Source organism: Centruroides vittatus, unplaced genomic scaffold (assembly GCF_030686945.1).
Source record: "Centruroides vittatus isolate TY-2023 unplaced genomic scaffold, ASM3068694v2 contig_10, whole genome shotgun sequence".
Lineage (NCBI taxonomy): Eukaryota > Metazoa > Arthropoda > Arachnida > Scorpiones > Buthidae > Centruroides > Centruroides vittatus.
The window spans coordinates 51,102-123,190 of record NW_027120658.1 but is presented as its reverse complement, the minus strand read 5'-3'; the positions used below and the strand labels follow the sequence as shown (position 1 = coordinate 123,190).

The following is a 72,089-nucleotide window of genomic DNA, read 5'->3' as shown; positions in this document are numbered from 1 at the left end:
TTTGCAAACAGAATTAAATGTCAACGTATTCCTTTTTACAAAATATGCTCACTAATAATAATAATTAAGCGTGACCTAGTTAAAATTTTGTTTAAAGATGAAAAATACGGTAGCCGCAAACATTTGCACGAAGACAAAATAAGTAATTGTTTTTTTTTTTTATTCTTTAAAAGAGGACGAGAGACAATTCGTTATCTCCGTAAGGTTTACAACAATGCAATCCCTTCGTCCGATAACATCTTTTTCCATTATTTTTCTTTGTCTACTTCCGGTGTTCATTGATATTTCGAAGTATAAAAAACGCGCGACTCGCTTCCTATGCAAAGTAGCTCGTGCTTCTGCAGAATTTCAATAACACTCGTTAATTTATTTCGTAGGAAAAAAAATCCGCTTCCTGATATTTAAAACGACGTTTTCCCATGCAACGAATAAAGAACGGCAATCGACATACTTGTAAAATGTCTCCTTTTCCTGTAATTAAATGATACAAAAGGCTGTAAAATGTACGTCGTTTTCAAATTTGGTTTTTTGGTAAACGTTTTTAGTCAAATTATTTAACTTCCTGGCCGACGACTTTATATGGTCTTTTCGTTGATTTCTGATAGCCCGAGGTGACGATGACGGTCCTACTTTCGATCACTTCCTTTCTTATAAAACTGCTTCCTGAAGGCGTGATCTCCTGTGAAAAAATTAACTAAATATTCGAATTTACGTAACTGTAATGATTTCCTACACGTTTCTATTAACCTTGAATGGTCCATCCCGGGTTACTGGGTTGTTTGAGGTGGATGAAATTTCCCAGAATTTATTCGTGTTACACCTTTTCTCCTGTTAAAGGTTGTTTTCGGGTCGCGTGTGTACGCATCTTTAAGACCCGGTTTTCGCGCAGTAGGTTATCGGTCGTAAAATATTATCTGGAAAATCTGCTCGCATTTATTTTATATAAAAAAAAAACAAGGAACATACGATGGAGGAAATAAATGCTTTTGTAAAGACATAAAATATTCAATAATTCTTTTATAAAACTTTTGTTTAACAGAATTATATAGGCCAAAGGACTATCCGGTTACTTAAAGCTAAATATTTTTAATATTATTGTAAATAAATCTAGACTGGAAATTTCGTTGATTTTTATGTAATAAGAAATAACTTATATTCTCTTAAGCTCTTTTTTAAGTGAAAAGTGTCGAATTTTATCGTGACGATCTGTATATAACGAGCAATTATTTATTGTGACATCGTCACAATGCCGGGCTACAATTTTGAATAATATTTTTAATTAATTTATTTGATTTAAAATATATGCTCTCCACCTTAAATTAGTAGTGTCTTGCTCCTGTACATCATACTTTTCCGTTAGCAATGGAGTCGTGCTGGTCATCTATCTAACTCTTTTGGGGAGAAAATTTTGAATTGAAATACATATATAGTTAATTGGGCCTCCTGCTCCTGAACTCTCCATATCTGGTGTCGGATTTTATCTATCTAACTCTGTTCTAGAGATTAACGAAGAACAGACGGACGGACAACAGACGACAATGGGTGTGTATGTGTCTGCAATGTGAAAATTGCAGCTCAATAAGTATTGTTATATAATCAGAAATAAATTGCGGTTTGGCATGTGTTGTCTATAAACTTTATAATTTTATTTTTATCAACTTTATAAATAAGAAAATATCAAAGTTAATGAGATTTTTTTTCTTATTACGTACTTTTGCGTGGAAACTTCGAACGAGAAGGATAATATATCATCCATAGAAAGCGACACGCGAAATTATAGGGCGTAGCGAAGAAGTAAATTTACATCCCGCTTACAGAGTTCGTTGAAACTATCACACCTGGAGATAGTTATAAATCACTACCTCCGCGTTAATCCTTATTTCATACTTTCTCGAGCAAGAGTGTCGTCCAATCCTACTCGCAAATACTAAGTCTCGAGGATTTCCTCAAAAAATGACTAAAACGATAAATCTGTTTAAATAACGTCAAAAATCCAATTATTCGGAACTTTTTTTACCCGGGATTAATATAAGGATATTATAAAATAAATGGCGAATTTTAAGTTGGAAAATATCTAGAACGACTTTAAGACGATGACAAATAAAGCAAATATATTTATAGTAAAAAAACAGAAGAAAGGTTTTTCGTAAACTAAGGAGATGCGGGTCTATCACCTTCAAGGCTGTTTGGCGAACAATGCGATGGTTTTAACCACACGCGAATAACGTAATTCGCTTAAACGATAACGTCGATCGGCAAATGTGTCAATAAACTAAGAAATGTTTTGTTGATTTTTTCAAATTGTTCGTCAGTGCGTATCTAAAGGTCCTCGATCTCCCCGTCCACCCCGTCCTCTTTAATACAGGCATCTTTTAATTTTTGCGAGTTTTCTTTAAATTTATTTTTACGTTTCGAAACGCATTTGTTTATATTTTATAGACCAATGTCTCTTAAAAATCGCGGATGTGACTGTAAATAATGGAAAAATTTCTCCACCTTTTTTGCAATTTTGTAGGCCATCTTCCAGTCTTTCTCTTCGTTAATTTCTAAGTTACTTCCTAATGGAAAAGATAAATAAATGTATTAATTCTTAACGTTTTTTAGCTTATTACTTTTGTAAAATTTTAAATATTACATTTATACTGTATATTTTAAACCTTGTCTATTTTAATTATTAAAATCATTTAATACGGTAATACTCGATTGTAAATTAAACGGTTTACGTCGTCGTCGTATCCGGCGTACTAAGTAAAGTAGCCCTACCTTACGTAAATTTAGTTACGTCTTACTTCGTCTACGCAATTTGTCATACTATCTTAACATTAGGTGCGGAAGAACCCTTTTAGGTCCGTTGGCTTTACTCTCCGACCCTCTTATAAAATCCACGGTTACGACATTAACCCAACTTAATTATACGTTAATATTTGTTATCGCGTAATCTAATATTGTTTTATTTATTAATTACGCTAATTGCGCTCCTTATTTGACCACGGCTTTTGTATTTTTGCAATTTTTTATATTGGTTATCGAAGATGGCGAAATAAAACCACGACGGCTTGCGTTGCTGGAGTCGGCCCGATCTAATTCGATCGCTTTATTACGGAAGGCCCTATTTGGATATAAAGTCCGTAATATTGTTTACCACTTTTGTAACGTATTTATAAATTATTAGAAGCGTGTATAAAAAAACACAGAATTAATTTTTTGTACGGAACTACGTAGTGTATAGGTCTATGAACAACGTGTTATAATTAATACTGTATTTTCTTTTTATATTACGCACGTGATAGTAATTAATTAATTCCTATTCTGCCCGTAATTTAAAAAGAATATATTAGTTACGACACGTTTTCTACACACGTTACGTAAACGATTGGAAATTAACGTACGAATACTAATTAACGTTATAAATATACACGTTTGGAATATTCTTGGCACATTTTGTTAACGGATACGAATAAAAATTTCAAAATATCTTATTAACTATTTAATTGATAAAATCAACGTTTTGTAATTTGATTTATTACTGTATAGAATTTTCTCGGCTTTTATCGTTAATATTTTCTTTATCTCTTCTTAATTAAAACGTTTACTTACGTAATATTTATTATTAATTGGTCGACGGACATTTTAATCGTATTTTATTCTTTATGGCGGCAAAGTCTAACGCGGTGCCCATTTCGGGCACGGAAAAAGACGACTTTCGTCCGGGCCTCCGAAAGGCACAATTCATTTACGGACAATGGCTGGGCAACCGAACCAAAAAAGATTCGACAGCTTCTGTAATATTGGTGGGAGAAGAATTTTACATTAAATCGACTTATATGTAAAAAGCTGTATAAATTGACATTTGCCTAGGAACGGGTACGAACGCAGGACGGTAGACTCTAGCTAGGACCGAGACCCGGTATAATAGACGAGCGTGGAGCAAGACCAATCTTGCATGTATAAACTTATGTATGGGCAGTGTGTTGGGCACGAGTCGCCAGCGGTCGATAACATTGCGGCCATCCCACTGCCGGCATAAAAAAGAATTTTAAAAACTTGCGTGTCGAGGTGCCGTCACCATCACTTCCACCCCACAGCGTCGGGTAAACGAAATGGCCAATCCCCGTTTTTACTCCTCGTCCTCTATTGCGTAAAATGACTAAGTTTAACGGAAATGGACCAGTCTAATTCCTAGGACCAAATCGATGCTAAGATCGATCGTAAGCTAGATACCAAAGACTGGGTAAACGCCGTTCGATCGGGCCGGATCTAGGACTCGGAAAGACTTACTCTCCGCCTCCTCATTTAGCCGGGAGTTTTGCCAAATCCTGTAAACGTAGGCGTCGAAAAATATAGGAAAAATATTTTAAATTTTGATCAGAAGATGTCGCGAATCCGTCCGCGGATTTGGCGAAGTAACGAAACTGTTGGCGAAACGAGCCACGTCGGGCCATAGAGACGACGGATTTTGCGAATTTAAGCATTGCGATAAATTTAAAACAAAATATCGCCTTTGGTCTAAAAAAGTTCTATTTTTTTATGTTTTCGTTTTATCGATTTTTGTCTTATTTTATCTGGCTTATTATTTATACGACAGTGGACATTACAAATGAACAGGGAAAAGCGGAAGGGATGACGTCGACGGTGTCGATGTTTTATAACGAATTTATGGCGGCGAGATTGCCGAGAAACCGTTTCGTGCAGGCGAAAAGTACGAGATTATAATTTTCTTAATTATTTACCGATTCTCTCGAGTGGCAGTAGAAATGCCGCTTACGAATACGTCGAAGGTAGCAGGACAAATCCGGAAAACTTCGCTTTTTAAAAGCGCGCGGCGAGAAGACATACGAAAAGATTTACCGAAAATCGGAGCGAAGTGGTGGACGGTAGACGGCACGAAAGCAAAATCGTAGATCGACAACGTCAGAAAAAGTGAAACTGCCATTTCGGAATTTGAGGAAAAGTGCACCGGACGTCTCTCGACTTAACCCGGTTTATCCGTTTTGGAAACTACTCGTCGATTTCGCATTCTAATTCCGAAATAGACGGTTCTTTCGTAGCGTAAATCTTTTCTTTATTCGTCATACTATACAAACAATCCACATCAAACTCGCACTGTTTCTACACCAAAGGCCGTAACATTTCTTTTCGACTTACCAAAATGCCGAAATTGGACAAATCCTGCCGTCCTTCGTCTTGGTTGACCGAATCTGAGCATCGATGGGCACCACGACCATCGATGCTCGGATTCGATCAACCTCGGATTCTCACATTTCGGTAAACGAAACTCTATCTTCCATATTTTTCCGTATCCGGGCTTACGATTATCGGAGAATGTCTGAATTAAGTGCGGCGGAGAATAAAAACGCGATTACTCCCGTCGAACATATAATAAATTATTTCTAATCAAATAAATCTAAATTGAATCGGCCGATTCGTTAATTTCTTTAGAAAGGACGAAAACCTCCGTCGTCCTCATATCCAGACTTTTGGAGAATTGTGAAAATCGCAAAATTAAATTTTCTAATTCAAGCCATTTTTTGAAAAAATAACAGTGAAATATTGTGTAATGGCGGCAAATGCCAACAGAGATATTCAGGTGAAAGAATTTCGGGTTTTACAAAGATCGCGCGTGTCGGCAGGTATTGTCGAGATTTATTCACAAAAACAGTAATTGTCGGTGAATCTGCTGTTTCATAAGAAAGATTTACTTACGTAAGGTATTCTGGATGGCGGTAACCTCGACAACGTTTGAAGACGTCCGATAACGGAGGGTGTTTGCCGAAAAGAAAGAAGAGGAAAAAAGTTATTTGAGAAACCAAAGTTGGTAAAATTAGCCACAAATGAAAAAAAAAAAAAAAAGGAATAGGAAAGTGTGTCGTGGCTCTCGATTGAAGATGTGTAAGCATCACCCGTTTATTGAGTACAAAGGATTTCAAATGGGCAAGGATTACAGAAGTCACCGAAGACGGAGGGACTGTTCAAATTCGTGACCCGCCTTCTGAACCATACGAAAATATTCCGATGGAAAGTAGCGAGAAGTGAATCAACGAGCCGCAAGTCCACAAAGTTCCAATACTTTTACGAGACAAGAAACTTGTGAACTGCTCGAAGTTGTAGGCTTTCCTAAAGAAGACAGAGAATAAGAAGTTCTTCGAAAGTCTGTCGAGTGTTGCGGGTGACAAACAATATGTCAACATCGAAAACGAAGAGGACAGCGGTGGCCGAAAGAACCGAAAAACGTGCAAACTTGTGACAAAAGAACTGTGAGAATAAAGTTTTGGGAAAGAACAGCACATGTCAGTTATCAAAAATTTATTTTTTCTCGGGTCCCGTCGAAGGCAATATTCCGACAACACACCAAAACCTTCAGAATAGCTCACCGTTCAGGCAAATGGGAGCAAAAGATGGCCGAGTGCAGCGCAATTTAATACAAATTGTCTTTTCAATTTTCTCAATAGTACGCTGTTTTTGCCAAAAAAAAGGCTTCAATTGGAAAATGCGTTCTGACAATATTTCCTCTTCCGCTACAAAAATAACCCGATTTTAAATATTATTTTTAAAGGGTAAACGATCTTAGTAAGTGATGCAACGACGGTGACGTCGTTCTGCCAGATAGACGACGTCGACCCCGGATTCGAATGGCCCATGGAACCGGAGGCCGGGTTAATAAACCGAGCGCCGCGTGCGCTTCGCTCGTCCATTAATAGAAAGTTTCCCGCCACCTTTTTTACTCGACTGGCGGAAAAACGGCGCTGGACGTGACGCGACTAATCGAATTAACGAAATAAGAAAGTGAAGATGCTCCGGTTCGTCTTTCCTCTTCCAAATTACAAATTTAGATACTCGGTCGTTGACGTTGTCCGGCCTTAACCCCGTCGTTTCTAATCCTTTGTAATGTTTTAATTGTAATTATTTGGGAATTTAAACCAGTCGATTGTTTTCTTTACCCGTATAATGAAAAAGGTGGCTTTTAAAGCCCGTAAAACGTTCAATCACCGACGGTCGATTTAGTCCGGGACGAAACGTAACCGTTTTATTGCTTATAATAAATATAATGTAAGTAATAAGTAACAACCGCGTTGTTTCCGGGAAGGAAATTAAAGTTCTTATTAAATTTAAATACGATTTAATAGGATTTCGTGTAACGGAAGGTTTATTTAAAGAATTGTTTCTCTTTAAAAGCTAGTGTATAAACGAGTAATCGGGAAAATTATCTTTATAATTAATAAATTACTTTAAACTTTATTTTTTGCCAATCATCTTTCGGTTTTCTCTTCCAGAAAATCTTTTAAAAACCGAAATTATTTTTTTTTGTCAGTCTTCAAACTTTTTATAATATTTCGTGTCAAGTGCTCTTTATTTTAAATAGGTTGAAAGAATTTCCTAGCGTAAAAAATGTCGCATTTACTAGGAATTCTCCTTCGATTTTATTTGGAAAGTTCCTTTTTAAATGCGAAGTGGAAGTCGGATGACTGGGATTTTACTTAATCAACTTTTTCTGCTGCGTTAAAGCACTCCATCGATATTTACAGTTAATAAAAATGAATTTTCGTATAAAACGTTCGTTTCGGGAAAGGAAAAATCGAAAGGAAATTCTGGTAAAAACGCGTCCGAGAGATTATTGCTCCCGCTTTTTCTTTTTTAAATTAAATAATGGAAAAATGGATTGGAGTTTTTATATAAAAATCGATAAACAATGAATAAAAGAACTTTAAAATTAGGCCGGATATGGGAAAACGGCAAAGTTTCGAGATTTTCGGGTAACGTTTTCCAACACCGATTTTGTCGGCAGAAAAACTCCAAAACGAAAATAAAACGCGTTGCAAGTAATCATTTTTTACGCTAAAAAATCCAGAAAAAAGTCATATTTAAACTAAAGTAGAACGTTTTGATTAATTTTAACGGATATTAAAGCACGTCGTCGGCGTTTAAAATTAGAATATTTAACGGGTAAGGACGCCATTTTCTCTGCCCGGGATTTTTCTTAATATTTCGCGCATTTTACAAAGGCGGAGATTGAGGCAATGGAGCGGATGCCACATTATCGTATAACACGCGGTAATTATTTCTATTTTAGAAACGATAACGAATGTCCTAATTAATAAACGACGGCATTCGAATTCCGGTGACGTCTCCCTACCGGGATACGGCCGGGGCATTTGACACTCGGCCAACCGTTAATGATTTTTTATCAATTAATTCAGATAACATTGTCTAGACAAAAATTCCTTATTTATTGGTCTGTTAGACCGAGGTCGATTTTATTAATATTATTTAAAGGAAGTCGAGCGAAGTTCTTTCCGTCGGTCGGGACTGATTTTTTACACAAAAGACTCTCTCTCCGGATTGTCGTAAACAAATAAACCCAGAATCTAAAATATTCCGCTGAATTTCAAACGAATTTTGCGTACGAATTACGGGGACGTCCACTCTTCCGTAGTTCTATCCTCACTTATATTATTTTACCTTTCACCCTGACTGAAACGTCGGAAAGGGAGTTTTAAAGGGCGGCGGGATATTCCGGAAATTAAGCTATAATCGGGTCCCTGCCGGGCGGCACCGGCTGTTTAAGGGACAAAAATATGCCCCGAGTGGCCGAAACCGACGTAATTGGCGAAGAAAAGGAATTACCGTTTTTATACGATTATTATTACTTAAATATCCCCGCATTTCTCTCCCCACCTTAATAACGGACGGATGATAATTAAAAGTATTATACGAGAAATAGTAATTAAACTGTATTATACGATTTATCGTAGTGGGAAAACGTTTAAATGGTAAGATGGCGATGGACTGCGCGGCGTTAGTTAATTAATATTAAGAACGGACGACAAAATTTTACGTACGGGTCGAGCCGTGAAAAACGTCTACTGAAAAAAAGCCACGCCTCGCGCGATAGGTAAACGTCGGCCGTTACCGTATTCGGCCGGCGGACGGGGGGTAAGAGGAAGAAGTTTTGGCACTTTCGGGCAGGAGGAACGGTCCATTGGGAACTTCCACTTTGGCCGAATCCTTGACCTCCGGAGTCAGGGACGCGCGCGCCCGTTTCTCCGCCGGCGCCCGGTGACGTAACCATCCGTTCTTGCGAGGGTTACGTCGGCCGCGTTCGATTAAGCGGGCGCGGATACGACGGTAACCACGGCGCTTATCTAAACGCGTAATTAGGCCGGAGGCCGGGATAAAGTGCGATAATCGACGGATAAGAGAAGCTAATAATATCTTTTGTCGACTAATCGGAGTTTAATTTTGTATCCGTCGGAGAGTCGATAAATAGACGAGTAAATAAATAAAACAGTTCCGTTCCAATGAATTAGACACCGTTAATTAGATTAAAGATTGCGTGGAGGGGAAGGGACGCCTTAACCGGTTATCGGCCCGATCGACGACGATTCGTTTTCGTCGACTTAAAATTGCTTCCATTAAATTTCTTTAAATTTCTCTCCTTTTTACGATAAATAAATCATTATTATTATCCCTTTCGTTCGATTACGCCGAGAATAACTCGATAGGGTTTTCAGTCTCGCCCGACTTATCCGGCGAAATGTTTTTTGGTGGATTCTCTCTCGTTTCCATTATGGAAAAAGACATGGAACCGAACTCGGTCTGGCCTTTCTGCCACTTCCGTCGTCCCCCAGACGGTCTTACTCCGGTCCCCGGCGGACTTTTGTTTAAAACGTGCGACTTTAACCGGTGAGGGCGGAATTAATTCGGGTGCCAATATTTTCCGGTGTTTCGGAAAATATCGGAAAATATACACCCGAGCCTAACCTTATCGGAAAATATACACCGGAATATCCCGCCGCCGGTAAATCCACGTATTTTAGGGAAGCCAATAACGTAAATAACTTGGAACGGTACGAATGGCCGCGACCTTCTCTGGCGGCCGTCTCCGAGATTCGACCGAGGAAATTTTCCATTAAAAATATCTGCCGCTACGAAGATTTCGTTTTCCCCTTTGTATTATTGCTCGGCCGATACAGAAACTGAAATTCGTTAAAGCGTAGGAATTTTTATGTAGGTCTACAGTTGAATGTATTATGATTAATTATCGCGCCCGTCGATAGATAACCGCGTTAAATCGCTACATTTTTTTTTCCAATTTAACCAATCGGCGCTTTAAATATAGAAGAAATTGTATATTTTGACCCGAATCGGTGGAAATTCTGGCATGGCTCGCACTTGTTCGAATTATTGAAGTATGAGGTAGAGTAACCTATTTATTAACCGACTTATTAACGAATCTCGTTCTCGGGGTCGACGACCTCAAACCGTATATCAAACCGACTTAAAAGACAGATGCGCCAAACATCTGCAATTCATTCCAGAAACTTTTCTTCTCTTTTTTATTTTGCTTCATTGTTCGCTTTTAGGTCAATTCTAAAATCTTTCGTTTTTTAAATTCCCAAAGAGGAAGACCCTTCGAAGGCTAAAATCAATCTTTTGACTCTTATTTTTAATTGATTTGGCGGTATCGGATTAAACAACTTGCGGGAAAATTGTCGACTTATCGATATTTACCGCGGACGAAAAGATCCGGCGGAAATTTATATGTATAAATAATTGAAGCCCGTGTTAATATGTATTTAGATCTATTATAATTACTAGTAAATAAGTTTTCCTTAATTGGGAACGAACTAATTTATTATGGGAAGATTGCCGCAATCTAATTATTAAGATATAATAGAAAATAAATAATTCCTTACGTAATAATAGTTAATTGGCAATTAATTTTATTAATTAAAAATCTATTTGCTATTATTTTTCCTATATATTTTTAAAGGTTTATTGGAGCTTTTAGTTATTTTCCAGATTAAATTACTATTATTTTCTAAGAGAAAACGAAGAATTAGAAACACCGTTAAGCCCCAATCTTTATCATTCCTTAATAAAGCGTTTTTATTCGATAAAAATTTATTTTTCTCTTTCAAAAATAATCAAAAATTCACAAACTTTCCAAGTTAATAAATTTTTATTTAATAATAATAATAAAATTAAGTGAACGTTTTGTGTCGTTTTTAATTATAATGTTACACGTTTTTTTTTCTCATTTTGATATCAGCCCATAGGCTATATGTATGTATACATTAAAATTTTCCTTCATTTTTGAATAGACTAGAAACTTTCCTTTCCAGATATTCTTAACTAAATCGTTGTTTACTCGTATTTTATACATTACATTTAGTTAAAAACAGAATTTTTAAAATTTTTTCCCGATGTATTTATACAGTAAGTGTGCATAGCAGTGTAGAGAGGCAACAAATATCAGAAAAGGAACGACGGAGAAAGAGGTGGGCCGGACTCTACTTTTCAAATGTCGATAGACGTTTTACCGATAGACGTTTCTTTTTTATCATTTAACGACATTTATTGTGGCGGTAAACTGATATTAAAAGAAAAAATTGGCGTAACTCCATTTAAAAAAATACTCCTCCGTATTTTTGTTTTTTTTTTATTAAGAATCGTTTAAACGACGGAATAAATCGGGCGACGGGCATTCGAGCGGATAATGTTATTCCGAAAATAGTTGGAATGCTATTCTTATCTTTATTTAACGAGAACAATAAATGAGAATCAAACACCAAAAATAACGAGTAACCTACTTTCACCTCGCCGCTCTCCTCGTGTCATCCGACCGACCGGCAGATTCTTCTTTTGTTACGGAACACTACTCGTACTCGGGGTTACGGATCTTCCAATCTCTCCTTATTATTACCGAGAGACGTAAAATATGCTGGTTCCTACTTGATTATCTTTAACTGCGGCTCTCACCCTCGTTCTTCGTTTACCCCTTCCCAAAGGTACATTTAATTGGCCCACCCGCACAAAATAAGAGTAAATTACAAATAGAACGAAATGAAAATTCAAATTAGGAATATTGAGCCCATTATCCTATGGGCAAAGAACCATTGCCCGGGGACCTGGAACCGATCTTTTACCAGAAAATATTTAGCCTCAAAAATTTTCTAAATTTTTTTATAACGCCGTTTTAAAGCCGGTAGAACATAAGCGCTAAAATATAATTAGTCATCGTTATTGTTTTTTAAATCGGTTAGACCATAAGCGGTTAAATCGTAACGTTTAGGGCGGATTTTAATGGTCCGAAGGTCAATAACTGGATATTTATGCGGTATCGGAATTTAAAAATATATAATGAAAGGAAAAAATTATATAAAATTCATTAGTGGATTGGGACGAAACGTGGGTAGTTAAATAACCTTGTCTATCCCGTCAAAAACAATGGAGTCGACTAAAGAAAACTCGTTTGTCAAAGGTTTCCACATAAGAAACTATTAATTTACTACGTTAAAATTTGTTATCACTTCGACATAAAAGGAATATAACGCTTGGTTCTTAGGGATATATTCTACCGGATAACTCGGGCTCGATGCCACCACTCGAGTGACGTCATCGGTATTGGTCCATTAATTTATCTGACTAATTTGTTATTCGATGGGCCGAAAACGTGTCTGGATTATATTTACGCAGAGTTATCTGCCGGACACCGTAATATTGTTTGAATATTAAAGCATAATTCAGATGTCCTTCGATAAAATATCAGTCAAATTTTTTCTATTTCTTTTCTTTAGGGAACGAATTAATGAGAAGGCTTTCTGACCACGTACGTACAACCTTGTAATTACAATTATCTTTCCCGAAATAAGCCAAGTTGCCGGTAAAAAATGATTTTTTCTAACTAAATATGTGTCTTTCGAAATATTTTGCAGTTTTTTCCTAATGTAAAACGAAGGAATATTTAATTATAACTTATCTAAATGTTGGGACAGATACGAAACACATTTTATTCTTGTGATAAATTAATTAATTTGTCGCTATTTTAATGGTTAAAAAATCAAAATATTGGGGGAAAAGATAATTTACATGGAGTTAAAGTCGATCGCCGATGTTTCTTTTCAACGATCTTCCTTAATTCCGTTTCTTACGCGTAATCGATGGGTTAATTCAATTTTAGAAAAGGAACTTGGAATTTTGATCAAATTCGATGTGTTTTGGCAGGAGAATTTTCAATTTGTTTCTAAATATTTAAATGTAAAAGTGTAAGCGAGCCCCGGAGCATTAACTACGCGTGTAAAGACGGTCGGATGACATTGCCCGATGCCAAAGTTTCGGTCGTTAGAAAAGCATAAAAACTAGTTTTGGTTTCTAGAACATAAAATATATTTATTTGCTATCAAGAATAAAAGTAAATTCCGTCAAAATGGCAATTGTAATTTATAAAATTATTTATAAATTTTGAGAGCGGAACAATGTTCGCGCTCCTTCTTCGGCAATTTATCCCGCTTTTTACATAATTTCCGGTCCATTTCCCGATTTTTCTAGGAAATATTCTCCCCGATTTCCTTCTCCCAGACATCACTTTAACTATTCTTTTACGCGCGCGCCCGTATAATAAATGAAGAGAGAGTGATTTATATTTTAATATTTGTCGAATTCTTGATATATAAATAATGAAATAAGAATTATATTAGTAATTATGGACGACTTTAGTAAAGTTTCTCATTAAAATTTTTAATTTGTGTTTATATACAAATTGTCTCATTTGTCAGTAACTCGGACGTGTTTATATTTCATTAAAATTAGCCGCCGTACGAAACCGTCAACCGCCGGCGATTAACTTTCCCGCCAGTAAAATTATAATAATTAAAGAAATATTTGGAAGGAACAAAGCGGATCTGCCGTTGCAGTTGTTCTTTCTGCAGAAACACACTTCCTTTTGCCATCCGTTGCCCATATTTTCTCTATAACAGCCCGATTTTGCCGTGGTGACAGCGCACATACGCGTCACGTTTTTAATAGGACTCTCCGAACCTGCCGTCAACGAAAAATAAAACCGTTAGTTATTTCTTTTCCTATCAGATGGCAGTGTAGCATCTTACGGATTGCTGCCATCTGGCGTAGAAAATCACTACTAAATTTTATTTATATAATATTTCCAATTCTTACCCATCAGACGGAAATTCCACGTAATACAGGCGTCTCCGTCGGTACAGTTTTTACATTTTTTCCATAGAATATTTTTATCCGCCGGTTCTTCCCAACTTTCTCTTCCCAAAAACGGTTCTACCGAAGGATTGTTTATTTCGTCCTCCACTTTTTCCGTCGGTTTCGCATCGGGAATTCTAGAAACGTCCTCTTTATAATCTCTGTCCCAAGTACATTGCCAACATTTTAATTTCTCGTCGCCATCTGTCGACAAAAAAATTCAACAGTTTTAAATTTTATAATAAATACTTCGACCTTTAGAGAGGCGAGGACCGCGCCTTTCCCGGGTCCCGATGTATCGAAAATCAAAATAATATGCAAAAAGTCCACCGAAATACTTTTAAATAATGACACGCGAAAAAGCCGTACGACGTAAATGCGACAAGGATTTTCCGGGCCCAGCCGAAAGGCCTCGTAGGTCCCGGTATAGCTGTATATTTAGGCCCTACTTGCCAGCCGGGCCAAATACCCTGACCCGTCCCCTCACCGCTACGTATTTAAATGGCGTAGGAGGCCAGCGGAGCGATTTTGGCTCGGCTGCCTCCCTCTTTGATAAAGTCTAAATATCTAACAGAAAAAAAAAACACAATTAATTAACAAATTATAAGTCGAATGATTAATTACGGAAGTACTTACTTGACGTTACTGACAGAGAAAATGTTAAAATGAAGAGAAAATAAATATAATACTCCATGCTATCATTAACGCTAAGTCATATTTTAGTTGCAATATTGAAACGTTTGTTAAAGCGCTTTGATAATTGCCTTATCACTCCGATAAGATATTAATATTGTGAATATTTTTGTAACAAACAGCAAATTAAATATAATCGTCGTATTTAATAATTAACAGTCTAAACCAATAAAATATAAAATACGGATTATTATTTTAAAATCCGTTTTTTAAAGTAATAAATCCCTGTAAATTCTATAATTATTTTAAAGTTTATAAAGAAAACAAATTTAAGGGGGAAAGTTCTTAAAATCCAAACTAAAAAAAAATATTTTAATTTTAAAATAATTTAGTAAACTTATTAGTCGCCAGATGGCGGCAAAAATTATTTTCGCTCCATTTTTGTTTTTGAAATTAATTCTAGAAATTTGTACGGAATTAATCTTATTTATCTGTACGTTTTGATTAATTCGAGTAATTTTAATTGCGGCATAAATTAATTTAAATATTTACTTTAAGTCTTTTCTAATATATTTGTAGAATTTATTATTAATCCGTAGCAGTTTAAGAACCGATATCATTCATTCAAATTAAATTATATTTTTCCCACAAATTTTATTTGAAATTTGAAAATGAATTATTTTTGTAAATTTAAAATTTAAATGTCGTCAAATGTAATAATCTTAGATCAATTCTCTTTTTTTAACGATCTTTAAAACTTGTCCTTGGCGAATATCGCTTCCGTAATGTTTTTATGGTGTTAGATAATATTTTAAATAGATTTCTTGGAGAAAATTTGTTAAAATTTTTTAAAAACTAATATAAAAAAAATTAAAAATATAAAATGATTAATTGCATTTTTACCAATGCCGATAGATGGCAGCAAAAACTTAAAATAAAGCTATTGAATATGGGCGTGGTTAATAAGAATCGCGCGTCCTCTATTGGCTATTGTTTTACGTCATAAAATAGGAACCAATGGAACGATTAGGTATTTTTTTCCGTTCCATCCGTTCTGTCGTTCCGTTCGCTGTATAAACTGTAAATAATTGTTTGTTATAATGTTTGACATGTCCAAAACTTAACCTAAACGCGTTGAATAACGAAAATTTTTGCAAAAAAACTTTAGGGAAATGCGCTGTTATAGCGAAATAATTCATTCTGATAGATTATTAATCACGACGTATTTGTCCCATGTGCGAAACTTACCAATCATCCAGAAGCTAACGGGTTTCCATTCATCTCTAGCCAAATCCATCATGATACGGTAGGTACGAGAGAAAGATAAAATGACAACAAACCGATAAAAACATCAATGCGATGAATGGGTGGCCGCATTGGTCACAGTACGGAAATAATGCCACCATACCAACACGCAATGTTAATAGAAATATTGTTTCCGAGCTCGGAAAGGGAGGCATATCAATGCCAATGGGTATACTCCCCGGAGCACGCGCCTTTCGACATGGGAACCACTATTGTGAGTTTCTTCTATACTAATACCCTGTGTGAATCTGTAAACCGTGACATCTTGATTTCCGCGAGGGAAGTTTGGCGACAAGGTCGAAAGATTTAAACAGTAATTTGTCAAATGCGGACTAACCATGAAATTTCTAACCCCCTGTTTCTCTTTTCGATTTTTTTTTTTCGTTGTTGGAACCCATCTTTGGCCCGTTACCTACCTACCAATTGAATAATACATTCGCGTGTGAGAATATGTTTCCAGCCGTTCTGTATGGAAAGAATTGGTCACGCAGGATTTTCAAATGGGGTCGGGGATTGGTGGCTGATTAAGATGTGTGTGTATGTACGCTTCTGTTATAACTACACAGATGCCACAGATTGTTGGCTATTATTATGATTTTGGATTAACGTTATATTCCATCTGCTTTTTTTAAATTTATTTGAATAGACTCATACCCACTAATCGATGATAAACGTCAATTCCCGTCCTTTCTTTTCTTTATATTGATTATCACAAGATAAATGAAATAGTTTCGAGTTATTCAAATAAGGCCCTTTTATTAACTTAATAAAGAATCAAACACGTAATTAAACAAACGATTGAAGTAAGCAGAATTTGTCAAAGAATTAGCCTAAACGAAAAGCAAACGGGCCACCGTTCAACAATTGATTATAAAATTATCGGCGAAATTTTATAATTTCGAATTCTTCTACCGACGAAATAAAAAAGAGTTATTTTCTAGCACGAAGGCATTATGGTGTTTGTATTTAAATCATAAAAATCGACAGCTTTTGAACGCGGAAATGCCCGGAGACGACGAGCATCCCCGGGATTTCTATTTATTACACGTTTTAAACAATGGGAGTAAACAAAAATTACAAGACGAAGTTAACAATCGCAGTGTCGTGTTGTTCGATCGTCCGTGGACCCGTCCATAGTGATTTAACAAAAACGAGAAAAAAGAAGAATTTATTTTCCCGTATTTAGGCGGAAGGCATCGATTTGTACATCTCTAACAATTTATAAAAGGCGATCAATCTATCTTAAACGGTGAGATAAAATTACTTTGGAGTTTAAGTCGTTTGGCCAGAGTTTAATTTCCAGAGAATGCTCAATTGGCACGGGGAGATCGAGGAACATTGCAAATATGTCAGATACCTCGGAATATTAATTTTGTGTCAAACTGAAAACTAGATTATAATATAATAGGCCCACACCTATAATATTAAGCATTAGGCGATACAATCAATCATATTAACCGCTTCAAAGATCACTTCATTTTCATCCCCAGGTATTTGATTAAATTATGCAAACCGGCGGGAATGGTGGGAGACAAAAATAATTTTACTTGTAAAATATCTAAATTTTTCTACTAAAAATCAGTTAATAATGTTGCGAATGTTAATTAATCAACTAAAACGAATTTCTAGAATTAAAAAAAAATATATCAAAAAACGATCTTAACGAGAAATATTACAAAAAGCGTGGTAAAATAAGTTTTTTAATTTCCCTCGATGTGATAAAGTGATGTGCAACACTTCATGAATCATTCATTTTGCAAAAGAAAGTAATTGCGGACGACGACGTTGCGAGACGAGAAAATTACTTGGCTGAAAACACGATTTCCATAAGGTTTCTTTTTTCCCTTTTAATCACACAGAAATTCTAAAGACATTACACGAGAATCTCCACGTCGGACGATCTTTCCTCGCCAAATGCTAAAATTGCTTTCGACTTTTGTTTCGTCTGCCGCAGAAGTAAATTGCCCGGCCACTTTCGTTTAATATAATCTCCAATTCGAACGTTTTCTCCTCAGAAGAGATCCACCGAAAGTCTTCTCTACGGCAAATTCTCCTCCATTGACCGGGAAAAAAGGAAACTTTCGTATTTCCCGTGGGCTTCGGTGTTGGTCGCCTCGCAATTTAAGAAGAAACGAACTGGCGTCCTTATTCTTAAAAAATATTAACGGAACTTTAATCATTATCGTCGTAAAGCGGTCGAAAATCCCCGTTGATTTTCGTCAAAATATTCTCTAATTATTCCTCGATGGTTTCGATTTCACGAAAATCTCTTCCCAAGTTACTCGGGAAGAGGATTTTATACAACGGCCCGAGGCAAACCCAATAAAAAGTGTGGTCCGCACTTTCCGAAATCAAACTTTTTCTTCGATTTCCATTTTTTGCAACTTCTTTGCACATAATCTTATTTCCAGCCGCAAAGCAAATCGTTGGTACTCGGTTAATTACCACCGTTAACGGTTGGATTTGGAGTCGACCCCCTGGACAGACAATCGTGGTTCGTATCGGTGCGGTTGTTTCTTCTTCCGGGAAATAAAGTTACTTTACAGTTATTATTACGGCTCGGGCAGGCTATAATAGGAACCGTATATATCCGATTATATTATTACACAATATATAAATTACCGTCGATTTAATTTAGATGGTTTTCCTGGGCGCATTAATAAACAGACGGGGAATTTTTTCGTTAATTCGATTTGTAAGAAAAAACTGTATAAACTCGGCCGGGCCGTAAAGGGAGCGTGCCTTAATCACGGGGTCGAGTTGACCAAATAATGTATTTATCCGCCGTTCTAATGGTTTGTGTATTTACTTATGTGACAATAATATTATTCCACGCGGCAATAATCTAATTTTAGATTTTTCCACGCAATTATTAATTTTTAAAATTAAAAGTTATTTTAAGCCTTTCGTTTATTTATTTGTCGAGTTTATTTTATTTTGTTTATACGAAGACTTTTGTGTGGTAAATATAGAATACAATTGTAACTGTGTCTTAAAATGGATATAGAAATGCTGTGGTTTATTTAATTAAGAGATTGGTCGGAGAAGACGAGACGAAAATATAAACCTTTAAAGTATGTGATTATTACCTAAAGATTACTATTATTAAAAGGTTCTGCAAAGGCTTCCGTATAACTCGAGGCAAACAACCCGGTCAGGTCCCGGAGAAACTCTACCTTTCGTTAATCATTTAAATGAATATTCGCGGAATAAAAATCTGTTTAAGGATTCGCTTCCATTTATAATTATAAATTATAAACCGAAATTCTGAAAATCTATTTTTTTATAACGGTTTATTTTATATAAATCTTCTGTTTTAAGGAACGATTTCCTTCGTCAATTTATTTATCATTTAAGTTAACCAACCCGGATTTATTGACCGGACGATCCTTTTCGTTGTTAATTAAGTAATATATTTTGGCGTATTTATTTATTACGGCTACTTCTCAATTTTCATATTTTGGGCGGTTTCTTTTTATAACTAGAAATTGCTGCGCGACGTTGTAAATATCAATTCGTTGTATTTATAACACCGGCTAATCTAAAAGTAGGCCTAGATGATTTAACTCCTCCGATAATCAGTAGGTTTTTATCATGAATTTTTAGAAATTACGTTTGTAAGAGATTTAGAAAAAAAAAAAATAATAAAAATAAACTGGAAAATTCGACTTATTGGCTTTAAATTATTGGCAGAAACTTAACTTACGTTTACTCGGCTCTTAATAAATGGAAATTTTACTCACTGTAAATAAGAAATCTTTATTTATTACATTGTTTTGTAAGTGGATAAAAACAATTTTACACGGGGTAAAGATTTATTTTGAAATCGTTACTAAACGACGGCATAAAAACCGTGATTATAAATATATTGTTTGACAGATATGAGTCTGTCTAATGAAGGATGTGATTTATGTCGGCTGTCGGCCAAACGGACAAAATAATATAAATTCATAATTATATCCGTGCGCAAATTCTCATGATACAGATGACGATCTTCCGTCACCTCTTCCCATACAGACCCGTCGCGGGTCACACGTCATAAAAGCGCATGAAAAGATTCACGTTGTAGATATCGAGGGTCTCGAACCCGAAAGTTCGGTGGGAGGAGCGCAGAGACGTCTTCATCCATCTTTCCGGTCCGGTCTTAATTGCTGGGCTGGCGAATTGCTCTGGCAAAGGTCTCGTCCGGGTTTTAATGCAGCTTTTTTCTTAACCCATGCTGACGGTTGGGATGACGGATTAGTCTCGTGCCTCTCTACGCGATATCTGTGTGCACTTACGTTCGTGTTTACTCGTTGCCGAGATTTTATGTGAAACGAATTCGATCGAGGGTAATAGATGCCACTGGGTTGGTGTTAAGGGCACGTACCTGCATTTCGTGCAGGTGTGTTGGCTATTACATTCCCGGACAGGGTTTCTTTTTATAAAAGAAATATTTATCGAGTTAATTAAAATAATTTACGACTGTTTAAACCTTTGGAAAATATTTTACCGGCCGATAAACTGGCGAATAATCGGTAAATCCATTCAACTCGTTACTCTGGGATCGAGAATATCCCGCTCGAAATCGAAATTTATTTCACATTTTTCTAACGTCTGAATAATTAAATAATTACGTCATTTACAACGAAATCTTAATTTTCGGTTTCCGGATAGAAATATGGTTTAAAAGGAGACTGGAGTCGACAACGGTCGAGAATATAAAAGCGACAGCAGATAAAATAACTAACAATACTCTCGTAATACCGTTTGTACCGTTATATCTCGTACAGATAGCTTTTAATTAGGAGTTAAATGAAAAAAAAAAAAAAAATGGAACTAGTTGCGATGGAAAAGAGCACCTTCGCGTTGACCGAGCCGTCGACGTGGTAAATGTTGCAATTTAGCCAATGGATTGTCGATTAGTAGAACGAACGTGTGATTTTCCAAACCGACAAGATAAGCACGTGCTCTTTCGACGTGTACATTTGCGACGTCGGCGTGCACGCGCCTTTTTGGCCCTATTGCTCACGTGTCATTGTTGTCGAACCGACCGGTTTACTTACCGAGCCGAGGGGTAGAAAAAAGGTAGGCCCATAGGGAACCTTTTAAGGAGACGTCTGATATACGACACCATAAATCTCGCCGCTATATTAGGTACATTATAGGTTCCTCGACCACTGGTTGCCAGCCGTCGGGTCACAGCCAGAACTGAGGCGGCATAAATTAGTGGAAAGTCAGATCTTTTGTTTGGATTTTGTCGTTATTCATATCGCGAGTCTCCCCTTGGCTTAGTTATCCTCTCCCCTTCCGTGAAACTTCGCACGAAAAGAGACGAAGCCAGTTTTAAAATCGTCTCTTTAGAAATGGCAGTAAATCAAATATGAAAGTAGCTTGATAGAAAAATTTATGCACTTTGACTTCGTTAATAAAATTGCAGTAAATTCTAAAATTTTAGGGGGGTTACAAAATAAAAGAAGGAAAAAAAATAGCAATTTCTCTATGTCTGTCGCCAGATGTCACCGGATTTTTACCCACGGCTCATAAAATTCTAATGAATGGAGTTTTATACAAATAGAAAAACTATGAACTAAACTTTACTTAGTTCGTATCTTAATTGTTTTCTTAAATTATATTTAAATTAAGAAATCAAAAAATCTTTAATATAATATATTTAAATATTTAGAAGAAATTTCAATTGTAAAATACATCCGACTAACGTTAAAAAACGATATTTAAACTGTATTTAAAGCGCAGAGAATCGACAACTTCTATACTTAAAATTCTGCGCTTATTTCGAGCTATTCGCTTTCAAGAGGCATAAAAACTCAATAAAAGAACACCACCGGTCGCAAAAAGACTTTTCTGGACACCAAGAACTGCTAAAAATTTGCATAAATTTCAGAAAATATAAATATTAATAAAATTATTCGTAATTAAAAACAGATTTTATTGGAACAAATAAATTTTTACAGTCAAATTAATCATTGGTCATTCTATATCCCGATAACGTTATTGACTATCGTTACCTAATTACACTGTTTATATCATGCTCTAAAGGTCTATCTATTACAAATTATGTCCATATAATATGTAAGGAACAATGCCGAATGTTCACAATTAATCAATTATGGATGGTAGATATTAATCAAATCCATAAAAGAATTGTAAATGAGACCATCATTTTCAATGTAGCCTACATAATCGATTAGATACTAGCTTATATAAGCTTCATATACACTAATAATAATACGATTATTGTATACAATGCTTAAAACTTCTATCTTACATTCATTAGTTGGCATACACGTGCAAAATTCCCATATAACCGTCGAGGAAATAATAAATCTCCGCTTAATTCCGATAGGTTTAAATAATTAGCCACAATTAATTCTATAGTAAAACGAATGTTAACAATCGTCATTAAAAGTGCGCTCCGTCCAGCATTAATTACGCTATATTAATAATTGTTTTCTAATTTAATAATTATAAGTGTCTTAAAAATAGAAAAGAAGATTTATTTTCGATCTGTTACTAACCTTTTTCGATCGATTTATTGATTTACTTCGTACGGCGAGACTTATAATTCTTATCCTATACTTTTTTACATTCAAAATTTTTTCTTCTTCCCCCTACTTACGAACTACATTAAATTTTTAATTAAAAATTTTCCAAAATTGACTCCAATTATTATTATTTTTTAATGTCGAATTTCTTGTAACCTCAATGTAGTCTACTTATTAGAAATAATTAATAATTATTTTTAATCCGACGAATTAGCTAAATTGTGGTAATAATGTGGCGCAGCGCTTAGGAAATAACTTAGCAGACAAGTTGTAAGGTAAGAGTTAATGTGCGATTGGACGAGAATCATAAATTAGTTTGTAACTTCTCTCCAAACAGTGTTTAACTAGAATTCTCTACAAACCGTAGGAAACGTCGCTCCTAGGCCCGCGCCCGAGGTATAATATATAGCGTAGTAAATCTAAGATCCGAAGGTGTTGTAACTAGGCCATAGATTATTCTTTGAAGATATCCAGCCTGTAGCTTAATCCTATTATCAACTATTGCCGGATAGTTGAGTGAAGATAACCAAATCAAAATATCTTCTTAAAACCTACTTTTTATCGCCATGGATCCGTCTTTTGGTGAAGTAAAACGATCCACTTAAACCAAACATTGTCAAGTGCAACATGATTCATGTCAGAACAGACAAACACAGACAGTAGCATTTAGCTTCCTTCCGTGCGAGGATATGCACCTGGAACACATTCTAGCTTAGATACGGTAGTTGGGTATTGAATATCACTACAGAACAATATAAAGAAGCCTTTAAAAGGGTGAATAAACGACAGTTTAAAGTTACAAATAGCTCTTTTTTGCTTATAGATAGGGCTATTTCAATTGAAAGCTTAATGGAAAATTTATATCCTTAACCGAGTGCGGCTCTGACGCTTTCCTCTAACCTTTAATAAGTTTGTTTTCATTTTTAAAATGTTCATCGATATCTTAATTACAGTTTTATTAATTTATTTACAATAGTAGATAATAGAAAATCAACTTTAACCATTAAAAATTCATTTCCAGCGTATTATTTTAATCTAATTAGAACTTTTTCGGACGACAAATAAAAATGATAGAAACGGAGTAAAATAGTCCCGAATTTTCGTTAATGCATTTAATAAAATTATTAAAGATTTTGAACGCGATAAAAGCAATTAAACTGCCAAAACGCTTGTTCTACAATAAAATTCAAATTAAATAAACCTCGTGTTTTAAAGATAATACAACAAAAGCGTCAATATACACACCATAAGTGTTATATAACGCCAAACTCATCAATTATAAATTATCTTCGCCTTTCATCGGTCAGTCATTAATGAAAAAGAAAACCCCAAAAGATGTAAAATTAAAATTTTACTTAGAATCAAAACGATTACATCTTTCCAGCTCTTAAGAGGATTAAAATAAGACGATTTCACAATAACAAATCATAAAAATGAAGCTATCAACAAAGTACAATGTTCGAACTGACGTTTCTAACAGGATTATATAAACTCGAAGTCGGAAAAAAAACGGAAAACAAAAAATTTAGTAAAAGTAGAACCCAGGTGACAGTCCAACATATAAATGACAGAATACTTTCTATTGGATTATCCGTACAGCCCCGTAAATCCTCAGATACGCCCACATCTATTCATTTCCACTTCCGCCAAGTTTGAACGAAATCCCGGAAAATCCCCCTTCAAAGTTTGATTTACGGTGTCACGTATGATGTAGGTGACAAAGTACAGATGCTCGCTTGTGGTTTCTTATTCTTCGCTCGGAGGCGAGATAATCCGTCCGACTTACGTTGGTCACAGCCTATTGTATATTGCTGTGTGCTATCCGCACGATACATCAACCGCAGCCATTGTCAACATCAATTCTTCGGTTGTTTGCTTCAATATTTTTCAGGCTCTTTTGCAGAACATCTCGGTAAACGTTTGTTGCTCTTTCTGGTTTGTTTAACCACGTTCTTGTCTTAATGTTTGCTCAGTTGCCTTGACCGCAACCCGAATTTCTCACGAGTGGGATGGCACCGCACAAATCTACAGGTTCCTTTCCTAAAGACGGTCGAATATTTATTATAATCGAAAAGCCACTCGTTTCTTTACCTGTATTTAATTTCAACGTTTATTTAAATCCGCTGTCGAATATTAATATCGTCTAGAAGTAGCTGTGTTCACTTTCACTTTGCGAAAGTGGAAATCAATAAGTTCTTACTCGGAGAAGCGGGAAAGTGAAGATGATCCATCAAGATGAGAAGACAGTAGAAATAGATACCATCTGGAGGTTAGCTTAACATCCCTCCAATACATGTCAATACATGAACTAACTCCTTTGCCTCGTCTGTCTTCGAAGCTTAACAATCAATATAAACAGCAACTTATTCGATCTGGCTATTTGAGTCTGCGAAACGGTTCTACAAAAGATCATATAAATAATTTTATTTCTCGATATCCAGTGCATTATCTTCGTTTTACGACTTATTCCTTTTTAAATATTTGTTTAACCGAATCGTTACACTAGTTAATTAACAGCCGTAATTAATTTCGTTCTAGTCGCAGTACATTTGTTTTAGTGTTACTGCAAAACAAATATATGCCAATACGTCTATTTATATTATCGCACTTGGACACACGTATATATATGTATAAGGAGTATAAATAGGAGGCGATATAATTTAGTTTGGCCAGTAGGTAACGTTTTGCAACAAAAGAACTGGGATATAAAATAGTGCAATCAAGAGCGGAGTGCCTCTTCTACATAGGAAACTAATACCATCGAGTCTATTGGGCAGACCGCAAACGACGTTAGAGTAATGATCCAACAGTGTTGTATCGAGACAAGAATAAAATAGACTGGTGCTAACAACCAGAAAACGGTAAAAAGAGAGCGTTTTACAGTAGCGGTTTTAGTGCTCATCGCAGTCCGACTAACCACAGATACTCTCAAGGAGGTAACAATCGTTAAGGCAAACGCCATTGACGGTAAACGGCACATAAACACAGCAGGCAGTAAAAATCCACATCGGGTTGCAGTTAAGGTAAGAACACAACACTGACTTGGAAGCAGATGGCGAGCCAGAATCTTTTTTCCACTCTCCGACATTCGGATATGCGACTTCTATGTTTGTACGTGAGGGGAATAGCCACTTCTTGTTACAAACGTTTTATTCGCATATATATAGAGTGCAGCCGAGGCTTTGTTATCGGAATATCCCTTTCTCTTTTCCTTACTTTATATATCGAAGAATTCTTCAAAATGCTTTCCTCTTACCTTTGGCTCGCTCACCATTTCATAGTCGGGCCTTTCACTCTCTTTTTTGTTTATTGTTTCTCTCTCAAAAAAAGCATTTCTGGTTTCTTGTAAAGTTTTTATGGAAAACTCGACTCGATACTAAAGCTCTATAGCGGAGTCGTTTCTTCCTTGATAGCTCTGGTCGAAAACATAAACTCCAATAAGCAACACCCTCGGCCGGCGTCTACACCTAAATATTGTTTGCAAATATATTAAAACCAGTTCAAATATTAATAATAAACACCATCGACGCGTACAATGAATCATTTGAGAAAATATTTTTTGCTAATTTTACTAGCATAAATAGCCAATATTTTTTAAATTTAAATTCAAAACTCTCTAACCAATCTAAGCATAATCGTAATAAATAATACGATTTCTTGCCTACGAATTTTAATTTAAAACTGTAAAATTTAATAAAATTTTTTTCTGGACCAAAACAGTTTCGTTATTAAATTACGACGTAATAAAAAATATGGGTTTGATTTTTTGTAATAATTGTTCTTTTTTAATAGAAATTAATAATCGAATGGAAAGAGATGGGAGCGTTTAGTTGTGTTTAACTGTTATTCACAAATAATAAGAGGAAGAGGCGTCGGTGGCGGAACAGAGCGAAACTCATATCTTTATGGAAGGGGACATAATGCGAAAAGTCGAGATTTCGCATCTCTTTCAGCGATTTCCTTAATTGAATTATTGGCTAGCTAATTCCCTACAAATCACAGGATAGAAAATGTATTATGGGGAGAAAAGCGGGAAATGAAGCGAGGGGAAGGACTTCTACTGTGGGATCGGGGTTCTCATTCAACTGCATCCAAAAGCTCTATCGTTGTAGTGTCAAATACATCTGCTTCACTTGGCGAAAAGATTCGAAGGTATTTTTTTCTTCTTTATTAATTTCTTTTCGTTTCACTTCTGGATTGAAAGTCATTCTTTGAGAGAAAATATTCTTTATTTTTAATCGTTCCTCTTCAATCTGACTCGATTTCAATAATCTCTTATAAAGTAGGAAATTTTCTGTTTCTTCGGACCATTGAAGCTAATATGGCGTAATTATTACAATTATAATAACTCTGCCCCGTAGCCTAGGTCGACGGCGTAATAGGCCTTTTGTTTGTTTATTTAATAAAGCCAATCTTTAGAAATTCTTTTATTTCGTTTATGTAAAACGAATTCGGTTATTTGATATAAGCCATATAAATTACGAAAAGTGGAAAATATTAACTACGTAAGAGCGAACGTCGATGTTTATTCTCTGTATAAACGCTTTATTATTAATCAAAAGAGAGATAAAATGAAGGAATAATACAATTGCCTCTTAGTTAAAATTGTTTAAATTGCAAGAAATTAAATGTTAACTAAGAATTTAGTACAACTAATTTAATTTTAATACAGGTTTTACGACTTAACAATGAGAGAGATACTCTCAACAGTCATTCACTATAACAAACGTTGCAGTTAACAATGCTAAACTCCAATCCCAAATGATATACAGTTTACAACGTTAATTGCACTTTAGTAACAAGCGATGCGTAAACCTCACCTCCGTGATTAAAAGGCTAGTAGATGATGTACCTGCAAGAGGCAGCATACATCAACCCATACAGACTGTACATAATATGGCAATGATTTATCTTTATTACGTAGCTCCTGTACCTATTAGTTTCTCCATATTGCGTAGTCGACTGCTATACACTGATTGGTCAGTGTGAAGCTTCGAGAGATTCCGGACTAGAAACGGATGTGCGCTTGCGTTTCGTTCCATTCATCAGCGTTTCCTGTCAACACAAGCTGACGTAGAACCCGGGTGTCCGAACTCTGGCTGCAATTGATGGTCTTTTATTGGTGCGCCAAAGGTGACTGTATCCTAGCTCCTCTGAGTGTAATTACGGCTGACGTGGCTTGCCTTGTCCTGTAACCGGACAGTTACGCTTAACACTGTAACGGACCGGAAGAAATGTTCCTCTCTCTCTCTAAATACCCGTAGATAACGGCAAAACTTGATGCCCAGTCGATTCCTAACGGGTTTAGTGTTTTACGGATTACTTTTATACATACTTGAAATTTTATTAAGTAGAAATTTTTAAAATTAATTCTATTTTTTAAAATTTATAGCTAAAATTTTATAAATTTTTAGTTAAAACTTAATCATTTTGTTTGGCTTTTGCCAATAAAGCGCCTGTGCGTCGGCTTTCCTGTACGTTTAGTTGCTATGCGGGAAAACATACTTTACAGTTACGACCCTTCAAAAATTACGTAATCATTCTTAATTTTAATTAATTAATTTCATTATTTATTCTCTTATTTCTATCTCTAAACGTCGGGGTTATTATTAAGAACTTTTTAAAATGCTTTCTAAATTATTTATTTAGGAAGAATCATTTTTAAAATCACAATATAAAACTCTCAAGTTTAATTATGCAAATTGAAGCGTATTTTAATTATATTAATATAAATAGTTTAAGCATAAAAACTGGAATTATAAATAAATTATATAAAAGGAATGAATTATCATAAAAAATTATGATAATTATTTAAAGAAAAATGATTATTTGTATAGTTAGAGAGGAATGGCTTGATTACCCCTTTTGGCATTTTCGTCCCTCCAATAAGGCTTCATGACATCTAACGACAGTTTGATAGTGTCATGACGTTAGACTATGCGGATAGGAATAAGTGTACAATCTGTTACCCTAATCTTTGTAACATCAGACATTGGAGGACAGACGACCTCTGATGGTAGCTAATGGAGAATTGATGGCCCAAACGGAAGACAAGGATCAAAGATTTGAAAAACGTAAAATGTCATCTTTTCTTTTCAACCTCGGACATTCCTGTACGCGTTAAACCCTAAGATAAGTGCTGTTATGCTCAAAATGATGAATTTTTTCTGCTTATTTAGTAATTCCCTAAACTTTGTGGAATATGAAATGCAAATTTTTAAAACTGTCAAAATCTCCAAGGAAAAATGCTTAAATAATATTCCTTTTTTATCATTAATCGAAATGATTATGTAATCAACGAGAATAAAGTGAAATTAATACAAGATAATCGATTCGTTCGTCATCACCATCATTTTAAAATTTAAAAATATTATGTAAAAATCAAGAAATAAAGAGAAATAATTATTTAGAACGCACACTCAATAGAGATCAGGGAGTCTTTGGGTAGGAAAATCAATAGATTTAAGCTGTTTATATGAGTAAAATTTCAAAATACTCCTTACTTAAGCAATAGAAAAATTCCATGGCTTAATCCCCTGGACAAAGAAGAAATATTTAGACATATCAACTTGTATTGGAACTTCTATATTATTCCAATTGACTGAAAGAGAAAACTTTAGATGTTTAACTAAGTGTAAAATCGGAGCTTCTGACTCCAGTTCCCCGCGTAGTCCTTTGTGACTCTGTAGTCCAATGTAGACAAGGGTGGCCGGAATATGTTTGGAACGCTTGGCTTGCACCTGCATCCAACCATTCCGCTCAGGTGAGGCTGCCCTATGAGAACTGCTATATTAGTGAACTGTTGCTGTATTATTTTGTGAGGTGAGATCTACGGGTCACTTGTTTCCCATATAAGATCTCGTGCCGTCGCCAGAACATTCTGGGTCATTCGTCTTTATTTAAAGCTCAATAAATGATCTGAAGGATTTATAAACTTCTCATATTCCATTTATATCCTTCTTTAATAACATTTTATGTCCCAGTAATATCTTTTTAGCAAGATAAATCGAAACCGTTATTTCATATCGAGGTAATCATTTGTATAATCGGTAGCGCACTACAAAATACTTAAGGTTACATCCACGTCTATTACTATAATTCTTTTACAACTATTGAAATTAAAATCCATTTATCAATTTTAACAATTAATTTTAAATGAATAATAATAAATAGGCCTATTCAATTTTTTAATGTTTTAAATTAAAATAATTATATTTAATAAAGCGTCAAAATATAAATTTTAATAAATAATTTTTATTTTTTAAAGTAATTAAAAAGAAGATAAAATTAAATACGCTATTTAGAGTAAACAGAAAAAAACTGTTAGAAATTAAATTTAAATAAATGATTAAGAATTTATAATTTAGACAAAATAATAGTTTTAAAATAAATTTTTCTACATTTAATACGTAAAATGTAGTAGGCCTACCATTTTAATATAACAGAAATTTGTAAATGAATTTATATAAGCCTATATCTGACAGGCCAGAAACAAAAGCGAAAAGGTGGAGATGATTTTCTAACGGAAATTCGCAGTAGCTTCTACGGTCTGTAACAAACCTTGTTCTCGTATTCAACGACTGCAATACTTAAGGTCAACAAACATCACCTCACCCAGATTTGTTCACAATTGACCATAATCCGCGGTTCTTTTTTGGATAGATGGGTCTTTGAAACTGCAGTAAAACCACATCGACAATAGAGTCGGTTGACAAGTCCGAGGTTGTAAATTAAACAGCCGAGCAACGATCCTTGGGAAGTCCCCGTAATCCTTGGAAAAAATCCTTAGGTAAACTTTCATTTAAAATAACAATTGATATTTTAAAGTGGAAAGAATTTTATATTCATTTCTGGCCTTTTCGTTAACAATTAAAAACCTCATTAATTACCTCACCGGAGCAAACTGATTGTAAAGATTCCGACTCGATGTCGTTCTGCCTCCTTTAATTGGCGACGTGTTGGGGATTTTATTACGTTGTCTCCGCGTCATGTTACAGACTATACTATTGGTTAATTGTCTCTCTTGTCACTTAAAGCGACGGGAGTGGAAATCTTAAGAAAAGAAGCTTATCAACTTTAAAAACGATAAAGTCGGATTTTGGAAATTCGTCGTTCTCGTTGTCCTTTTCCCGACGTAAATAGTCGGCCGAGCTGCGGGAATATAACTTATTTTAAATCTTTTATTCCCGGATGGAAAAAATGAGGTGCGTACCCTGGAAAAAAATGTATCGAATGCCACCAATAATTTATAGTTTGTATTCCGAATTAAAAATAAACATTGGTCGAGTAAATAAAAGTGCGCGGTGGACGAATTATTATCCTTTAGGAAAATGTGGAACAGAATTCGACATCCAGTCAGGCATTTATTTATACAACACTATATGCATCCGTGCGTTCATACCTTTCGGACATAAAGCCATTCAGCAACACCAAATCCACATTCTACCTCCGACTATGACGTCACACAGAGATCAGACAACCCTCCTATCGCAATCTGAGCGTCCGTCGCCGCTCGTCTCATTGCTCCAGTATCCGGCGAGCCAGCCGCACCCCCCAGCCAATGAACGACAGGCTCCGCTTCTCTCCATACATTCATGCGACGGAGGACCTATTATCACAACCAACTGGTTTATTGGACCTACACAAGACGCAGTGCGCGCATTACAAAATCATATCTTCACGAGGTAGAGTCTTGACCCCCCGGGGACAAATATCCCAATGGTGGACGCGTCTTAACAGGTAGTGGGTATGTATCCGAACATACTGACGCAGACGACGGTGTATCCAACGCTGCTGAGATGCCCCAATGCTGTCAACACTCCTACTTCATTGTCTCCCGCTTCCAGTCCACCTGCCAGTGCGTCGTTTCTGGTCGAGAATCTGTTGAGGGACAGATCCGCCGTCAACGGACAAGGTTACCAATTAGCGCGACCCGTGGCACTGTCCGCCTGCGGAGTGGACGCCGCGGCTTGCACCACGTGTTCCGGCTGTTGCAACGGTCCCGCCGAAAGTCCCACCAAATCTGCCAGAGGTGATACCAATGGCGCAACACCTTCGTCGCCCTTTCTCAAGTTTGGCGTCAGCGCCATTCTGGCCGAATCCAAAAATAAGTTATTGACTGCGCAAAACGTCATCAGCTCCGTGGGTGAGTACTCGTCTTCCTCTTAATTAATCCCTCTCTTCCTTTTCTTTCTTTCGTTTGTACAACTCCAAACAATCGATCCAAAAACTACGTTAACGCTCCTCCCGTCTCGTTAATCGCTGAAACAGTAAGATTTCCGGATAAAAGAATTCTTTTAATAAAACCCTTTTTAAAAAAATACCCGAGTTCGTAACACCCTTTCTTAAAAAGTCAACAATAAATAAACTCTAAAAATGGCCGCTTTCTTTCGTTCGGTTATATCCGTATTAATGCACTTAATGCGATTTTCTTAAAAGTATGTCGTTTTTAATACGTTAATTCGCATAATTTGCCGTCGTTCTTCGTAAAAAGAACTTTTTCTTATTAATTGCCGTAAACATTTTATTTAAAACACATTTCTATTAATTAAACGCAATCATTTATGCTTTGGTTTTATTTAATTATGATTAAGCGCATAAATCGTGATTGGTACAAAATAAAGTAGCATTAAGCTTAAAAATTCGGCATTTTTATTATTTTTTAATTATATAAACATCAAATCTGGTAAATATAAAAAAACAAACAATTATTATGTTTATGAATAGTCCGTACTAAACTATATTAAATTTAAATCTTTCAAACTTTATTTATTTAAAATTAAAATATATAATAGACTACAATTTAAGTTAATTTTATATATAATTTTCGTTAGGATAGGGACAGGTAAATTTTAAAAAATCTGAATATTTTAGTTAAAAATGTGTATTTTATATGCTAATTGAACGATATATTATTTACAAAGAGCTCACAGATCTTTGCCATTTACGGATATCTTCATTTACTTTTACAATGTTAATATTTATTTTTTTATTTATGGAAAAAAATGTCTTAAAGCCGGTCTTTATTCGGGAATAAAAACCAGTAATTAAGGAGGCTTTTTTTATGTAAAATAAACTTGTTCGACCTGTTGTAACATAATTCATCTAACGATAAAGTTATATTGGTTGATTAACTACATTTATAAAAGAGTTGCTTAATAATCATAACAGATCGCAATTAATGATGGATTATTTGCAATCATTATAAAATATTCTAATCAAAATTTGAGTATTTATAATGAATAAATCATAACTTTAACCAGCAGCGAGATAAGTTCTAGCGAAAGATGGATTTCTACGGCAAAGTTTCTTAGGATAAACGAAGAAGGAAAGTCAAATTCGTTGTAAATTTATCAATTTATTGCTCGGATATGCGACGAATTCCACTTAATTCCTTCCTTTTGCCGTTTTTATTATCTTCTAAAGAGTTTCCGAAGTCGAAAGTTAATAAATTTAAAAGAGCCATTGGATATAATCCAAGCGCAATAATAGGCATAGAAAAATTATACTGTTTACGTTTGTTGCAAAAGATAAACTTCCATTAACTTAAGAAATCATTATTATATAAAGTAGAAGAAAAAATAAATATGCCTAATGCAGTGTTCAATATATATTTTTTTAAGTTTTAAGGACATTGATGAACCGGAGCGGATGCAGGCTCGCATGATCATTGCTATATCGTTCATTTAGATGACAAAACCACTTTAGTTAAACAACTTCTTGGAACAAGTCGACTGTGAAATTAACCTTATGGCTGTTCAGGCTCAGGTTTAGTGAGTTGATTATCTTGAAGAGAACAATTCTTCCAGAGATTTTCTCTTTAACTCGTTAAGAATATTGAATGTATGTGTGTGTGTTCGTATGCGCGTGGATCGACGAGCAATTTTTTCCCCTTCTTTATGGAACTAACAAGTGCTACGAAAACTAAATAAAATTTATTTACTAATTCATTTCCCCTCTTCAAATTCTTACGTAGATTTTCCTCCTTTCCCGTCTTTTATTCGCTATTTTCTACCTTCTTCCGAGTCAATTTCCATTGAAAGTTTGATGTTTATTATACATATAAATAATAATATCGAAATTTATTAAATTACTATTATTTTCTAATAAAAATACAAAACAAGTAAAAAAAGTTAGCGTGTTTATTATTAATTTTCGTAATTAAACCTATATAATTCAAAATAAAGCTATTTTCTCACATTATAATTGAATTACATTTACCTTATTTATGAAAGAATTAATTAAAATTGATTAAATTAGATAGTATCGAAATAAAAATTATAATTAGCTTATAATATTAAATTAAAAAGTAAAAAATTCGGGGCAAATTAGTAAAAACTTATAGAAATTGTACGCATTTGAATTACACGATTAGAAATCAAGAAAATTAATATTAAAAATTCTCTCCAGACGTTGTATTTTATTTTTTACTATTTTTTTTTGTCTGGAATTAACAAATATTTTTATATAAATGTTCGCAATTAAGCATTTAATATGTTAATAATAATTAAGGATACAAAAAATTGCATTTGTTAAGTTGTCATTTTATTAAAATTTCTTAATCCATAATTATAAAAAATACTTATTAATTATAAGTTACAATAAACTAATAAAAATAATAGAGTAATAATGCCTTTAATTTAATTGTTTATAAATAATTTAACTTGAAATTTTTAAATAATTATAGTAAATAAAATAAAACACCCGAAATTAGGAAGCAAATTTTTATTACTAGTGAATCACCGAAATATAAGTATATGAAAATTGTAATTATTGAGGCATTTTAAAATGAAAACTTGGTTATTTCTGATGGAGAAAGTACTGTACAGTACGTTTGCATTCGTTAGCATTTCAGAATGGCACAAAAATCGGTTAAAAACGTGTTGTTTTGATATAAATTTATGCAAAAACGTGTCAAAGAGCCTTCTTATAAACTGATAGTTTTCTATTTCATTTTCATACATATAAAATTAATGATTAAATGATAATTTTAGCCATATATTTATGAATATCTGTATATAAATTTTGCAATTATTCCGAAATAACCTATAGATAGAGTGGGCGAAAAGTCATTATAAAACTAAATTTTCGTCGTATTGAAATACTTTATTACTTACGAACTTCACATCAATTGTTCTCGTTCGATTCACAGATCCTCAATGATTTTTCGCAACGAGGTAGCGAAACAAAACACGGTTAACCGGCGAGCCATCCCGCGTTTTAGTTTAAATACATCGGATAATATAACACACGTTTTCTTATTCAGCGATTACTTTTATAATTAATTCGAGAGCAGGGAATTGTTTACTGCTATAACTCTAACCGGAATTTAAACCAATAAAAATAGTTTTAATTATTTTATATTTAAATTTTCGTTAAACTGGATAACGATCTTCGATTTATATCATAATTTTAAAATCATTTATTTTGTTATAACTTTTTTAATTTGCTAAGCTTCTATAGACGTTATTATATAAATTTATGTTAAAATATTCATTTCTTCTCGTTTATTTAAGCCGATAAGAAAATATTTATATAAAATAGAATAACGTTGTAAAATATTTCTATATCCCTTTATTATTTTCCAATAGTAAAGGAAAGAATCAAATTATTCTCTGCAGTTGTCATAAAAGTCTGATATATTTGATCACCAATATATGATTTTTGTATATCATGACATTTTATCCACATCTTTTCTATCGATACTTGCTTCAAATATGACTACCGGCCGCATAACTCTATAGAATTTAATAAGCTTAGATTTTGAAGAAAATTTGTTGTATTATTTAAAATCCTTTCTAGTGATTTTATACAAAATTTATGACTCTGTTCAGTTAGTTTTTAGTTAGCAATTAGTGTCAATTTAGTTAAGGCGGAGTCATAAATATATATTATTTTAGGACGAGTCGAGACGGTTAATACAAGACACGACCGTAAAAAAAGATTTACAAGAGTCTAAAAAAATTACCTGCTTAATTGGTATGCGTATTATGATCGGGGCTTATCGTCAAATCATAAAACCAGAACGTTCCGCATGACTAAACACTAAATAATCAGATAGAACCAGTGTTATAGATTACATTAAAAAGACATTAAATAAAAATTCTCTCTTATCTCGTATTAAATGTGTTTAAGATATCAAAATATTTGTCCAATCAATAGATTCTATTCAAAATATTTTAATTTTTCCTTTTTCAAATTAATTTGCATTTACATGTAAATATTAACTTGGCTGCGGATAAGTTCCTTCTTTCGAGCTATTTTATTACCGGGCATACACCGGCTAAAAATATAAATTACAATTAAAAATGCCTTCTCTTCTTTATATAAGCTGAAAGTAAAATAATTTATCTAAAATACGAGTAGAATTTAATTATAAATAAAGATTCATCCGTAATTTTAATTCAATTTTTATTATTTTTAATTTACATTGTTTTAAATGAATTTATACATCTTACTAACGTATTTTACTATTTTTAACCAAATCTTCATCAATAAAAAAACGAATTATTTATTATTTATTATCATTTAAATTATATTAAATACTATAGTAGAGATAACAAAGACTCATCACACTGCTACTGGTAACATCATAAAGACACTTCTATCATCAGAAAATAACTTTATTCCTGGTATGCATTTCGGTACACATGACCTTCATCGGCCGTACATAAAAATATATAGAAATCTGTTGTACTGTATAACAAATTCGCAGACAAATTGAGATTAATTACAATCTACAATTTAAAACACATCTGTTCAAGATTAATGCCCACCCATACTGCACAGTACTATGAGGATTACATTGTAAACAGGCCTACAGAATCTAAAAAAAAAAAAACTATTAGTTTCGACAATTCTCGAGACAAGTAGCTTTTTTTATAGTTTAAATTATAGTTTTAATCGTATTTACATTTTACAGAATGGGGTATTAAAATATCATTGAAATTTAGATAATGGTTGTAAACATTAGAGCCTTCCTCTGCAAAAGTACCAATCTAATAAATTAACGTTTGGAAAGTGAAGAAAATTTTTCAGAAGTAGAAGAAAAATATTCTGGAAATAAATCAAATATAAAAATATCAGCTTATAAACTGCCGCGAGTTGGTTTAAATAAATTCCGTTTCACGGAGTAAAAAACATCTCGACTTTTGAAAATTCAAACCCGTTCCATATTATTCGATTCTATATCATTTAGCTTACGTTTTATAACCTCACTTTTCAATAAAAATATATTTATTTGTTTATTTTTTTCTTAAAACTCAACATTAATAAAATCTATTACGACTTTCAATTTATTCCTAAAATTTCTATGAAATTCCTTCCAAATATTCAATATTTTGAATATTTTGAATGGAAAAATGTGTACTTGCAATATATTATTTAATATGTTTGATATTCAAAATATTCAATATTTTAAATAAATATGACTGCAAACCGGACTTTTTATTATAAATATTCTTTAAAATATTCTAAATATTCAATTAAAATTAAAGTATTTATAACTAATTTTCAATTTTATTTGAAAAATCCCAAAACTTTTATAAATATAATTAATAATGTAACAAACTTAAATGTTATTATATCGGCAATTGTATTTTAGGATTAAATTTCGGTATATTTATTTATTTACGTGTGCAATAAGTATGTAAATAAGTACAAGGCCTTGCGCGGACAATGATACCGTACAGTACGAGGCGCGGGAAAAATTTCTCCACGGGAGGCCCCGCGCGACATTTATGGTGGCATAGGGCCCGGGACGGAGCAGTTTTGTCATCGCGGCCAGGGGCAAATTCCTCCGTGCAAAACTAGACAAATAAAATACACAAATAACTATTGAATTGGAGGACGTAAGAAGATAAAATTCGACCGTAAGATGAACGAAGGGAAAAAAATTCGAGTATAAAAACAGAATTAGAAATTAAAACAAAGGAGTATTGAATCGGTGTAATTTCGGAGCCTTTTGTTGGAAAAGTCTTCTTATTAAACTTTTATCAAAGACATTCGGAAACAATTGCATTATAGAAGTATTGACGCCGGTGAATGGTCTTTGGCTTTTTCAATATGTGCAGATATTCTTTCAATTCTCTTTCTTTAATCCTTTTCAATTATCGCCTCCAAATGAAATATTTTAATTTTCCCACGGTTTTACTTTGACCCGCAGAAAATCGTCCGCCCACCCTTCAATTCTGACAATTATTTTATTTATTTAGAAGCCTTATAACGTTTCACCCAATCCATTTTTAAAGATAAAATATCTTCCGTTTAACCGTTTTATATAATAACTGTAATGCAGATTTACTCTTATTAATAATATTTTTTAATTTGCGTTTTATATCCTATCGTTTGTAATGCGAAACGAAAAAAAAAGTAGGGGGGAAAAGTCTTTTTTAACCTGTAACCAAAGTTTTAGAATTATAATTTATATGGAAGGAAATAATTTAAAATAGTAAACTAACACTTTTCGTCAAATTTTATAATTGGCGCAATTCGTTTTAAATATATATAAAAAATAAAAAATAAAAATAAAACTATAAAGTCTCCTTTATTTACGAATGGAGCCGTATAAAAATATCATATTTTCGACAATTTTAAAATTACGGCATTCGATATTTTATGTTAAATGCTATCGAAGTTATTCCAAAAATGTTCTAGTCTGGTACATTTTGAAAGAAACAAGATATATGGGGCTATAAATATTACCAGAAGTAAGTCAGTAGATTCTGGAAAGCAGGTTGGTCTTTTGTAATTTAATTTATTTAAAATATATCTTGAAGTCCGTGCGGCGTATGGTGGCAATTATTTAGAATCCGTTTATTAGAACATTGGCTTCTGTCGACGATATAAAGTTCAAAATTCGAACATTTAGCGCCATAGAGTATCTCGTTCTTTCCTTTTCTGTCTGTTTTGCGGCTGTAATAATAAGATTTACCGGCCTAAACTCTTAAGAAAAATTAAATAATTATATAAATTACCTTCAAAGAAAATTCGAATATAATTGTATTCATTTATTATTAGCAAATAAATATAAAATATGGCTTTAAAAGGAGGCGGGTGTGGCGGTTTTCTTCCGGAAGAGTGCTTTGCGGCAAAATAGAATACTTTAATTAATAACGAACGATTAAAAATTCAAAAATCGAACTTAAAAATATATTAGAATCTTTAGAAATAACCAATGTATTCATTGCTTATATTGAAGTTATTTTTCTTTTCTAAAATCCAAGTTTCTATTAGTTAACGAGAATTTAAATAAGAGGAATTAATTAATTGAATCAAAAATCATTTTAAGATTTCTTAACATATATATAATCTGTGTTGATAAATTATAAAATAACTAACAGAAGTAGCTTTAGTAACTCAATATTACTTAAAGTATTTTTCAATATTTAGACATAAATGCGAATGAAAAAATTCGGAATAACCAACTTTCGGTCTTAATCGGAATTTAGCCAAGAAGCTGGTGTTTATTTCTTAGAACTTAACGGGATTTTTTCTTAATAAAGTAAGTTTATGTATGAATTTAGAAATAAAAATAAGATCATCCAGATATTTTTCGTTAATGTTTTCGAAAGGCGAATATAGCCTTACATAATCATTTCTTAAACAGTTCGTGGCCAAACCTGTAGCCTAAGTCTGCCTCCTTTTTTATTCGATGATCCCCATATAATATCTTTATAATAAAACATTTCTTAAATTATTACATAAAAATTTTTACGATAAACATTATAATTAAACAAATTTTTTAAAATGAATTTCAAAAAAATAGGCCTACAATTCTCCTCCGATGTAGACGGCTGGCTTTAAAATAATATAATATTATAGTGCTAGAATTAATTTTAACTAACTCCCCTTTTCTTTTCGACTCAAATAACGAATTAAACTACTTAAAATTAAAAATTTAATTTTCTTAAAATTTATATTTGATGCTAGATTTATTTTAATGCTAAGAAAATTGTATTTAAAAAGCGTATTCCAAGTCATTCTTTAAGACATAATTTGGAAAATGCAGCAGATAAACTCTTCGATCGAAAATCTAGATAGGAAATTGCTAGGAATTAAAAAACATTAGAAAGAAAGATTAATGTTGGTCGAGTGTAAAGTAAAATATTTTAATTTATTTGACACAAACTCGAAACGAGAGTCCCAAAACGAGATCGTGGTTAGCTTTATCAGATAAGCATCTCCACCCCTAACGTTGTTATCATCCAGTCGAGAATAAATCAGTTTACAACCAACAAGAATTATATTTCTTTAAGGTGTTTTCTTCTACATTCGTAGGCATATCTAATAACAATAAGAATTATGATAATACAGGCCTTACATCTCAGCCGAAAACAGTCGATGTGTAAGGCCTATAAATATACAGTAGGTGGGTAATGTATTAAATTTTCGGTCGGTCCGTATTAGAAAATTGTTTACAAATACAATTTTTTTTTATTTATTTCGGGTTATTTTATTAAGGGAGCCCGAGATAATAAGAGTCGGCGTGAACGTGGTTAAAAATACAGAGAAATTAAGAAACAAATGATTAAAACTCGTGTAGAGAGATTCTTTCTCTTCCGATGCTGTATTTTTCGACCCGTCGTCCACCAAACTGAGTACATATTATTAATTATAGTCAATATTAATTTAGTGGAGTTTGTTTACTTCGAAATAGGAATGACAATATTATATGAAATCACAATTGGCAATTATTAGATTATTTACTCCTTTGAAATCTACCCGGATGTCAATTCCAAGAGTAAAGTTGCTTTACGGTGTTGGAAAATTTTCTATCTACTTAAATTGTGGTGAATTTTGGGATGTAAGGAGAGTGCGTGGAAAAGGTGAAATTCCGGATGTTTGAACAGGTGAAATCTTCGATTTGAAAGTTTCCGATCAATCTTTTCTATCGAATTCTGCTTCGGGATGTTTGAAAAACTTTATTGTCGTTTGTAAGTCCATCCGTTAACATTACCCGGGCCAATTTTATTCTATTACTTTATCTCTCGTTTATCGAACGAGTAGCTTCTTTGGTGACTTTATTATATACACAATAGCTTTTATAATTAAACATTTAAACTCCTTTCAAATTGTTTAAAGAAGTGTCGGATCGTGCGGAGATGCTCGCGCTAAATCCTCTATAAAAAAAAAAACAACTAAATCAGTGGTTAGCATTTAAAAATTAAAATTTAAATTAAATAAATGATTAAAAAGAAACTTTAAAATTTTTCGTTTGCCTTTTACTAGAGAAATCTTCGTTTATTACCGATTTAAAACCGAAATTAAAGAGAGAAAAAGTTTTTAAATTTTTAATCGACAAAATCGGTTCGATGCTCCGAAATAATTTTTGTATTAATTTGGCCTAATAATATATAACAAAGATCCTTTAAGCTCTAATTACGGGCTAGGCTATTTTCTAGGCCGTATAAAATTTATGAAAGATTATTAAAAGAGCTGTAAAGAGAAACTAATTTCAATTTCTGCTTAAAATAATTGTATAAAATCTGCAATTTTCCATTAAAATACGCATAAAAGAAGTTTATAAATAAAGTTAAACTTTTACGAAGTTTGCACTTTTATATGAATAGATAGAAATATTTAAATCGTTATCGAAATAATAGTGTTTATTTTTCTTAAAATGAAATTTAAATAGACTAACTTTTACTGTAGCTTTTATTGTCAATTTTACTAAATTTTATCATTTTCATTTAGAATTAGTTGAACTTATTTTATAATTTTCTTCCGAAGAAAATAACATTTTTGACTTTAATTTTATCGAGAAAATAAAGTTTACACAATGCGTCGGAATTTTACCGTAGGCTAAAGATAAAAAAATATACTTTATAACCGTCGATAGAATATAAAAGTATCCGTATAACCTTCGATCGACTCATATGAGTACAAAATGAATAAGAAAGGTATAAATATAAATGTTTAAAAAATATTTATGCATTGTAGGTTGTTTGTGGCCGGCGTGTAAAGTTTTAGGTCTATTTATAAAAGATAATACAATATCTATTTTTGAGAAGCCGTATTAAAAATATTTTTCATATAAAGCGAGTATTTTCCACCTTATAAAGCATTTTATAATCTTGTCTTAAGAAAAGAATTTATCACGATAATCCCGAGAAGCGGTACAAGGGCTATCTATACTTTCCCAGCTCAATCACCCGTAAATATCATATATAAATTAAATTAGAAATCGGTAAATAATTTTTATTATTCTTTAAAAAATAATTTTTTTTTCTGGTGATTCTCAAAAGAATGAAAATTCAATAAGCTCATACTCAAAAATAAATTTTGATGCAATTTTAAATTCTATTAAAACGGTTTTAAAGCATTCATATTTTTCCGGAACGTCAAATCCATTCCTTTATCGTACAAGCATTTCCGTGAGCCTGGAGATTCCGAATTTCCTAACCCACGTCACGTGATAAAAGCGTCACTCAAATCTTGACAACTCACACAGATCGAGAAATATGTGTGCTCGAGGTAGTGAAGTGAACCGATCGTTGTCGGTTGCGATGTTCAAAAAGAAAACAGACATCTGTATTCTCTCCGTTGGACAGGAAACTTTTCTAAAAGGTTAAAATCGAGTGACTTGATTTTCTAATGTCGCTAAACTCCAACGACTTCTCCGAATCCTCCCCCGAAAGCATCTCCGAATATTCTCACCCCGGCGCAGTAATTGTGCTAAACGTTGGAAAAACACCGACGTCTAATAATTAAAATTTATCAATAATTTTATAATTTTCTTCTTAAAAATTATTAAATGCCAGCACCTTATAGAGTCGCACCTAATTTGCTTTACCTAGGCCTAGGGGTCGACGCTTAATAAATTTCGTACTCATCACTTTTTATAATGTCCATTAAGTGTTGCCAAATAGTTGGCCGACTTTGCCGGCAGATAAATTGATATTCTCTCGAGTAACAAAAGAGAAGTGCCGAGCCGTTACATACCGGCCACGAACCCGTAATGAATTAACATAACCCCGATTAATTTACACCCCGGCTTCTACGTTTTTATTCTTTGCTTCCACCTCCTCTCCGTTATTCTACCTTTGGCTAAACTTTATTTTAAAATCGTCTTATTTACCTCCACAAACATCTTTAAACATTTTCCCAACCGGATTGGAATTTCCGCAAATTTCTTCTCCTTTAACAATATATTACGGTTAGATTTTGAGTCTACGTTTAAATATTTACCGACCCCATCCAGGAAATTTCGGCATTTTTAATACGTCCAAGCTTTCGTTTTTCCACAAATATTTTTCTCGGACGTTATTCCCGTGTAGTCTATATACAGTATTACTTAATAATAATAATAATACGGCTTACGTAAAACCCAATTATATGATTTTTGCTTATTTGAAAGGAAATTTTAAATAATTTATTATTTTAACATAAAAATAAAATAGGTTTATAGAAAGTAAAAATTTGAAATATCCAGTATATAAAAATAATATAAAGGAAAAACGCCAATAACAATTAATCACATTTAATCCTCCAGAGAACAATCTCTGGAGGATTAAATTAAGATAATTAGGTTTAAACGACATTTTTACGGTTAAATCGCTTTAAAAAAATTAACATTAAATTTAAAAGACAAGAAAGTATTTACGGGGAGCCCCACGTGTCGGTTAAAGGGGTTTTTTTTTTAATCAATTGGAAGGGCAGGAAGCTTTTATTTTTTGGTCAGAGAGAGAAAGGACAACATTTAACCGCGAGCGGAGGTTTAGCGGCCGTCGGGCTTTTATCCGACGCCTTACTTAACACGTCGGGTTCGGCCGGGATCTTTCCGACGGCAGAGGAGGAGAAGCTCGGGTTACGGGAGTAAAAATCCGGCGGAGAGCGGCAGATAAAATCCGTTCATCTATTCATGGAAGGTGGGACGACTTCCGGGGAGAGAAAATTTTCCTTTCCGGTAGACGATTGGCGGAAAGAAAACCAATGCCCAGGGTAAAGACGGGATCGAATTTCGGGCGCAAAAACCAACCAAAACCCCTAGCCGAAAAGAAATATAGAAAAATTCGTCGACCTTCGACTAAGAAAAAAATTACATATAGATATAGATATATATATATATAGATATACCTTAAACCGGAAACATTTTACCGGAGTAATCTATCATTCCGTTCCGCATTCGAAAAGATGGGAAAAGTCGGAAACACGCCCGACTTTTCCATTACGTCCCCCATCGCTCTATCGGGCATGTTATTCCGGCAAGTTCACTTAGTGTCGGTCTCCCCCGGTTTAGTAAAATGAATAGTGGCCCCCCCCGCGCTCTCCGCCTTCAGACGCCGGCCGGATATAAAGCGCCGGGCTCATACATAGACTGCTTTTCTAATAGCCCGGGTCGGCGGCCGCCATCGCTGCTTGCAGAAAATTGAATTCTAGCCGCAAACCGAAAACTTATATCTCTATATATTTATTTTTACCGTCAAATGAGGTTTGGGTCAGCAGCTATCGACTGCGTCGTCGGCCCGGGAGCATAAGTTAAGAGATCCCGGACCGGATCGAGTGAAAAGTTAAGTCGGCGGATTGATTGATTCCGCTTTTCTCCGCTCAATTTTGAATTTTAGATGAGTTTTTCCCTTTTAATTTTTAAACTTTTCCAAACTCTTTCCTTCTAAACTTTGATAAAATCCGCTTTTTAAATTAATTCCTCCACTTTTATTTACTCTCCGTCGAATTTTCCGCTTTGCAAATCGTTTCGAGTGTTTCGGCCGCGCGGAAATTACCGTCTTCCTCCCGCCTTTCCGCCCTTACCCCCACTTTTCCAAATCTTTTTTAAGCCCCGATTACCCGGCAAAGCTTCCTTAAACGGATCCCCGGCCTCGGTCCCACCGACCCGTCCGGGAAGGATTCCTCGTCCCTCCGCCCGTCTTACAATAAAGCCGGTTTTATTTACCTAACTTGGCGCCGCGCCGCGCTGCCGCCGGCGCGGCGTGGCGCCGGGCCAAAAGCCGAACGGGACTAAACGGTAAAGGTCGATCCCCGGCCCCGCTACTATTTGTAATTGGATATAAATTTCGGGCCGAGGTGGCCCGCGGGCGCAAAGACGGTCACGGCGCTCGCGCCGCTTCGGCGGGGCCGATAAATAACCGCCCGGAACGCCCCCCCTGTAACCGCTAATTAAATGAAAATGAGGAGCGGAACCGACGGCGAAAACCGGGAGAAAAAAAGCCGAGTGGGGAACTTTGACGTCTTGGTCGGCGTGACGTCTTAATTGTGTAGTGACCGCGGCGGCCGGGGCCCGGCCGACTTGATGGATGGCGGTCCGGTGCCGACGGGGGCGACGACTGGCTGCCGACAGCTGTCGGAAATCCTTTTGTTTTCTATTAAAGTGGCTCCTTCCGACTTTTTTGCCTCCGGACAAAAGCTTCTTTTTAAATAATAAAAGTCCCGTCTTCCGAATTCTTCTTGCGCCTCGGCGCGACATTTTTCCCACTCCGTCGGCCTTCGGCCGCTATGGAAATTAACAGCGCCGTGGAATTTCCGTCCCGTTTTACTCTAAGCTACCGATAATTCGGTTTAGCCTTAAAATTAGTCGTGCGCAGTTTTAATATTGTTTAAATTCGCCAAGATTTCGGCCGAAGATTCTTAACGAAGATCCTCCTCCCGGTGACGTAACCCATTAAACCTTTGTTAATTAGAAGATAAGTTATCGTCTCTTATTCGGACCGAGGGACTCGGCTAGAAATGGGGTGGGAGATGTGGGTTAAGGTTTAATTGCGTCCGGCCACCGGGTGGAAGTAGAGTCGACGAATTTCCCTGAGCCTGGCCGTTTTGCGGGTAGTTTTTAGAAGACGGACGACGGACGGACGGACGACGGAGGTGCTGGTGTACGGCCGCCTACTCCGTCTATGAATTACGACGGGTATCGAGCCGAGAGGCGGTGCCGCTAACGCCGGTTTGCTTCGAATGCTTCATCAGATATCGAGGTTAATGGTTTCTCACGATCGTCGCCTCTATCTATCTGCGAAGTGGATTGGACGAATAAGATTACGTGTGACGTAGACACCGGATAGGCTTTTAGAGTGTGTATTATATCCGTCGATAACGAGGAGGTGGAAAGCGACCGGGCGACTATCTGGTTTTTCGTTTAGACTCGGCCGTATCGGCCCCCGGTGCCGATAGACTTTTTGATTTATAGGGACGATCGGCATTTATTTGGCGTCGGAATTTTCGGGTGGATTTACGCCGTGTAGTTACGGACTGCCGGCTTGTTAATCGCGGCCGGAATGATTTATTGTATAGTTATATTAAATTTTATTAAGAGTGCGCGTAGGCCCGTCGATATTTTAACGTGTAGAGTGTCCGTTAAATATATAAGCGTTAAATTATAAATAAACACGTATTAAATGTTGCTCCCGCGATTAGCATTTAATAACTGAGGGCGGTTTCAGTTCATATAAGTGTAGAATTGGCGTCGTCTCGCGCGTTATTCTATTCGGCATAAAATACAATGCTCCGTAATTGCGCCTAATAAATCTGTTTTGTGTAAATTATCGCATTATTGCCCGTTTAATCCGTCCGATCGATTCGTCTTCTTAAATGATACTTTCGATAATCGGTAATCGTCCTTATTCTATGGAATACCGATAAACTGACCGACTTCCGTTAGTTCTTTTACTACGCGCTTAAAGGTAAATCGTGGGGCCTTTAGTCACTAAAACTTTTCCCCAATATAAATTCCAGGTAGGGCCTACGTCCTCTACTGGAAGTTATCGTTAATTTTAATTCTCTTTCGATGTTTCAACAATTAAATCGTCAAATATTTCTTGTTGCTCGGTTTATTGTGCGGGAAGTTAGACGAAAATCTAAAACTTTGTTACGTTTAGAAACCCCGATCATGCAAAATACAAAATTACATTATTAAATAATTGTTGTCTCCTAAACACTATAAAGTGCAGACACGCGGACACTTGGCAATCTTCATCTTAAGTTTATTTCAGTTGAGTTATTATTTAAGTTTATTAAATAATATTAAAATTCTACGTTGTAAGATCGAGAATTTAAAGCTTGATTTATTCTAATTTTTCTGTATTTCGGGTAAATGTAAGTTTTTTACTCTATACAGACTTACGAGACGACGATAAATTAAAAAAGTCGTTTTTTTAACTCTTAATTTTGTATATTAACATTATTATTAATCGACGAATATAATTTTTTAAACTGCATTTTCTCTTTGAAATATATTAACCGAATCAAATAATAAACATTTCGTTCTACTTCGTTCGATGTTACGTTACGCGTATTACGCTAGATCGTATAACTTATCTACACGACACCGAGCTAATTTAAAAACAAACATACATTTTTCCTATTTTCGTAAACTCGGCACAGAATAAGTTTGACAAATTGCGAACGTAGAACGACCGAAAATTTCGGCCGCTTTTTCTGTTCGCAGATTCGTAAATGTGACACCGGACTTATCAATGTAAAGAGCCGAGAAAGGTCGTAATTCATTAAAACGAATAATTTGCGTAAACAAAATGGAAATTGGATAAACAGCCTTCACCGCGCGGCTTATAACTAAAGAGAATATAGTTCTGTAGAAATCTATCGAAAGTCAATTGGCCGAAAATTCTTGTCAGTTCATTTCGGCAAACGACATGGTTTACGTCATAACGGAGAGACTATCGAATTCTATTTTTGAAAATAAACTTAGATTATCACTGGTCGGAGAGGAATTCCTTCTATTTTTATTGTAAAAAATGGTCCAAAAACACTCTTTTGCCGAAATAAATAAGAATTCCTCTTCCAACTTCACCTGACGACGGCGATTGCGGTGGGAGAAGGAGCCGCGAAAGAACCCATAAATTTAAAAATAAAAAATATAAAAAATGTAATTGTAAAATATTTTATCAAAATTTATTAGGTATTCGAGTAATATAGCGGATGTCTAGTGGAAGATTATCGCCAGATTGGGCTAACAAGATAGGCGTGACCGGTGGGTCCTGCCAACGATTCGTAGCCCGGGAGAATGCTCGGGGGTAATACTCGGGTACAGACTTATCTGGTGGCTTCCATCTAAAATTTGCCGTTAATAGAGATTTCAACGAAATTTAATCTGTGTTTTGGAAATTGGACGCGAACGAATTATCGTCTCCGAATGGGAGGACGTGCCAGAAGAATCAGGGAAATTTATCAATATCTACAAAGACTATCGTCGCCATATACTTATTATATTACTGGAAACATAAAAAATGATGTAATAGATAAAATTTCCAGCGAAAACAGCTGGTATTTCGCAGATTAAATTGGTGATGCGAGAACTTTCTCATAACATTAAGATCTGGAATAATTCCAAATTATTATTCAGTCGTTTTTCTGAAAGTCCTTACGCCCTTGTAAATTCAATAATAAAAATTTTTGAATTTTGAATTTTAATATGCCGATCAATTATTCATTCATATATATCCTATATATATTATTTTCTTCCCAGTCGAAAGTCACGATATTCATCATTTTCGGTGTATCTTCTACGTTCGTAAGTGATGTGCGGCCAACGTGGCGGGTTTTTCCACGTTGGAGAAGAATTTTTTATTTGGCATTTCCGATCCCGGGCCTAAAATAACGCGTTTGTCGGGTAAAAGTGCGAGAAGGAGAAATTTTTGTATATTTTATAAGCGTTAAAATAGGAAAGAGTGGAAAGTAATCAATTATTCTCATTGTAGTGACGGGTGTGACTTCGCCACTTCCCGCTTATACGTATTCGGCCGTGGCCAAACCCATACCGAGAACGTATCTGGATTCGCCTCTGCAATCCCTGGTGGCTTGCAGGCCTCCCTACCTGACAGGTAAGTTAATCGTCTTCCGTAATTAATTCTCTTGGTTTATATTTACTTATTAGAAATAATATAAATAATTTTCTTCCCGCCAAAGTTATTTATTAACGAGAGAGTGTTTGCGTGCCAATATTAACGTAAAGACAGAGAGAGAAGGAGTAATTTTTTCATTCCGACGATCGACTAAAGGATTGCAAAACGATTTTTATATTTCGATTGGGAGAAAAATAAACGCTGATTGATAATATATGCGGAGGTAATCGAAAGGGGAGAGAGGTAAAATCATTTAAATTGGAGTCGGAGGTACTTAAAGAAATGTTAACGGCTATCAACAGATCAAACTGTTTCCTTAAACGCTTAATGGTAGATTTGGTCGAATCGTCTGTCTTCAGTTTGCTTGTCATTTATCGCCAGTTCCTTAAATGTCGAGCCGACTGCGTAATGATCGGGCCGAGTCGCTAAAGAATTACGCGTAATTACATTCAATCATCTGTCGTGTAAGACCTTCTGCTGTGATGACCGAAAATGAGTTGCCTTCCGCCCCTCCTCGTCTTCCTCCCCTTTACGACAGTCAATTTCCAGTAGTCAGTTTTACCGTTCCGTTTATTGAAAAGTCATAAGTCCATTTTCCGTGCAGTTGCCGACAAATTACATGATCTGTTACCTCAGACGGAAGTAATCGTCAAACGAGACCTCCTCCTCTTTCTCATTCGTCCAATCTACGCCAACGGACGAGGTAGATGCTCCGTTTGGCGCGCATTCCTTTCCGCCGACGTTTCCGCTGCTTACAATTGGAATTGTTGGACCGTCGCCTTTCCTTTGCACATTAATACGTCGCAAAGAGCAAAAAAATAATAAATAACCACTGCCACTAATTACGTACGAGCGGAAATTCGGCCTTTTCTTATTTATCGTCGGGCGCCGCATCGCATTCGAATGGTTGTTTTCGATTGAAGGAGAGGCGCGTGTAAGAGAAGTAGATGATAGGAGGGAGCGAAGAAAGGAACGTACGGCCCGGCCGTATTCAATTTGACTTTCACACACCGATTGGTCTTCGTCGACCGGGTGCAATATTGATACAGTTTCGGGGAGGGCCGGGGGCGCCATTCCGTTAGAAAAACATTAGTATGAAGCGGTGCATGTTTGAGTCGCGCGGGGAAACTCTCTCGGACATATCTTATCCGGATCCCTCCCGAGTTAGAGAACTATTCGTCGCCTTTCCGGAATTGTTTTCCGCTTTTCTGAACTCGATTCCACGCCGCCGGAAATTCCCTTACAATCGGAATAAGTAATTGGCTCCCACCATAGCACATAGAATATGAAAATCGTCACGAGCGCGTAAAACATCCGTCAATATGCGATTTTACTATTGGTAAAAATATAATCGGTTGAGTGTGTCAAAAACAGATTTGATGTCGGAAAAAATTGCATATTTCTTCAGTGATTTTCCTCCTTTCTCTGATATTTCGTACTGAAAATATTAAGATCAACCGGTGAATAAGAAAAAATAAAATAAAATAAAAAGTCGCCTGCAACGGAAGATGGGCGGAAGAGTCGACGTTTATACGAAAATAAACACAAGTCAGTAATGTTAATCGATTACTCCCGGCTTTCACTTATTAAATTTTTGTCCCTTCTTCGGCCGGCTTCTCCTGGCCAATTTTAAGGGGAAAGCAGAATTATTTATTAATTGCGCTTTGTATTCAAAAGATCACATTTGGCAACATTATTAGCAATTATCCTAATTATTATCTATTTGTATTTGCCGACTGAGACTGCAATCTGTTCAACTATTTAAAATGGAAGTGTCTCTTAACAGAAATGGATGTCTATTAATTAAAATGTGATTAACGATAACTTGTCTCGGTGGGAATTCTAAATACAAAGTTGGCGGGCGTTTGGTACTCGCCGGGTCATTAATTCGCCGAGGCAGATAATGATTCACTCCAAAGATAAAATGGTTTGTTTCTACGCTTTGGTCAAAGTTTATAACAAACTTTGCGCGAATATATCATTTCTACTTACAATAGTAAAGTCCATTCTCACCAGTTGATTACGGTAAATGCAGAAAATTGGCACGGGTCGCCAGATTTATAGCTCCTCCTTTGTGATCGCGTGACGTAACCAGTAACAATAGTTGCGTATCTCGGTAACTTCTTTCCTTTAGGCCACAATTTATCAAAAAACTGTCTTCGACCATTCCGTAAAAACATTTCTTTTAATTAATGCTTTCAACCAGTAACAATTTTCAATTATTCGCTTTTTCATTTATCTTCTAACCTATTTTCTCTTTTTATACGCAGTCTTGTTGCTTAAATAACATCACCATTACCACGTCTTATCTTCTTTCGTTTAATTTATTTTGCTATAAGAAAAGTATTTCCAGCACGATCAGATGTTTTTATTAAAAAAATGAATAAATTATTCTCTAACTCGCAGAAATTATTATTATTTTTAATGAATAATTAAAATCGCTCACAAACAGTTTTACACGGAAGCGCGAGAGTCACACGGTGAAAAGTATCAGATTTTTTATTAATGTAAAATTATATAATTTTAAATAGCCTATATGCTGAAAAAGATCCAAAAATTAGATTTAACATATATTATGTGTAATATTTATATAATTTATATTAAACAATTAATAGTAGCGTGTAGACAGAAGCTTAAATAGAATTGCGGTAATCACTTATGTTCTTAAATCGACTAAAGCAAACATTTCTAGAACAGAAACTATCGGTGATATACTTAAATTAGAATTGATAAAAAAAAATTCAATTTTAACATTTTTATTGAAATTATTCTTTCTTTTTATAGGGTTGCAGCCCCTTTAATCTCTTGGAAATCTAATCCGTCAATAAGAACGTAACAGTGCTACCGGCGGATTAGATTTCCTGTTTTTATTTAAAAATAATTATATTTTATATGTATATAAGTGTATAACTATAATACGTCGGCTACATTTTATAGCTCTAGACTTTTCGTACAGAATTGTTTAATGTTCCAAGTTGTTGTATAAATTTGTTCCTTGCATTTTATCAAAGAATCGCCTCTTTCCGGTTTGCATTACGACTTAGGGGCCATTTTATGTAGTTGTAGACATATTTTCTAATACAATCTATCAAAAATATTCAAATTTCACTCGATAATGATGTACGGAGGGTGCATATAAAACCGCGACAAAGGTTTTCATCAAGTTTTCTCGAAGAAAAGAATTTATGAGTACAAAATTTTATTTAATAATCTTTCGAAATTCAATATTTTAAAAAATATATTCTTTGCTCGAAAGTAAGAATTTAGGACGGAGTAGTTTTATACTTTAATCTATTTTAGATTAAGTGAAATAATACGGAAACAAATTTACATATCCAGAAAAATTATCAATCACTAAATTCACAATATTACTAAATTTCAGAGTTTTCATCAATTAAATACGTCAAATTTACATATTTATTTTTATTTTTATAAAATATAAGAAAGAAAAGAAATTCTCGATAATAAATAAATGCCTTTAGCGTTAAAATTATTTTATCTCGATCAAAAATATGAAGATTTTAATGAATTTTCTTCGAGAGTAATTCTGTTTCTTGCTTAAATTGAAAGAATCGGCGAATGAGTAATTTAATTTCGAATGAAGTAAATAAATACAATAAATATCAGTTTAGCGAAAAATTTTAAATCCCAGAAAAATTAATCAGTCTTTCTAAAGATCTTTACGGCTGTTTTCCAGGTTTATTAAATTGGCTTCATCAAAAGTCGATATTTTTTTTTTCTAAATAGCGCAATTATCTTAAACATTTGCAAGCGCTTGGTCCGTCTAGAAAAAAGAAAAAGAAAAAATATGGGCAAATGTCCACATGCCCCTTGTAACTGTGGGATCGTTCCATCTTTTCAGCATCATAAACTTTCTATTGGCTCATTTCCAGCACGTATTCTAGCATTAATTTACTGCCTAGTTTGGGAGTCGTTGACAGGGGGTAGAATGCATCGCACGAGCGAAACTTTGAAGCAAGGATAGAAAAAAACTACTCCATTGTCAAAAGTAGGAGGCGCGAGAGAGTAAAAAAGCACAATGGAAGTTTCGGTTCAGACCGTTTAGCAAAGGTTTGCTCGCTTTCTAGAAGTGGACTCGGCGTAAACAAAGGCACAGGTGTTGGTCTGGCGATGAGGTTTGTCGGAGCGTGCGAGGGATATGATCGCACTTTGACCACAAGCCATTGAACACGGATGGATGTGAGGATCGTTTCTACCCTTCGGCTTATGAAAGAAGCATTAGTCTTGGGCCGTTCCGTAACAAAGTTGTAAATCACCAAAACTATAACGCATGTTAACCGCATACGACGTTCGCAACTTACGCACGTTCGTGAGTTATGTAAGCACGAACTTACGCCTTGTGGCTTTTTCTAAGCGCGGAGACTTTCAAATAAATCATCGATTCGTAACTACGTATAACGGCATTATTTAAAAAATACAAAACCAGAAAATTTCGCTTTCCGCTCTTTCTTAAATATTTAATAAATATCTGCAGAGAAAAACATGCTTATATTTGTTTATCATATTTGTAGAAGACTTTTTAATGACAAATTAACATTCTTCAATAAATTATTCGGAAATCGGCAGGTTTTTTCAACAGAATAGAAGAAGAAGAAAGAGAAAAAACAGAAGAAAAGAAAAAATTCCACCGTGTGATAATCTATCATATTAATTTACCACACTAGATTATTAGTTTTTCCAAAGAATTATAGTAATTAATCAACGATTATGATTAATAGCCATGTTTTAATTAGAGTCAATATAGCCTAATAGGTTGCTTGTATAATTTGATTTTTACAATTCGCAATTTTTTAACGCCCAAATTTTAATTTATTTCGAAAAATAATCTTTACATTTTTTAACCTTTAAAATTTAATAATTTAAACAGCTTTTAAGCCAAACGAATCCGATTTTTTCTGTTTATTATATACTTTGTCGAACATTTTATTTATTATTAATGGGAATATCGAGAAAGTAGCTGGTTTGGCACGGTTGCGATGGTTAAAATCGATTTTCACAATGTTGATAATCGAAAACCGTCCAGAACGGTGTAATTTTCGAAGCCTTAATCATATCCGCTAAATCGACCGCGTAACTAGAGTATCTCCCAGATAATCTTCCAGATTGCAGGGGAGCTGAACTAACTTCATCAAAAACAATCAATGGGTATTCATCTCCGGTTTGAAAATCCCAATTTCCAGGATTCTACACTTCAATAGATTTGTAAAGAAAAAAGAGATGATATGGTTGGTTAACTTTAACGAGATAATGTTTTTCCTTGGCTTCTTTTTCAAGAGTCCCCGTGTTGATCATTTCGGGATGCTTCTTGTTTCCTATACACTATTTCCGTCTTTTGCAGAGACAATTACGACCATTGATGCCAAGAATCCGTAAAACTCTTTCGAAAAGACAGATTCGTTTTATTGGATACAATGCCCGAATCGGAAATGCTTTTTCAATTACAATTGTCAGATACTTGGAAAATCCTTATTGCTTCCAAGACCACTTCCGATTTCAGCTTTGTTGATTACGCTTTAAAGTTTTATTGTAATTAGTTTTAATGGAAGGGTCTTCTGTGAATAGACTTAAATGAAACCATACGACACCGACGACTCTTTCAAGTTAGATCGAGAAATTAAGTGATTCGCGGAGATTTTGAATTCGTTTCGTGAGTTAACGGTTGATTTCTCGGAAATAAATCCTTATTATTTTATGATTTATTCTTTACGTAAAGTATTTAATGATAATAATGGTTAAAATAAATTTAAATAGTTCAATCTGACGAAATTTATTGCACAAAATGAAATTTAAAGTAAATTTGTAAAAAGAATTTGTTAAAATGTTACAAAATAATTAAATTTATACTCGATTGTAAATTAAATTTAGCATTATATAAAGTGCAAAAGACTATAGCGTAGGGAGGAATTCCACAATAAGGAATTGTGTCTCGACGAAGTACCGAAATTAAATTAATAGGCAAATAATTTATTTAGCAGTATTTAGCATTTAAATTATTGCCGAATATTATCGAGAATATATATTTCATAATTGAATTAACGACTAAAAGAAGTAATAAGTAAATTTGATACGGCGGCATTCCGCGTAGGGACAAAACTTCATATAGACGTACTAATTATTTTATAAAATAAAATTATACGAATAAATATTTTTGTAATTAAATTGAATGAAAGTTAAAGAAATTCTGTAAAGTAACGAATGGAATGGATATATTAATTTTAACAATTTCCTTACTTTTTATGATGTTACCGACTTACAAATGACGACATTAAAAAAACAATAATCTACACCCTATTTGCAAAATCTAAATACTAAATTTTTTAACTTGGATACATTTTATTGAAAGAAAATATTCTAAATTAATTTTCGAATCTTTCCAAAATCTAAAAACTGCCACCAGCGGTAAAAAAGACGATATTTAACTAGTCTACAATTCTATATATTATATTAATACTTTGTAAATTATTGTTTTGCATTTCAATTAGACTGGCAAAAATTAGATATTAGGCATAAATGTAACAAAAAGCTGTAGGAGTTAAAATTTTATATCTAAGACTACTTTAATTAAAAAATTTTAAGCTCGACGATCAATCGATAGATAAACGTAAACATTTTTTTATAATTAAACTTGGAATATTTAATTTTTTTCTGTAAATAACGAACAAGAATTGTTTGCCGCTATTAAGATTTAGTCAATTCCGTTACAGCATTTAACAAAAAGATTTCACTAAAGAAAATCTACATTTTAAAAATAAGATCTTTGCAATTAATTTTCGTGAAGATTTCGCCATCGACACGCAATAAGAAAAGAAGTTTTTCGCGATTTATTCGAGACTTTTGACGAAACAGGAGACATTCTGCTGAAGAGAGAAGAATTTCACAAATGAAAGAAAACTTTTCAGTAAATCTAAGACAAAATATTATCGCGGTTTCAATACTATTATATCTGATTGTTTTGTCTTTTTTTTATATGCATTTTAATACTACCATGTATACAAGTATACAATACAAATTATTAATAAACGATGTTTTATATACAATAAAAAGAACTGGCTACGAATTACTTGACAAAGTTTCTGCTTATTTTTCTGAAGTAAATGAATAATTTCATTTGGTAGCAGGCGCAACAGAGGCATTGTATGCTTTTTGTATCATTTCCTCATAGGGAAGCGAAACAACCAAACTATAATTACATATAATAATATTGAAATCACGATAATATTTTGTCTTAGATTTACTGAAAAGTTTTCTTTCATTTGTGAAATTCTTCTCTTCTGTAAAATTCTTCAAAAGTCTCGAATAAATCTCGAAAACTTTTGTATTATGGCTAGTCCTTGGCCAATTCGTGAATTTTCACTCGTCGATGGCGAAATATTTGCGAGGATTAATTGCAAATATCTACATATTTTTGAACTGCAGATTTTCTTTGGTGAAATCTTTTTGCTAAATGCTGCAACGAGATGCAAAAAGAAAATTATTGATAAGAAATAACTTATTATCTAGCATTGGATAAAATATTTTTCTCTTCTTAATTCTAAATATTTTCAGACCTTAACATAAAGATGCATTATTTATAATGGTTAAGATGGTTCTACTTTTAAATTTTCTATTTCAAATCTGATTTAAGTGTATAAAAGAAGTAACTACTAGGTGCGATGAATAATCGAGCATACCGTAAACTATTTTATTATTAAAATTTTTGTTTCGTAAACGTATTTTAAAATTTTTAATTAAATCGAAGTTGTAACTTTAGATTATAATTAAAAATATATATTAATAGAAAAAATTACATTTCCATCGTTTGCTTAGCGGACAATAGCAGTTTCCTTAATTGATCGCCGTCACGTTTTATAAAGTGTAAAATCAACAATTAATTAAAAATATATAATTATTACTTCTACGCGAACTGTACAAAACCTCTTTTTAAAATACCATTTCATTTAATATTATTCTTTCTGAAAAACTAAATTTCATTGCAACCAGTCCCTTCGATAAGTTAATTTATAAGCAAAATGCCGGCTCCTATTCAAAAACGAATAATTGCCTGCTAAAAGAGAAAATCGTAATATAAGTATTAGGTTTTAAAACAAAACATTGGCCGAATTTTTTATTTATTAAATAAAAACGATATTAAATTAATATTTTAAATAAAATTATTAAAAACAGTAATTTCTCTAAAAGTCTCTCGTTGTTAAACACTAAGAGCTTGTATACAGGATTATAAAGCCCGTTGATTTGTTTATAAAGTAAACCATTGCAGACTTTAAAACTTACGTAGTTTATTATACGGGTTATCATTTATATAGCTAACATCGTCGGGCCGAATCGAGAAATTTTCGTGGACGCCCTAATAATAGGTGCTGTACTTATTTTTCGAGTATTTTGAAAGCGTAGGAAAAAGTCGGGTTCTTACGGGTCTTTACTAGTGGCGTATTTTGCCTAATGGTTAATCTAGTCCGGAACGTAAATAAAGTTATTCGGTATTTATAAAGGAAACGTTAGTTTTTTTTTTCTTAATTTTAAACTTTAACCGAATAAAAGTGAAATTTTTATTTGTGAAAGACACTTTGGCAGTGCGACGACAATTACGTTTGACGGAGATCATTTTCATTAGGTGCTTACTTCCGTCGACTCAAACGACGTTTAATGCGAATCGGATTAATTTTTAAGAAAACGACTGCCGTTTATACATTCGAACAAGATTCTAAATGGGATATTTAATCGATAGACGGACTAATTATTCGAACTTATAAAGCTATTTAGATTTTGATTATGATATATAAGATTATATTTCTTAAAAATCGAAAAGTAACTGACGAAATGACTTTCTAAATGTCATTATAAAAGATAATTTAGTCTAATTTCAATTTCTTAAATTTAAAACTTAGTGTAAAGACGGCCTGGATTTTTCTCTTTTCCTAATGAATTCAAACTGGAATATAAGCCATTCGACTAAAAATTTTATTAACTAATATTCTAAATTCCGACTGGCGTTTAATTAAACATTTCATATAATACAGTTGTATCGATCACGTATTATTTATATGCACCGACGCGTATACAATAGGGTTTATTTCGTAGTTTACACACTTTTTACACGCGGGGTGCTTCTTAAATTCGGTATTCTTTGTCGATCTCGAAAAGAGCACTCGACGTTTGCTGCAGTAAGTAAAGCCCGGTGTGGTTCCGGAGCTAGCCAACTCGAAGCCAATCAAAACCCATCTTTAAAATTGCAAACGTAATGGAAACTTTTAGAATACTTCCTGTTTAATTTGTATTTTTTAAAATTAGTTATATTCTACTTTAAGTACATTTCTTAGCGTTTTTATTCTCTCGTAAATTCTTTTAAACTATATTTAACTTATAATTGTCATGGCTCCTGAAAAATCGTCTTAAATTCGAAGCCAGGTGGCATGTAGATTCTACTTTCTTCGTCGAACTTAATATAATTATAATTAAAAATAATAATAATAACTTACTAATTAAGATAATTGTTCTAAATTATATTTTACGAATAAAACTGTAATCGAAAGAATTTAAAAGAAACGAATAAGTTTTAAACGGGTTTCGAATCGTTATCGATTTTTGCATTGAACTATATCATGTAGTATTTTTTAATTCAGTTAATATTAAAATTAAATTTGTTATCGACGTATTCAAATTAATGTCATTTGTAAATTTATTATTATTATTATTATTAATAATAATAAAAACTTCGTCAACATACAAAAAAATTATTATTATTATTATGTTTAAAAAATAAGTTTCTTTTGTTTGCCAAAACTATAAAACTCGAAATGTAAAAGCATAAAATCAAACAATACCATAACCTATAGGTTTAAAAATATTTAAAAAGTAGTCGATGATTGTTTTAAATATTTAAAAATAAATGTATAAAAGGAGAGGAAAGAAGATTTTATTATCTCTTCTCTTCTAACTTCGTCAATCTCGTCATTCCATGTATATGAATAGTTAAAGTAAGATTTATTCGATTTCCTAGGAAACGGTCGAAATAAATTTAATTAAATTCAATCTATTTAAATTATTTAAAATAGAAGACGAGGAACAGAAACGTATCCTTCGTTTCGGTCTCTTTTCTGCACGAAACGACAGAGTAACTGGTCGAAATCGTGTGACTTTGTCGTGTTCTATGTGAATTTTTCGTCCTGGTTTTTAGCGGTTTGTGATTATTTTAAAAATTATTCTCTCGAAGCTCGAGGTTCTTCTTGAGTAATTTCGTAAGAAAAGTTTTTGGAGATTACCATAGACGTTTAGTCATTTACATTTTACAAATTTTATTCTGAATAAAGTCGACGAGAATACAATTTATTAAAGGATTTCCGTCGCCATCTTTCGTACGGAAGTGCATACAAACAGAAAATATCCGAAATAATCCAATATAATTTCGTCGAGTTTAAATAAATAAATTATATTATGAATTGATATCGATTATTACGCTATTTGACGAGTTTTAGAGATTTCAGATATATATTTGATTAAGATTTTATATTATTTTAGCCATCGATACGTCCAACATACAAGTGTCATCGTCAAAAGAAAAGCGAGTTTACGGACGTAAATAAGCTAAGAAAACATAAGAAATAGTTTTTTAAATTTAATTCTACGTGGCCATTTTACAACGATAGACAGTGTTACGAATAATAAGTTCAAGAAGAACACACAATCTTCTTTTGATTTTGAAAAATATAAATAGGGCTTTATATTCTCTCGATCAAAATAAGACTGTAAGATTTTAAGTTCGATTTCAGTTTACGTTCAATAGGAAGATATCTTATCGAACTTAAATGTTTTTTCCTCCAAATTTCGTCGCAATTATACCTAATTGACTAATTACTTATTCTATCAATCAGCGGAATAAATCGGAAACGAAGGTACAACTTTTAGAAAGTTTTTCCACAGATTTACTAAACGATTCGTAACCGGAAATTCTTACCTTAATTCGGTAGTAATTTTAATTGAAAATATTTATTTAACGTAATTTTCAAGAAGTAAATATCTCGACTTATTAAAAAATAATATTTAAATATAATTTATAACCGTTGCATATTTACGTAAGATTATTTACGTATCAAAAAATGAAGAAAGATTCGAAAACTAAGGTAACAATCCCACGGAGTATTACCTGACCAACGAAAAAAGTTTAAATATTTTAGAATTAATTTGCAAATATTTTCGAACTCCGGGTCCGGATAAAAGTCGAATTGTCGCCAAGGCAGTGGCTTCGTTTCAAATTAAATATCGCTTTTCTAACGAATTAGGACGGTGGCCGGGAGCTAAAGCCGATATTGTGACCAACGTCGAAACTAAACCCGACCGTGGAAAAGACGAGAAAATACCGTGTTAGGACCTAGTCTACCGCCGGTTACCCAGTGTTTTCGGTACTGGGCAGACCCGCAACTTCTCAAGGAAAAACATACGAGGCCCGCATCCGGAAAAAATCGCCGGTGGTCGAATTAGACTTTGTTTCTTTCGTAGAAACGACAATAAATGCTTTATAGCATGTATATTATCGGAAAGCGCATTGTACGGCTTATGTAAATAAACACAAGTTTAAACACCGCACGGACGGAAATTGCCTTTAAGTGACAAATGCCAAACTAGCTAACGAAGTCTCGTATTTATTTATTTAAGCTGTTTTGTTAGATCTTCCTCGGGTGTTTCCGCTGGAAAAAAAGACCAGGGCTGGAGAAGATTGGTCATTTTCTCCGTTAAAAATCGCCAAGAGAATTTCACCTGGAATGTCGCTTATCAATTGAATTTGTAAATTATCGACATTATTTGGAATTTATAATTTATATATTTTTTATAAACATAAATTATTATCATTCCTGGATAAATTTACAAAATAAATAAAACTTTCACAAATTTCCTTTATAGCCGTAGATTATAATTAAAAATCGTACCGAATCATTCTGCCGATTAATTTTTTTATTAATTTAATTTCCAAGCGAATTTTTTTTCTTCTTAGTTAAAAAGAGAAAAATTCCCTTAGAAATTCCATTAGGCCTCCGGCTATTAAGAACCATTTTTTAAAATGTACCAAAGCTACTGTTATTGTTAATATAACAAATAATTATTGTAAATTATACCGACTAATCTGTCTGTATTTATTACAAAAATAAATATATTAACTTTAAGATGCGACTCGGTAATAACCGAAGCAATTTTTTAAAAACATTAATTGTAACAAAATTAAAAATAGAAAACATTTACTTAAACAAAAAATAGAAGGCGAATTCGTTTTGTCGTACAATATTACTGCACACGTCGGTCGGATTTCGTTTTGTTGCCAAGTAGTGTGTACTAGTATATTGTGTACTATACAGTACGTTTACGTTATCCTAATAAAATTAAAGCGCTTAAAGTGTGCGCCGAGGTCGAAATTAATAAATATCTTCGATAATACTTTTTATATTAGACGTGCGGAAAGATATCGTAGGAAATCAACCTAACGAGTTTGGATAAACTGTATGGAATTTCCATATGATTCGGTTAAATTTCGATAATGAAACAGTCTGTCGAAATTTAGTTTTTACGACAAAAGGAATTGCAAAATAAAAATTCGGAAACATCATCATTATTCAATGAAATCGAAACCCATGTTTACTTATAAAGCCTGGTATTAATTTATAGATTTGCGCTTATACAAACAAGCGGGGAGAATCTTTCAGATTCCGTGAATATTCAGATTCAGTTTTAATATTCTCAGTGAATTTCTAACAGAATTCTGCTCAATTGTCTTTGGGAAAATTTAGTAGAATTACAGAGAAAAGACGTTTCGGAATAAATTAAGAATTATTTTAAGAAATACAATCGAGAATTTTGCTCGATAAATTTGCAAATTTTGAAAGTTTTTTTACTTTCGTTCGGTTAGTAACACAATTATTGCCAACGGTTTCGTTAATTCCCGGCTTGGATTTCTCCAAATAATTTAAAGTAAATAAATCATTTTAAACTTTTAAAATCGCTTTTCTTGGCTATTTTGTAAAACCGAAACTGGAAAAGCGCGATTCCAATTTCAAATTTTTATTCAATCGATTTGGAATCTTAAACAATTAAACACTCGGTCTTTGTAAATGACATGACAACGGTATATAAATTAAGACTTAAAGTTTCTATTAGTGAGACAGTAATTTAAAGCAACGCATCATTTTAATGACAATTATGATAATCAATAGCGTCGAAGCAAAATGTAATTCGGTGTCTAACATCCAATAAGTTTTCTATTTACAACCAATCGCAAAACTGTTTTTCTTTCCTGTTCGAGTTCCTTTATTTACTTTCATCGAAGCTACACTTATTAAATACACGAAATTTTTAAAAAGAGATTTCAATGATAATGTCTCCTATCGATTGTGATTTAATGCTGACGCAATACTTGTGGAGCTCGTATCTACGCTGGGGGAGGGGGGTCGACCGAAGGAAGGGAGAATTTTGCGTAATAAAGTTTTTAATTACGACGTCTAAAATATCGGTTTATATCGTTTTAAGCTGGTAAAGGAAGATAAACAATGCGATAAAAGCAGAGAATAGCGTAAGATGGAGGCACAGAAAGGCCCTCCGGGGCCTTTATCCTTTTAATCGGCAGAATACCTCTTGGTAGTTGGCCTACGTATTGAATATTAGTTAACAGACTTAGAATAAATCGTTATTATTGTTTTATTATATTCAAAGACGGAATCAATTTCGAGTCGTAGAAGCGTGTCGTATACTCTTAAGTAAACATTTTAATCTGGGCTCTAATCAGTATTCGATATTGTCTAATGATTTTAAAAAGTAATTCTCGATCAATAAAAAGAAAAAAAATTTCAAAAAATAAATAAACGCGATGATTAAGCGATGATTATGTTCGAAACGTCGAACTTTACTTACATAAAAAAATTTTAATCACGTTTTCCCCGTTAAATAATTTTAATTGGGTTTTATATTAATAACTTTGAATCGATTTATTTAATATTTTATTAATTAAAATAACGCATTTCCGTCGTTATGACGCCATTTGGATAACAATATAATTAGATTAAAATTAAAAATGTAAGAAATACATTTACAGTCTTGTGTAGAAAAGATTGCCATACGTCGGGACTCGGTCGCAATAAAATACAAACTCCACTTTAAATTTTTTCAGACGATTTGCGTAACAAGTTATAATTTTAAAGCATTTTTAAAACTTTATAAACAATTTTAAAGTTATTAATAATATTAAAATCGCTACATAAAGTTTCGAACGTCGCGTGTATCTTAAATTGAAATTAATTCGAGTTTAAAAAGCGAATTCGAATTAATTCGAATTCGCTTTTTAGTTGGGAAGCGCGTGAAGATCGCGCTTCCCAACTAAAAAGCGAAATTTATTTTTAATTATTGTCTAATTGTTTTTTACGGAAATCCCCAGAAAAGAAGGAAATCTTAAATTCGAAAATGGCAAGAAGAAAAAGGCAATCGTCAATTAGCAGAAGTACCCGAACGGAGACTTTATGCGAAAGTAAGGGGGTCGATACAAACTTCCGAATTTAAACTTCTTCCGATAAACCATTTAAGGCAAATTAAAACAGATTTATTTGCCACTTTAAAAAATTCGAGAGGGGATTACTTTATTAAGGCCACTAACTACCGTATAAAATGGCATTCTTAAGGAGGAGTTAATAAATAATTGCGACGATAATATATAAACTTTTTAATTTTATACGTTAGAAGTAAAAACACGACGGAACTAATTAAAAAGAAAAAAAAATTATTTGTAAGAAAAAATTAACTAAAAATTGGTCTATAAACAAAATAAAACGTTTAATTTTTATTTATTATCTAATTTTATCCGACAAAGTTTATTGTCTTTATATTTTTACGTGGGAACGAGATTATTAATTAAATTTGTAAATTTTAATTATTAAATTCCGAATGTAAAAGTGCCCAATAAAATTACCGCGAAAAGCCGAAACGGCTTAAAATATTAATTGCCGCTAAAAACCACGAAGATCTGCCAGGTAAGGAAATTAACGGAAAGGCCAGAGGTCGTCCCGTAAAAAAATTCTAGTTTTTGTCGGGAAAGGCGGCCAACTTTCGTAAATGTGGACGCTCGATTATTGGCCAACAGCTACAATCCACACTTGTATTTTTCTGTCAACTTTGCCGGAAATCATCTCACGGTTCAGAAAATTTCCGCTAAATTTTCTAACCTAAAAAGTTCATCCCCTCGCCTCTGAATATATAATGTATACAACTTGGTAAAATTATCAGATTCATCGAAGAATTATTAAATGAAATACGCTGTCCGCGAAAGAGCCTTTAAAGAAAAACTTCCTCTTTTTCTTTGTCGTTCTCGAAATTTGAATTCTTCCGAAATGTAATTCGTATGAAATTGGCCCGAGAATTGCCAATCTAATTCGTTTTTATTATAAAAATGAAATAATTTTTATTTGCTAAAAGTTTTCCAGAAATTTTCTGCGATTTCTTAAAATATTTCAAGTAATTATTGACAAGAAAGTATAAATTTCTATTTTTTTCCCTTGCAACTTGGTTAAAGTTTTACAAATTTAATACCAATATACGTTTGCATTGGTATTAAATGCCTTTAGCTTTTTAATAAATGAATTTCGATTATTTTCAAGAGACAAGAGACCAAAGTAAAATAAACGTTTGGATTTAGCGCTAGTTAAGCCACAGCTAAATCCGAGACGTTTTGATTTAATGTTGGAAAAGTGTTGGATTTTTTCCGTCTTTCGCTTGTTAAATTTAACTATAAATCTGTAATCGACTGGGATATCGATCTAAGTCCGTGGACGGTAATATTAATCAATGGCCATTAGCTTTAATGTAGTTTAACTCCACACCGGTATTTTATACTAAATTACGCCAATTTTCGGAAACAAACAGATCGGTTGGCAGGGATAAACTGAAAATGTGGTTAATAAGAATTTTTACCAATGAAGAAAATGCTTCTCGTTTCAGGTTCTAATTCGGGCCTAACGGTGACGGGAATAGCGGGATATGCCACCATGGCGGGAATGAACGGAGTTAACGGAATCGCCGGCGTGACCTCGACTTCCGGGGTGACGTTTCCTCTTCCGGCAACTTTTCCCTGGGCTGCGGCGGCCAGAGGTAAGCCCAGGAGGGGAATGATGAGAAGGGCCGTTTTTTCGGACGCTCAAAGACAAGGATTGGAGAAAAGGTTTCAAATACAGAAGTATATCAGCAAACCGGACAGAAAAAAATTAGCGGAAAAATTAGGACTGAAAGATTCGCAGGTAAATATCGTCCACCGTCCGCGTAAATTGATACTAGTAAGTTTCCGCGGGTAACTGACTAATGGGCGCCCCATCGAACTGCGTTAAGCGAAATTAATATAAACGGAAACGTGTCCAAACGAGTGAAATAAATAGAAAGAACGGTAGAAAAATTTTTTCTTCGGCGTAATTAAACTCTTTTCTTTCTCTTGTATTTGTAAGAGCCATTGTCTGACGCCAGATACAAAACGTAAGGCGACAGTTCTCTTTGCTAAACTTTCGACCATTGATATTTAGATATTAATTGAGTTATGTCGAGGGAAAGAGGCTCTTAATTGACAAGCCATTATGATGCAATGAAGCCAAAAGGAGAGACGTACAACCCCCTGGGGTCCCGTGACACCACTAAGCGTACCTAGGGGTAGTAACGGGGGACGATTTTCCAGTCCTCTTAACCCACCGGATAGCCGCTACGGCGCATGCTCCGTGGCGGATACTAAAACGTTATTGGTCGCAGCTGTGGTATCATCTGTATTCACAATATTCTGTGGGGAAGTTGCAAAGGCGTTAAACGGAGTTTTGCATGCATGACGCAATCGAGTCGGATCTTTTGTCCGCTTACGGATTCCTGGGTGGGTTTAGCCGAGGAGACGAAGCTGGACTCTGTCGTTTCGACAATGGTCGGTGAGGTGCGGAAGAGACTTTGATGCACCAGCTGCCACAACTCTATTGTTGTTTGTTAGCAAAACGTTTGGCAGCTGGCGATGAGATTGTGACCGTATCGGGGATATATCGGACTGACTCGGGGTGGAGGTCTCATTTAATGTGATGACAGCCTCATAAAACTTTGTCGCCGGACGGGATTCGATGCCGGCTCGTTAATATAGGGCCGTGATAACTTTTTGTCGGCAATCGGATGGTCGGTGAAATAGCAGTGCGCGTAACGACCCTTTGTGGATCCGTAGAAATGCCTAGTTTCGATACCTACGCCTCGCTTTAAAGGACCCGTTCCGTGTAAATGTACTGTACTCGGTATTCAAATTGCCATTTTTAACCGATAAATTTAATGGCTACGCATATTTGCGGAAAATTAGAAATAAGCTAAATTATGTAATTTTTTACGATAGTTTTCGGATTAGTGAATAAAAAGTATATGTGGGAATTAATTGGAATTACGAATTTAATTGCAGGTGAAGATTTGGTTTCAGAATCGCAGAATGAAATGGAGGAACTCGAAAGAAAGAGAATTGCTATCTTCCGGTGGTTCCAGGGAACAAACTTTGCCTAATAAACACAATCCAAATCCCGACTTGAGTGACGTTACTTTAGATAACAAGTCTTCGGATCAAGATATTAGGGATCAGTCTCTGTGTTCCGATAGCGTTAGCCTGATGCAAGACGCCGCTAGTAATCAAGAGTGTGACACGACAGACGAGGAAGGAGAGATTAAAGTCCTGTAGACTATTTAGATGGAATAGGTTTTGATTTGTTACAGTCAAATCTTATAATACTTGTATATAGACATACAGAAGTACAGAATTTTGATTTTTTATTTAAAAAAGTCAGAATCTGCTTGTAATTTTAACAACAGTTGTTTATTGTGGATACTTCAAACTGTGTTACAATGAAGCTGTTTACAAATAAATGATCTCAGCTACTCTGTAATTTATAAAGAAAAAGAAAGATCTCGAACACTTCTTAACGGAAGCCATCACAAGGTTTTTAAATTCGTTCTTACTCGATAACGAAGAAAACGCAGAAAGTAGCATCTATCGACGTCGGGCATCGACCAAACGTCTAACTCTGCATATCTAGCGACAATCTCTGCCCAAACAATAATGTATTTAACGCTTCCACAATACTTAAAATCTCGATTTACGGAGATTCCATTTTACTTCCAGATATTTAAATAATGTCAAAATGATATTCTCAAATTAAGATTATTATAATTCGGACAAACCGATTTTAAATACTGTAAAACAATTACCGTTTAAAGGAAGATAGTTACAAAGATTCATTCCGAACAAACGTTTAATCACTTTAGAAACGAGTGACTTTAAATAAGTCATTCGTCAACGAGTATGAACGTAAATTAGAATTTATATAAACTATTCTATTAGAAATAAGAAGAAAATGAATGGGAAATTTTATAGATTGTTCATACAAAAAAAAAAAACCTCCAAATCTTACGCAAGAGCCAAATAATCACATTCCAAAATGCGACTTTTCGTTAGAGGAATGTCTTCTTTTAAATCTATTTCTTCTATTCGAAAAGAAATATTAATTTCCGCGAAAGTGAAGAACTCCTTGTCATATACAAATATATATAAATATATGCGGTACGGTATACAAACTATATTTAGGCCTTCTGCAGTGTACAGTCTGTAACGTTTATTCGAATTAGTAAAAAATGTTGTAGAAGTTGGTATTTAAAAGTTTATTAAGTTAGACGCCTTTTTTTAAAAAGTAAATAGAATATTCAAAAGTTTTCTAAGATTAAAGTTTTGAAAATTTATGAATTTTAAAATCTTTTACAAAATCAAAAACTATAAGTCGAACGACGGAAAATTTAAGAACTTTGCTCGGGATTTCATCCGCCATTTTCGATAATTCCACGACACAAAGCGAGATTCGATAGATTTATATAAATAGCGATATCTAATTTTAGAAACATTCAAAAATTTAATGAAAATTAATTATAACATTCATTTACAACGTTTAAAACCAAGTATTTTACTAATATATTTCTTAAATTATGTTATTTTTCAATTCCATTGTATAAACTATATTAATGCTAGCGTTTTCATATATTTATTTGTTAATAAAAGATAACACTCAAAGCGTAAATCACGAAAATAAAACCTGATGTCTGGCCAAAGAAAGAAACCGAAATCTTAAAAGTTGGTGTCTATCGGTGATCTCTTGTTATCGAAGAAGGTGGATCCTATTCCCTCCCAGCATTAAGCTCTGTTTGCATCTTATTTTGGGTGAATTTATAACCTGTGCTTTAAAATTTTACTTGGGAGTTATTTATTCATTTATTTTATTTCTTTAACGAGAAAATTCTTTAAAATTCATAATTAAGAATATAAGAAACTTTCGTCGAAATATGATCCGCGGCTTTACTTGGGTAAACACTTGGGTAATACTTAACTGTTTTAATGCTCTACACTTACGATTAAAAACTTGAAATAAATAATATTATTTGAATGTTTTATCAATCGAATTATTTTCTAATTTCGGAATAAAGCACGATTTTATGTCTAGAATTTAATTTGTTATTAAGTTATAATATTTAAACAATAGGAAAAGATTAATTAACTTGTTATTTTTGATATTAAAAGTATCAAAAATGCCGTATAAACTCAAGAATTTAATATTGTCCATGTCATAAATTTTCATAAAGAAGTTCCCGTTAGATATAAGCTAAATATAAATACAGTACCTGGGAATATACATTGCAATGTTCAAATTAAAAATCATCACGGCGTCATTAATGCCGGCCACTATCGTCTCCTTTTATAATGATTATCTTATAATAATCGCTATCGGAATCGATAATCAGACACGAAAATTGATAACAGAGATTTAACATGTTGCGATAATAATAATAGAAATTTAATAGGACTTATCAAGAATTACAACATAATTAATTCATGAATAAGTTAATTAAAAATTAATACAATGAAAGCAAATCACGCAATTCTTTGCAGTATTTTTCCACATTAAAGATGTTTTTTATTAAATAAAAGGCCAGGAGAAAAATGAATTTTTCGGTTGGGAACAACCGAAGGTGTGATAAAATTAGCCGAAAAGTTATTTTAATAAATATTATTATAATTAATGGCTAACAATTTACGAAATTATTCAGAAAATTATTCGCCATTTAATTCGGCAAAGTGTTGTAGCATGTATAATAAATAATAATATGATTGCAGTTGCAGGGTGACGATAAACTATTACCGATAATTCGCAATTTAATCATTTTAATAACTCGGAAATCGGTTATTTTTCAACGTATTTAATTTTTCCGGCACTCATCGTTTATTATTCGAGTATTTTTCAAAAATGATATTAGGCAGTAAACTATTGGAAGAAAGAAGAGGAAAAAAGTTTTCTAATCAAGATTCCAAAACACGAAATTAAATTGCAAACCTCAACAACCAAAGACGCAAGAAACAAGAAGAGGGAAAAAGTGCGCCGGGAAAAAAAGGAACAAAAAATGCAACAAACTTAATAAAATACGTTTATCATTTAATTTCGTGCGGGTATTTGTAACTCGACACGCTTGTTAATACAGAAACAAGCGAAACAGAAAAATATTTCGACCAGGTGCTGTCTGCAATATGTAAGTGCCACTGCAGATTTTTTCCTTCGCTATTTTCAACGTCTCTCTCTCTCCCTCTCTTTATGATTTTAATTCGGCCACCAGAGCGGCGTCCAAAGTATCTAACGAAGCATTTGCACAACTCCCCGAGCTGCGCGAAAAATTGTTACAGTAATTAAAACAACTTTGGGGTTTGTTTCATTAATAATAAGTTAAGTTTCGGCGAATTGTTTTTGACGTCTATTAAAGTGTAAAGAATAAAGGAAAAAATCTTCTAAGTAAAGTATCTGAAGGTAGAAGCACTCGAGCGTTAGCGAATTTTTCAAGAAATCTCTGAGAAGAAATTACATTTGGAATTCGTTTTGCTCCTAAAGAAGTGTAAAGTGGAGAAATTACGTCGGTAGTCCCATCTGAACGAAATTAAATTCTCTGACTGAACCCCCCAGGTGAATTTAGAGATTGCCGAGCTCCTTGCATGTATTTGTCACCTTGTTTTGTCGTCGATTCGCGTTAACCACCGACGTTCCTTTCCGCATCCCCCCATTTTTAATGGATATTTATAAAATACCGTCGAAAATATCCCCATAAATATACAGTCGCCTATAAACTGAAAATTTGAATTTACACGCGTAACGCCAAACTTGCTTCTGGCTGCACCTACGCCAATTCGTATCTTACGTAAATCTTCTCTATTAATTTATTACTTATCGCTTAACTTTACTTTCCATATTTTAAAAGTAAAATTTTAAAAATTCCATTTTATAAGCCAAATTATATATTTTAAAACCTTTTCGATGTTTTTTTTTAATGTCAAAATTCTTCAACCGTTAGTTTGCCGATTTTATTATGTATTTGTCAAAAGTTTTATATAGAAAAAATAAAATAAATAAACAATTCATGGTTATAGATTCCTCTATTTAAACGAATGCGAATTTTATTCAGAATTTGAATCATAAATTTTTCTCGAACAAGGAAAATAAAAAATTCTCTAGGCCTAGAACTTACTTCAATTTTAGCCTTAGATACGCAAATACGTCCTGTACACATTGGCATAAGCCTTGGCTTTTTGACTAAAATCATAATTAATTAATTGTAGACAGGATAAGAATCTACCGATTGATAATAATACGAACATTTTCAGTTCTTGGTTGTCAAATAATAATTAAAAGAACGTCGTCGTCCGAATGAGGAGGGGGGAATGTCTCAATGGAAAATGTAACAATATTACCTTCGATTGATTTAAGAATTTTATATAAAATATTTGGAAAATTCCTCGTCATTTTCCAGTAAAACTGTTTTTTTCCCCCCCTAGTAATTTACGCCATAATTTCAGCAGAAGTCCGAATCCACTCTCCAATGATAAAATACACGTTAAAACACGAAAAATATATCTAAAAATTAAGCATTATTTTCGCAATTTTGCGGTATTTAATTTGTTAAATATTTCAAGGATGTAAGACTGATCAGTTTTTGATTTTTACAAAATGCTTTCGATACAACTTAACCAGGTAAAATGTCAGTTTAAATTCCGGATCAATTAAATATACTTCTTAAATAAATGTATTTAATCGATTCTAACGTTAAATTTAATATCAAGTTCGGATCGAAAACTTATAAAAATTAAACATAAAAGTATAATTTTTTTTAAATTGAATTAAAAACGAAACGGATTAATCGTTTCATTCGGGTATTTCGAAGCAGCTTTGTTACGGAGTTTAACCGTTGATTTATCAATTGAATTTTTATCCCATTCGACGGCTATTTTTGCGCCAATAATAAATATAACACCTAATTGTCGGAAAAATATTTTAAAAACCGAATATAATGGCATAGTCACGGTCGTACGGGCCCGGGTTTTATTTTCCACCCTTTTCTTTTCCATACTTTCCAGCTTCTGGGTCTGATTTTCGAATTAAATTAAATTAATCTTCCATGGCTTTCCAGCTCAAATTTTTTAAAACCATCGACACAGTTTTAAAAATTACGTCAAATACTTAACTATATTAACTTCATACGTAATATATATATTACGCGTGTTATATGCGTGCCACACGTAAATTCCGCTGGTACACGGTCGATTTTTTTTTTTTTTTTAATTTAAAGGAAATACATATTTTACCATTTATCCGCGAGATTTGAACAAAAAATAAAACTTCATTACATCATAACTAAACAAACCGCGATTATTTTTTCCTCTACGTTCTTAGTGTTTTACTTTTTTGTTTCTATATTGTCTACTTGCACCTTGTTTATTAATAGGACTTACTATACTGGTGTAGTTTCCGATTAGCAAAGAGAATAGATCTTAGTCAAAATTCAAATCAAAATATCTTTGTTTTCACCCGTGTGAAAATAAATATTTTAATAATAATAAGTCTTATTAATAAACAAGATGCAAGTAGACAATATAGAAACAAAAAAGGAAACAAGCAGTTTAGTTTAAATTGCATTTAAGCTAAACCGGTGCCGGCGGATAACTTTATGTTTTAATTTATTATAATCGGTTAGGGGAAGAAGGAGCCAACGTAGGTTACGGCCGGGAGGTGCAACCGGGGTAGATTCCACCCCCAACGAAGAGACGAGTTCTTTTTACGTAAATCTCTAGAAACACCCGTAAGACGGGGTGGCGTGGGTGCATTTGTGGGCGATGGGCCAAAGGGCGACGAGGCAGCGGCCGGACCCGTCCCGTCCGGAGGGCGGAAGAAGAAGGAGCCGAGCGGGCGATTAGGATTCATGAATGGGGGAGAGGAATCCATATCTTCGATCAAAATTGGTAAACTTAATTTAAATTTAAGAGCAGAAGAGCCGGGGGCCGAAAAGAAAAATAAGGCGCGGGATGGACGGAAGTCGGGCGGATCAATCGGACCGAGGAGGAGGCGAAGAGTTTTCTGTATCAAACGGGGAAAGACGGGAAGCGCCACCATTACAAAGCCGCGGATTGAATCATACGGGCGCCCCCCTCGTCCCCCGACTTCGGTATACACAAATCGCGGAGTGAAAATGAGCTCCACTGGCTGGCATCATCTGCTGGTGACAGGTTGCCCCAAGGCTGCAGGCACACGGTACCTACTGCCCGAGGCTCGTCCGATGCACGCTCCAACACACTGCCGCTGAAATCGCTGGCTATTGTTCGTGCGAGCGAGACGTGGTGGCCGGACCCGCAGGCCCGTGGCTTTCTAAACGGGCGCAGGATTTGTTTTATGGAAGCCTCCGCTTTTCT

The 72,089-nt window shown here is 34.0% G+C and overlaps 2 protein-coding genes across 2 annotated transcripts; one reads left to right on the top strand and one right to left on the bottom strand.

Annotated features, from left to right (window-relative positions):
* Nucleotides 1-13,492: 13,492 nt before the first annotated feature.
* Nucleotides 13,493-14,734, bottom strand: LOC136969463 (uncharacterized). Its single transcript, XM_067264006.1, has 3 exons — nt 14,629-14,734; nt 13,954-14,196; nt 13,493-13,818 (listed from the first exon to the last, which is right to left on the bottom strand). The coding sequence occupies exons 1-3, from the start codon at nt 14,684-14,686 to the stop codon at nt 13,607-13,609; spliced, it is 513 nt and encodes a 170-aa protein (XP_067120107.1). The 5' UTR covers nt 14,687-14,734; the 3' UTR covers nt 13,493-13,606.
* Nucleotides 14,735-31,132: 16,398 nt separating this feature from the next.
* Nucleotides 31,133-66,405, top strand: LOC136969596 (homeobox protein DBX1-like). The gene is made up of 4 exons (XM_067263866.1): nt 31,133-31,620; nt 48,140-48,262; nt 64,268-64,563; nt 65,733-66,405. Exons 1-4 carry the CDS (start codon nt 31,224-31,226, stop codon nt 66,000-66,002), a joined length of 1,086 nt encoding a protein of 361 aa, XP_067119967.1. The 5' UTR covers nt 31,133-31,223; the 3' UTR covers nt 66,003-66,405.
* Nucleotides 66,406-72,089: the final 5,684 nt, after the last annotated feature.

Bases quoted from the DNA above. Each gene is read 5' to 3' on its own strand.
- LOC136969463 (XM_067264006.1), bottom strand. From the start codon at position 14,686: ATGGAGTATTATATTTATTTTCTCTTCATTTTAACATTTTCTCTGTCA. The intron at 14,197-14,628 runs GTAAGTACTTCC...TTTTGTCGACAG, and splicing joins TTCTCTGTCAGTAACGTCAA to ATGGCGACGAGAAATTAAAA. The intron at 13,819-13,953 runs GTAAGAATTGGA...CGTTGACGGCAG, and splicing joins GTGGAATTTCCGTCTGATGG to GTTCGGAGAGTCCTATTAAA.
- LOC136969596 (XM_067263866.1), top strand. From the start codon at position 31,224: ATGTATCCGAACATACTGACGCAGACGACGGTGTATCCAACGCTGCTG. The intron at 48,263-64,267 runs GTAAGTTAATCG...TTCTCGTTTCAG, and splicing joins CAGGCCTCCCTACCTGACAG to GTTCTAATTCGGGCCTAACG. The intron at 64,564-65,732 runs GTAAATATCGTC...ATTTAATTGCAG, and splicing joins TAGGACTGAAAGATTCGCAG to GTGAAGATTTGGTTTCAGAA.